Genomic DNA, 72089 nt, shown 5'->3' with positions numbered 1-72089 from the left:
AAAAATGGGACCTTTTGGGGAAGAGTAGTTTCCAATTTTGTGCCCAGCACCCATGTGGACCAAGGTTTTAGGAGGTAAAACAAGGGTCCCACTGAAAGCTCTGGATTCAGAGTCCAGAGAGGTAACACCGACACAATGACAGGAAGAAGGTATGAGGTGTGTTGAAATGTTAGGTAGATAGAGGCTCATGAAAACCCGGACACTATTATAATTCCGGTCCCATTCCTGCTTGGCAATTTTTTGACTATCTGCTATCTTCTCTCAAAGTGGAAAAGAAAACACTATATAATATATTCTCCCCTAGGTACCCTTGCTGGCTGGCAGCCTTTTGCTTGGATTAGGCTTGGTCACTGTTCCCCCAGCAGCAACCTGGGCCAGCCTATCCCAGAAAGGAAAACAGGATGTTCCAAGGCAGAGAAGTGGAAGTCACTTCTTTGATACACGATTAAAGTTCAGATCACCACTTCTTTGGACTTGGCCCAGAAACGTGTTCACCCTGTACTTCTTAATCTAACCCCCTCAGTTCTGGGAGTTCCTGGCTTCTCTCACACAACCTCTAGACTATAAAATCGTTGAAGGTAGGGACTATGTCTGTTTATTGTTGTATTGTACTCTCCCAGGCACTTAGTACAGTGCTCTGCACACAGCAAATGTTCAGTTAATGCAATTAAATGAATCCCAGGCTTGCTCCACTTGCCTGTTTCCTTTGGGTCTTCCTCTCTCTGTTTTTGCAACTTTCAAATATGTCTTTAAGAGGGTGCCTGTGGAGTAGTGGCTTCCTCCACCCCCAGGACAATGCGAGGAGGACTAGACTACAAGCTTATTGTGGGCAGGGAATGTAACTACCAAATTTGTTGTTTTGCATTCTCTCAAGTGCTCGGTACAATGCTCTGCACACAGTTAATTGCTCAATTAATACTACTGATTGCCTGTTTGACTGAGGGCTGGTTATAATTAAAGGGAGTTATACAGTCAACCAAGCAATTGTATTTATTAAGCACTTTTTGTGTGAGGAACACTGTACTAAGCATATGGCAGAGTACAGTATAATAGAATCTGTAGGCACATTGCCTGGCCACAACGAGCTTACATTCTAGATGGGGAAATATTAATAGAAATAAATAAATTACAGATATGAGGGACCGGTGAATGAGGGGTACAAATCCAAGTGCAAGAGTGATGCAGAAGGGAGTGGGAGAAGAAGCACTGAGGACTTTGGTAGGGAAAGCCTTTGGAGGAGGTGTGTTTTTAATAAGGTATAGAAAGTGGGGAGAGTAATAATCTGTTGGGTATTGTAGTGGGAGAGCATTCCAGGACAGAAACAGAATGTTGAAAGCAATATAAGTGAGATTGAAGTATAGAGAGTAGGTCTGCATCAGAGGAGCAAAATATGCAGCCTGGATTGTATTAGGGAAACAGTGAGGTGAGGTAGGAGGGGGAAACTTGATCGAGTGCTTTAAAGTCTATGGCATGGAGTTTTTGTTGAATGCAGATGGCAACCACTAGAGGTTGTTGAGGAGTGGACTCATCAGTTTTATAGAAAAATAATCCAGACAAAAGAGTGAAGTATATACTGGAGTGGGGAGACTTAGGGGTGAGGAAGGTCTAAGCAGGGAGCCTGATGCAGTAATCCAGGAGGGGTAGGAAAAGTGCTTGGATTAATGCGGAAGCAGTTTGGAAGGAGAGGAAGCGCTGGTTTCAGCAATGTTGTGAAGGTTGAATTGACAGGACTTGGTGATAGATTAAATATGTGTATTGAATGTGTGTTGTCTATCTACATGCTTTGTTTTGTTGTCTGTCTCCCCCATCTACACTGTGAGCCGATTGTTGGGTAGGGACCGTCTCTATATGTTTCCGACTTGTACTTCCCAAGCGCTTAGTACAGTGCTATGCACACTGTAAGCACTCAATAAATACGATTGAATAAATGAATGAATGAGAGAGATGAGTAAAGAATTGCACAAAGGTTATGGGCTTGTGAGATAGGGAGGATGGAAGTGCTGTCTACAGTGATGGGGAAGTCATGGGGACAACGGGGTTTGGATGGAAAGATGAGTTCTCTTTTGAATATGTTAAGTTTGAGATGGTGGGCATCCAGGTAGAGATGTCCTGAAAGCAGGAGGAAATGCAAGGCTGCAGAGAGGGTGATTTTGGATCGCCTGCTTAGAGATGGTTGCTTAAAACCATGGGAGTGAATGAGTTCTCCAAGGGAGTGAGTGTAGATGGAGAATAGAAGGGGACCCAGAACTGAGCCTTGAAGGACCCCCACAGTTAAGGGGTGAGAGGCAGAGGAGGAGCCTGTGAAAGAGACGAAGAAGGAGCAACTAGAATAGGAGGAGAGCCAGGAGAAGATAGTGTCAGTGAAACCACGGTTGGATATTTTTTCCAGGATAAGATTGAAGGCAGCTGAAAGGTCGAGGAGAATTACGATTGAGTAGGTGTGGTTGGATTTCCCCTCCTTCCTCTCCCCCTCCTCCCCCTCCCCATCCCCCCACCCTACCTCCTTCCCCACCCCACGGCACCTGTATATATGTTTGTACATATTTATTACTTTATTTATTTTATTTGTACATATTTACTATTCTATTTATTTTATTTTGTTAATATCTTTTGTTTCGTTGTCTGTCTCCCCCTTCTAGACTGCTGTTGGGTAGGAACCGTCCCTATATGTTGCCAACTTGTACTTCCCATGCACTTAGTCCAGTGCTCTGCACATAGTAGGTGCTCAATAAATGCGATTGAATGAATGAAGGAATGAATTTGGCATTAATTCTGTCATTTACTGAGTGCTTACTTTGTGCAGAGCACTGGACTAAGCGCTTGACAAGAAGGAGATTTTTGGTGACCTTTAAGAGAGTAATTTCTGTGGAGTGAAGGGAGCATAATCCAGAACCAATCAATCAATTATATTTATTGAGCACTTACTGTGTCCAGATCCATGTACTAAGTTCTTCTACAGTAAAATAGAACAGAATCAGTATCACAGTCCTCTACCCCTAGGGAGCTTATATTGATATAAATAAATGAATTATGGATATATACCGAAGTGCTGTGGGTCAGGCAATTATATTTATTGAGTGCTTACCAAATGCACAGCACTATACTAAGTGTTTGGAAGAGAAAAATATAACAATAAACACACACATTCCCTGTCCACAATGAACTTACAGTCTAGAGGGTCTTAGGGTCTGTAGGTCTGAGGGTGGGATGAATAAATGGTGCAAATCGAAGTGCATAAGTGAACCAGAAGGCAGTGGGAGGAGAGGAAATGAGGGCTTAGTCAAAGAAGACCTCTTGAAGGAGATATCCTCCTAATAAGGCTCTGAAGATGGAGAGAGTGATCATCTATTGGACATGAAGGGGGAAGGAATTCCAGACCTCAGGCAGCACGTGGGCAAGAGGTTGGCAATGAGATAGATAAGATTAATAATTTATTTATTCATTTATGTACATTAATGTCCGTCTCCCCCTGTAGACTATAAGTTTGATATGGGCAGGGAATGTGACTGTTTATTCTTATATAGTACTCTCCCAAGTGCTTAGTACAGTGCTCTGCGCACAGTAAGCGCTCAATAACTAAAATTGTTTGGTTGAATGAATGAATAAATGCAATGAATGAATGAATTAGTGAATGAAATGAGTAAGTTCGCATTAGATCCACATATTCAATCCATCACTAAATCCTGTCGGTCCCACCTTCACAACATAGCTAAAATATGCCCTTTCTTCTCTATCGAAACTACTATCACGTCAATACAATCACTTATCCTATCCTACTTAGATTACTACTTCAAACTGCTTGCTAACGCCCCAGCCATCTTTCTCTCCCTACTCCAGTCCATACTTCACTCTGCTGTCCAGATCATTTTTCTACAAAAATGTTTGGGACGTTACCCAGCACCTTAAAAAAAACTCCAGTGGTTGCCCAACTACCTCTGCATCGAACAAAAACTCCTCACCATTGGCTTTAAAGCACTCCACCACCCTGCCCTCTCCTACTTCACCTCACCTCTCTCCTTCTACAATCCAGCCTGCACACTTTGCTCCTCTGGTGCCGCTAACCTTTTCACTGTGCCTGTCTCACCTGTCTCTCAGCCAACCCCTGGCTCACATCCTACCTCAGGCCTGGAGCACCCTCCCTTCTCTAATCTGACAGACAATTTCTCTCCCCTCAACCCCACATCCAAAGCTTTATTGAAGGCACATCTCCTTCAAGAAATCTTTCCAGACTAAGCCCTCCCTCCACTCTCCTCAACTCCCATTCCTTCTGCATTAACTGGACTTCATCCCTTTGCCCTTCCCACCTCCCATCCCAACAGCACTTATGTACATATCTGTCTTTGTTTGATGTCTATGTCCCCTACTATAAACTGTAAGTTCATTGTGGGCAGGGAATATATCTTTTTATTGTTGTATTGTACTCTCCCAAGTGCTTAGTAGGGTGCTCTGCACACAGTAAGCGCTCTATAAATTTTGAATGAATGCATGAATGAATGAATTAGAGGATTGAAGTGTGCAGGCTGGGTTGTAGGAGAAAATCAGAGAGGTAATAGAGAAGGGGGCAAGGTGATTGAATGTTTTAAAGCAGATGATATTATGGAGTTTCTGTTTGATGAGGAGGTGGATGGGAAACAACTCTAGGTCTTGGAGGAGTGTGGAGATGTGGATTGAATGATTTTATAGGAAAAACGATCTGAGAAGCAGATCTGAGTATGTACTGATGTGGGGAGAGTTAGAAGGCAGGGCTGTCAGCAAGGAGACCAATGCAGTTATCAACGCAGAAAAGGATAGGCGCTTTGATCATCATGATAGCAGTTTTGGATGGAGAAGAAAATCCCGATTTTAACATTGTTGGGACAGTTGAACTGACAGGATTTGGTGAAAGACTGAATTTGTGGATTACATGAGGGATATGAATCAAAGTCAATACGAAGGTTACAGGCTTGTGATACAGTGAGGCTTGTGTTGATGTTTACAACCCCCCCCCCCCAACCTTTCCATCAGCGTAGACAGCAACTGCATCTAAATCACTTAGTACAGTGCTTTGCACATTGTAAGTGCTCAAAACCTATGATGGATTGACTGATTGATTGGTGGGAAAATCAGGGGAGCTCTATTTTGGACATGTTGAATTTGAGCTCTCAGCAAAACATCCAAGTGAAGATGTCCTGAAGGCAGGAGGAAATATGAGTCTACAGGTCAAGGCTAGAGAGGTATATTGGGGAATCATCAATATAGAGACAGCAGTTGAAGCTAGGGGAATGAATGAGTTCTACAAGGGAGTGGGTGTAAATGAAGAATAGAAGGGAATCCAGACTGAGACTTGAGGAACCCCCACAGTTAGGATGTGGGAGACAGAGAAGGAAGGCAGGGGAGCAGCTAGAGGGAAAGGAAGATTACAAAGAATAGACAGCATCAGTGACGCCAAGGTTGGATACTATTTCTCGGAGAAGGTTGGGGTCCACTGTGTTAAAGGCAGCTGAGAGGTTGAGGAGGATAAGGGTAGAGTAGGTGCTATTGGATTTGACAAGAAGGATATGATTAGTGACTTTTGAGAGGGCAGTTTCTATGGAGTGACGTGTGTGGAAGCCAGACTGGAGGGTGTCAAGGAGAGAATTGGAGGATAAGAGGTGGAGGTAGCTGGTGTAAACAATTCGGTCAAGGATTTTGGAAAGTAATGGAAAGAAGGAGATGGGGAAATAATTGTAGGAAATTGTGAGGTTAAGGGAGGGTTTTTAAGGACTAGGGAGTCATACACAGGTTAGAAAGCAGTCGGGAAGAAGCCCTTGGAGAGTAAATGGTTGAATATGGGGTTAGGGAAGGAAGACGTAAGGGCAAGTGTTTTGATAAGGTATGAAGGGATGGGGTTGGAGATTCAGGTGGTGGGATAGATTTTGAGAGGTGGAAGGAGCTCTCCTCTTGAGCTTCTTCTGGGAAAAATGGAAGAGCTGAAGAAAAGGCCATAGGAAGGGGGAAGGTACTGGAGAGGAGCAGGGAGATATTAGGGAGATGACGCTTGATCATATCAATTATCTCAGTATAACATGGGACCAGGTCATTACGGGAAAGAGATTGGTTGGGAAAGGAGAGGAGAGGGACAAGGGTTTTGTTGAGAGAGTTAAATGGTTGGTCAGGGCAATAAACAAGGGAATCAATAAGGAGGAAATGTTTTTCTGGGAAGAAGAGAAGGAAGAATTAAAGTAGGCAAGGATGAAATGAAGATAGATTGGGTCAGCCTGATACCTAGATTTCCATCAGCAGCACTCTGAAGCTTGTGCCCAGAAGCGAAGGAAGTGGATGGTGGAGGTGATCCAGTGCTGTGGATTAGTGGTACTAGATCAGCATAGAGTTAGGGGAGCAAGTGAGATGAGGGGAGTAAGTGAGTCAGTAGAGAGGGTGGTATTGATGATGCCAGTTAGGTCATCAAAGGAAGATAGTTTAGGTTTGGAGACAAAATGGGACACGAAGACTTGAGAAAATTGGTTTAGATGAATATATTGGAGGTGTCTGTAGGGGAACATGGTAGATTCGCAGGGAGGGAACATGTGGAAGAGAAGGCAGGTGAAGAGGTGGTGGTCATACAGAAGGATTTCAGAGTTGATGACGGTTGAGATTTTTTGATGACTAGAAATGATGAGATCGAGTGTGTGTTTAACCTGGTGAGTGGCTGAGGTGGGGTGGAGCAGGTGGTCACTGGAATTGAGGAGCGAGAGGAAGCAGGCATTGGAGGGGTCTTCAGGAACATCCACGTGGATTTTGAAGCCCATAAGGATCAATGTAGGGATGGAGAGTGAGAGAAGGAATGTGATGAAGAAATCAAATGTTTCAGAAAATTGTACGTAGATGACAGTGATTACTAACTTGTTTGGGTGGTAGAGGCAGATGATGTTGGTTTCAAATGATAGGAATTGGAAAGAGAGGGATGGACATATCTATTCTATTTATTTTATTTTGTTAATACGTTTGGCTTTGTTCTCTGTCTCCCCCTTCTAGACTGTGAGCCCACTGTTGGGTAGGGGCTGTCTCTATATGTTGTCAACTTGTACTTTCCAAGCGCTTAGTACAGTGCTCTGCACACAGTAAGCGCTCAATAAATACGATTGATTGATTGATTGATTGATTTTGGGAGAGCCAGATTTCAGTGATCATGAGAAGGAGCAGTGACTGGGTGGGGAACAGATCGAGAATGAAGAGAAGCTTTCCCAAATCCAACTGTAATTTGTTTTAATGTCTGTCTCCCCATCTAACTGTAAACTCCTTTTTGGAAAAGATTAGCTACACCTTCTCTTTAGTATTGTGTTCATCCCACTCCTGACAAGCTTCCTAATACCTCTTGACCTCTCAGGTGCCTTCGACACTATCCATTCATTTAACTGTATTTGTTGAGCACTTGATGTGTGCAGAACCCTGGATTAAAAGCTTCGGAGAGTACAATATAACAGTAAACAAGACACATTAACTGTCCACATGAGCTTACAGTCAAGAGGGGGAGACAGACATTTCAATAAATAAATAAATTACAGATATGTATGTAAGTGTTGTGGGGCTGTGGAGGGGGTTGAATAAAGGGAACACGTCAGGGAGACACAAGAGAATGGGAGAAGAAAAAAGGAGAGCTGAGACAGCGAAGGCTTCTTGGAGAAGGTATGCCTTCAATAAGGCTTTGAAAGGGTGAAGAATAATTGTCCATCAGATTTAAGAATGAAGAGTGGTACAGGCCAGATATAGAATGTGCGCAAGGTCTCGGCAGTGAGATATATGAGGCTGAAGTACAGTGAGAAGGTAAGATTTAGAGGAGCGAAGTGGGTGGGCTGGGTTGTAGTAGAAGAACAGTCAGTGAGATTGACCACATTGTTGACTACTTCCTTCTCCTGGAAACATTATCCAATCTCAGCTTCACTGACACTGTCCTCTCCTGGTTCTCCTCCTATCTCTCGGGCCACGCATTTTCAGTCTCATTGACTCCTCCTCTGCCTCCCGCCCCCTAACTGTGGGTGTCCCTCAAGGTTCAGTTCTGGGTCCCCTTCTTTTCTGCATCTACACCCACTTCCTTGGAAAACTGATTTGCACACATTCATTCATTCATTCAATCATATTTATCGAGCGCTTACTGTGTGCAGAGCACTGTACTAAGCGCTTAGTAAGTACAAGTTGGCAACATATGGAGACGGTCCCTACACAACAGCGGGCTCCCAGTCTAGAAGGGGGAGACACAACAAAACAAAGCATATTAACAAAATGAAATAAATAGAATAAATATGTACAAGTGAAATAAATAAATAGAGTAATAAATACGGACAAACATATATACATATATACAGGTGCTGTGGGGAGGGTAAGAAGGTAAGGCGGCGGATGGTGGGGAGGGGGCTCAGTCTGGGAAGGTCTCGTGGAGGCGGTGAGCTCTCATTAAGGCTTTGAAGGGAGGAAGAGAGCTAGCTTGGCGGATGTGCAGAGGGAGGGCATTCCAGGCCAGGGGGAATGACGTGGGCCGGGGGTCGACGGTGGTACAGGCAAGAACGAGGCACGGTGAGGGGATTAGCGGCAGAGGAGCAGAGGGTGCAGGCTGGGCTGTAGAAGGAGAGAAGGGAGGTGAGGTAGGGGTGGGTGAGGTGATGGAGAGTCTTGAAGCCGAGAGTGAGGAGTTTTTCCTGATGCGTAAGTTGATTGGTAGCCACTGGAGAGTTTTGAGGAGGGGAGTAACATGCCCAGAGCATTTCTGGACAAAGACGAACCGGGAAGTGGCGTGAAGTATGGATTGAAGTGGGGAGAGACAGGAGGATGGGAGATCGGAGAGGAGGCTGATGAAGTAATCCAGTCGGGATAGGATGACTACATGGCTGCAAGTATCACCTCTATGCTGATGACATCCAAATCTACATCACCAGCCCTGATCTCTCTCCTTCTCTGCAGTCTCGCATTTTCTCCTGCCTACATCTATACTTGGATGTCCTTCCATCACCTCAAACCTAATATGGCTAAAACTGAACTTCTTATCTTCCCACTCAAACACTATCATCCTGCTCACTTTCCCATCCGTGCTGATGGCACCACCATCCTTCCTGTCTCACAAACCCATTACCTTGGGATTATTCTTGGATCCTCTTTCTCATTCCACCCATATATTTAAGCCATCACTACATCCTTTCAGTTTTACCTTCACATTGCCAAAATTCACCCCGTCCTCTCCGTCCAAACTGCTACCACATGAATGCAAGGACTTAAACTATCCTGCCTTGATTACTGTAGCAGCCTCTTTGCTGATCTCCCTGCCTTCTGTCTCTCCCCACTCCAGTCCATGCTACCTTCTGCTACCCGAATCATTTTCATTCAAAAACGGTCAGACCATGTTTCCCACTCTTCAGGAAACTCCAGTGGTTGCCCATCCACCTCCATATCAAACAAAGACTTCTCACCATTGGCTTTAAAGTATTTAATCACCTTTTAATCCTCAAACCTGCCAAACAATCACTCTTCCCCCCTTCAAAGCCCCACTGAATGTGCACTTCCTCCATGAGGCCTTCCCAGACTAAGCCCCCTTTTCCTCAGCTCCCCCTTCCTTCCACATCACCTCGACTTGCTCCCTTTGCTCTTCCTCCCCAGTCCCTGACCCAAAGCACTTACACAGATATGTAGATATGTATATATCTATAATTCTATTTATTTATATTGATACCTCTTTACTTGTTTTGATGGCTGTCTGCCCCCGTTCTAGACTGTAAGCCCGTTGTGGGCAGGGATTGTCTCTCTTTACTGCTTAATTGTACTTTCCAAGTGCTTAGTACAGTGCGTAGCACAACACTTGTCTTCTGAGTGACTTTGGGCAAGCCATTTAATTTTTCTGTGCCTCAGTTACCTCATCTGTAAAATGGGGATTAGGATTGTGAGCCCCACATGGGAAAACACGATTACCTTATATTTACCCCAGCGCTTAGAACAGTGCTTTGTCCTAGTAAGTGCTTAATACCATCATTATCATTATTATTATAGTAAGCACTTAATAAATACAATTGAACGAATGAATGAATGAATCATCTTGCTATTTAAAAGAGGATTTCCAAGAGGGAAGGAAGTTGGTTCCTTTCCGTGGAGATATCTCAGACTCCCAATCCAAGCACTGCCATAACAACAGCAAGTGACATGGTAATGGCAGGCCTGGAGGGAGATGAGCTCAACCACTTTGTCCTTATAATTGCTGCTCTGACTGGGTCCCACCAGAACAGAGAAGCCAAGTCTTTTTCTGTACAGCATTGCACGTTGGGTGAATAAACATGCTCAGGTGAGTGTGTCATTAAGTGTCAGGCTCTGTGCAGCATGGAAAGGAGAGGGAGAATAAGAGGGCGAGTGCAGCCTGGAAGCGGGGGGATAAGGGGGGGCTGGGGCAGTGATGATGTATCAGGAGGTTCTTCAGTGTAGTATGTGAGTCACCACACTCTCTCCATCTCTCCATTACCTGCTCTCTGCCAGGGGTTGGCTTAATTAGTGGTGACTTCCTAGGGGTTGGAATTTCAGATAAAGGATATTTGAGTCCAAATCCTTCCACTGTAACCTAATTTCTTACCCAGTGTACCAGTCATTAAAAATGAATGTTCTCTCTCTTACCTATGCTCCAGGTCCTCAGGGAACGTGTCTACCAAGTACGTAGTAAAATGTTCTGCTTAAAGTAGATGTTTAGTAAATACCATTAATTGATTGAAAGAGTAATCTCTACTCAGCATTCCCTCAACACTTTTCCCACAGTCTATGCTGCAAGCAGTGTACATTAACTGTCATGGGGAAGTGCAGATGTGCTGAGGATGAAATGAGAAGAAATTTAAAGAAAATTGTAGTACCATTATAGAGTTCCCGAGAACTATGCTATACTTTCTGGGGAAGAAGCGAGTCCAGAACTTTTCTAGGTCAGACACACCAGTGTTCTCTATTCTGGCAATCAGAACTCTCCCCTCCTTTCTCACATTCCCCCATCTCCTCCCCACCTCCCCGACCAGCCCCCTTCCCCCAATATGGCCTAAACCCTCCTTCCTGAAATGATTTTCAGTGATTCTCATTCCTAGAAAATAAGATTTATTAATTTCTACCCTCTAATGCTACCCACAGGCCCCACTTAAAACTTAGAGATCTACCCAGAGATGTTCTAAATGTTCCTGCGGCCTTTCTGGCAATTAGGATTCCATATCCTGGGTTTCCTACTTGTATAGAAACTTCCTCATCCAGTATTTTCACTTAAATTTCACGTTTTAGTCAATAACACCAACATCATCCTGTCCCTTTAGCCCTCAATAATGGTGTTGCCATTTACTTCTGACGGCCTCTTTCTACTCTCCCACCTCCTAACCCTTGCTCACACCCTTCCTCCTTTCTATAATACCCTTCCCCTTCAAATATCCAAGCTTTTACCACTTCTCATTTTCAAAATCCTCCTGAAATTCCACCTCCTCCAAAAGGCATTTCCTAATTGATTTCTTCCTTCCCATATTGCTTCATTCCACTGTCACCCTAAAACATTTACATTTACATGACTTAGCACTTTCTGTATCACCTGCATCTGTGACCTTTGGGTATTTGATAGTCCCCCTACGCTCAACCCCATAACACCTATACAACTTCTTTAAATTATGTATTATTAATTATTCATTTATGTTTATTTCTCTTTTCCCATTTATAATGTAAGGTTATTGCGGGCAGGGAACGTGACATGCCAACTCTGTTGTACTGCATTATCTGAGCCCTTAGTACAAAAGTAAGAGTTCAATAAATTCCATCGATTGATTGATTAATGGATGGATAAGGAAAAAAATGTAGTAGAAAACCTATGGAGAAACCCTTACCTGTACTCTGATGCAAAGTTTTTCCACACATTTCAGAGGGTGGAGGGGTGTTTGTCTTTTCCTTTTCTATCCACACTGCCTACTATTCAGGCTTAGGGGACACTTGCATATTACATACTCTAGCACGTCCATTCCAAGGAGTCTATTGCTATGCAATACTCATATTTGACACTGCATGTCTGAATGGTACAGTAAGAGCACAAGTTCACCTAATTGGTGGTCAGTTCCAACTACAGCCAAGCTAGGTGCCAACTCAATTTCCAATTGGTGCCAGTAAGCCTCTTTCAGTATTGTCTGGAGGTCTCAATAGTATTTTGCACTAAATCCTGCCATTATCCTGAGGAACTAGTTCCCCTACAAACGGGAACCTTTCTGAACATGAGCAACTCAACCCTTTCCTTTATGAGCAATTAGATTCTTCTTTTAATTTTTCTCTCAAGACAATAATGCCTTTTTTGACCAGGAAAATTGGAATCTAATATCTCTTAAATTTAGGTTTTTAGCTCGTCTATAGCTGTTTTATGCTTTCAAGTCAGTTTTGTGTACATTTTCACCACTTTCACTAGCTTACTCTTATAAATTGCATACTCGTTTAATTAACCCTCTAATTCCACATTAATCTCTTTAGCAACAATACACTGGGCAATTTGCTCTTAGATTTATATTACCCTGTGGTATTAACAGTAATGAATGAATGAAAGACCTCCTCCAGGAGGCCTTCCCAGACTGAGCCCCCTACTTCCTCTCCCCTCCCCACCCCCCTGCCTTACCTCCTTCCCCTCCCCACAGCACCTGTATATATGTATATATGTCTGTACGTATTTATTACTCTATTTATTTTACTTGTACATATTCATTCTATTTATTTTATTTGGCTTATATGTTCTGTTTTGTTGCCTGTCTCCCCCTTCTAGACTGTGAACCCGCTGCTGGGTAGGGACCATCTCTAGATGTTGCCAACTTGGTCTTCCCAAACGCTTAGTACAGTGCTCTGCACACAGTAAGCGCTCAATAAATATGATTGAATGAATGAATGAGTGAATGTACATATTTATTACTCTACTTATTTATTTTACTTCTACATATTTATTTTGTTTATTTTATTTTGTTAATATGTTTTGTTTTGTTGTCTGTCTTCCCCTTCTAGACTGTGAGCCCTCTGTTGAGTAGGGACTGTCTCTAGATGTTGCCAACTTGTACTTCCGAAGCGCTTAGTCCAGTGCTCTGCACACAATAAGCGCTCAATAAATATGATTAAATATGATCAAATGAATGAATGAATACCCACAACTGGAATATTCTTTTTGGTTCTTGAAATAAGTACAAGATTTGTATATGTATAAAGTTTTAACTTCACTTTAAAGAAGTTCTAAATGAATCTGGTAAAACTGATTGGCACCTAATGTCAAAAGAGACCATGGGAAGCAATGTAGCCATCTGGATAAAGCATGAGCCTGAGAACCAGAAGACGCGATTTCAAATCCTGGCTCTGTCACTCGTGTGTTGTGTGACCTGGGCCGAGTCACTTAGCTTCTCTGTGCTTTAGTTTCCTCAACTGCAAAATGGAGATTCAATATCTGTTCTCCCTCCTACTTATACTGTGACCTCATGAGGAAAGCGACTGTGTAAAGCTGATTAACGTATGTCTTCCCCGGAGTTTAGAACAGTGCTTGACACATAGTAAGCACTCAAAAAATGCTATATAAAAGAACTTGTTCAGCTCCATTCAGGATTATCTTTATTCTCCAGTCTGGTCTGTTTTCATTATATCTTATGTCTTTTTACCACAGGGAAGCGGTGTGATTCGGGAAAAAGTCATAGTTTGAGAGACAGAAGACCTGGGTTCTAATTCCAGCTCTGCCACTTACCTGTCATGTGACCTTGAGCAAGTCACTTAATTTGTCTGGCCCTCAGTTCCTCATCTTTAAAATGGTGGTTCCATACCTATTCTCCTTCCTCCTTAGACTGTGAACCCAGTGAAGAATAGGGATGTGTCTGACCTGATTATCTTGTACCTATTCCAGTACTTAGTACAGTCCTTGGCATATAGCAAGTACTTAAAAAATACCCTTATTATTGTCAGAGGAGAGGCAGCATGCTCTGGTGAAAAGAGCAGGAAGTTAGGTTTCAGGAGATCTAGCTTCTAGTCCGTGCTCTGTCTCTGGCCTACTTTGTGACCTTGGGCAAGTTGTTTGCCTTCCCTAAATCTCAGTTTCTTCAATGCTAAAATGGAGATGATAATAATATCTATCTCTTCCTACTCTCCAGGAATATTGTGAGGATAAAATGAGATTGTTGATCTAAAAATATTTTGGAAAAAATAAAATTGCTATACAAAATCAAGGTTTCATCACAACACTGATGGAAATCCAGTTGTTTTCTTCCTTGTGCATTTTACTACGTTTGAATGTGATGCTATCATTTTTAATTGATATTACCACTTGCTATTTTTAGTTCTTGGTATTCTTTTTCATAAGGAAATATTTCCAGTTCTCACTCCATCACTTAGGGTCTTGACTGATCTAATTAAATCTATTTCTGATAACGATTGGCCACATAACCTATTATGGTTCTTTTGCATCAACTAAAATTAAGTTGATATTTTAATAGTTTCTTTAATTCTATCAATCAGTCGTATTTACTGAGCACTTACTTTGTGTACAGCACAGTACTAAGAACTTGGGAGAGTTTAATGTAACAGACTTGGTAGATACTTTCCTTGCCTGCAAAGAGCTTACAGTCTAGAGAGGGAGAGAGACATTAATGAATAAATGAATAAATTGTGGATTTATACTGTTAGCCCCTTCTAGTCTGTAAGATTGCTGTGGGCAGGGTACGTGTCTGTTAATATCGTTATGTTGTACTCTCCCAAATGCTTAGTACAGTGCCCTACAGGAAGTGTTCAGTAAATATGATTCATTCATTCATTCAATCGTATTTATTGAGTGCTTACTGTGTACAGAGCACTGTACTAAGCGTTTAGGAAGTACAAGTTGGCAGCAGTGATTGATTGATTTACATAGTTGCTGTGGGACTGAGGGAGGGGTGAATAAAGGGTGCAAATCCACATACAAGGGCAACACAGATGGCAGAAGGAGAAGAGGAAATGAGGGCTGAGTCATAGAAGACCTCTTGAAGAAGGTGTGGAGAGTGATTGCCTGTCAGATATGAAGTGGGAGGTTAAATTACATTCATCTGCATCTAGTGGTTATGATCATGTTTCCATAATTCTTGTTTCAGATGCTATTTTATTTCTAATGAGAGAATTTTTGTATATTTCAAAATGTCACTTTTCAATTTGATTTTTGAAGGGCTATGTTGTTAAGTAGGTTGGAAGAGTTGTATAAAGGATCTGAAGAATCACTTTCCTGGTAAGTCAGAGAAGAATTTAAAATGTCTTATATTAAAAATAATCATCTAAAAATCATAATAAATGCCAAAACATTTTCCATCAATGGCACTATGCTAAATCCATTTGGGTCAACAGGATCCTTGGATGAACTGTTTGCTATTGTTTTCTTTGACATGTGTACTATTTTATAAAGATGCACAATTTGATATTCTTAGTGTTCCCTTCTAACATCCTAACTTTCCCACTAATAGCTCATTTTGGAAGTTTTACCCTCTCCTTTATTTACTCAAAAATCTAAGCCCATGCTACTCTAGGTTGTACAAAAAACAGTATGCCTTAGTGGAAAGAGCACAGGCCAGGGAGTCAGATGACCTGGGTTCTAATCCCAGATCCACTACTTGCCTTCTGTAAGACCTTGGACAAGTCACGTAACTTCTACATGCTTGTTTCCTCAGTTGTAAAATGGAGATTCAATACTCCTTCTCCCTCCTACTTAAACTGTAGGACCCATGTGGGAATGGGACTATTTCAGATCAAATAGCCTGGTACCTACCCCAGTGACTGGCCAAATTCAAAACTTAACAAATGCCATAATTATTATTATTATCTGTTTAGAGAAATGAGTCTTTTTTGTTTTGGAATATCGCTTTTCCTTCTCTCACTATACCTCATTGCTCACACTGTTTCCCCAAACTGAAACTCCCTTCCCCACATATCCAACAGACCACAGCTCTCTCCTGTGTTTTAAGCTGTCCTTAAATCTCACCTCCTCCAGTAAATCTTGGAAAATCAGTCTTGTGCCTCTATAGGATTTTTCCAAGTCTTTCCAAGGTCCTTCTGTAAACTGACAGCTCTTTCAGTACAGAGAACATGTCTGTCAATTCTATTCTTATTCAATCGTATTTGAGTGCTTACTGTGTGCAGAGCACTGTACTAAGTGTTTGGAAAGTACAAATTGGGAGCATATAGTGACAGTGCCTATCCAACAACGGGCTCACAGGCTAGAAGGGGGAGACAGACAACAAAACAAAACAAAACAAGTTGACAGGTATCAATACCATCAGAATTAATAGAATTATAGCTATATACACATCATTAATAAACTAAATACAATAATAAGTATGCATAAATATGCACAAGTGCTTTGGGGAGGGGAAGAGGTAAGGCAGAGGGAGGGAGGGAGGGAGGTGATGGGGAGGGAGGAGCAGAGGAAAAAGGGGGCTTATTTTGGGAAGGCCTCCTGGAGGAGGTGAGCTCTCAGTAGGGCTTTGAAGGAAGGAAGAGAGCTAGCTTGCTGGGTGTGTGGAGGGAGGACATTCCAGGTGAGGGGAAGGACGTGGGCTGGGGGTTGACGGTGGGACAGGCAAGAAGGAGACACAGTGAGGAGGTTAGCAGCAGAGGAGTGGAGGGTGTGAGCTGGGCTGTAGAAGGAGAGAAGGGAGTTGAGGTAAGAGGGGGCGAGGTGATGGAGAGCCTTGAAGCCGAGGGTGAGGAGTTTTTGCTTGATTCGTAGGTTGACTGGCAGCCACTGGAGATTTTTGAGGAGGGGAGTAACATGCCCGTTCTATTGTATTGTAGCTCAACTCTTTTTATTGTATTCTTCAGGGGCTTAGTCGCATGTTTTGCACATAGTAGGTGCTCAATTAATGCCATTATTTGATTGATTTGTTGCATCCAGTGGGTACTCAATAAATACTATTACCCAATAAGAATACCACCCCCCCTACAACCACAACCAAACATCATTAGGGTTCATTTTTCTATTTGTGTGCAATTAGATGAACAATTATATGCTTCCTTAAATAGAGATCAGAAATTCTCCAGCATCATGGGATTTTATACTGGCAAACTCTGCCTTTTGATTTATTGCCCAACATCTTCCTGATGATTGTGCTCAGAGTTTAGAATAGTGCTTGGCACACAGTAAACACTTAACAAATACCATTACTATTATTATCATTATTATCATTATTATTATTATTAGTCCCAATATTTATTTTGGACTCTTTGACTTCCACAGCCAATGAAGACTTAGCAATCTCAATAACAAGCTGTGATGCGGGAACTCGGAGCCAACCATTCCTTAGTTATAGCTTGGGTTATTTTTCCATAGATACATTACATAGTATTTGCCCATACTGAAGATCATTTAATGTTCACTCCATTTTCCGGAGCAACAAGAATATGTGCACATAAAAATGGCATTTACTAAGTGTAAAAGTTTAGTGTCACTTACAAACTTGGTGAATGCCTTGTACACTGTCTCTTGCAGAACATTCATGGAAATTTTAAACAATACCTCCCATGGTATCTTTGGCTTCCAGATAGTTTAAGAGCAAGTGCAAGTTTTATTTTTGTTTGGAAAGGTTGAATTCACCCTTCTGCCCCATCCCATTTGGACATCATCCACCTCTGGAAGTTGTTATCCTAGAACATTACTTCGGACTGGAATAGATAATTTGGTCATCATGACGAACAGAACATTTCAGATCATCCTAATTGAGTGTTTCCAATTCTATCTAGAACAGATGAGCCATTTTGAGTTTCTCTATAAGGTATTCTGAATTTTTCAATTCTGAAGAAGTCAATAAAATGCTTTTGAGTGACCTGATTTTCACAATTCTCTTCATCGCTCAGACTGCAGTTGGGCTTCTGGGGAATTCAATTCTGCTCATGCTGCATGTCACTATCTTCATTTCCCATCACCGACAGAAGATCACTGACCTGATCCTAACTCACCTGACTGTGGCAAACACAGTGACTCTTCTCACCCAGACTACTCCAGGGATGGTTATTGCCTTCAGATGGGAGAATTCTCTGGGTATTATTGGGTGCCAGGTCAACTCATACATCAGGAGAGTGGCCAGGCGCCTTTGTATCTGTACCACCTGTCTACTGAGCGGTTTCCAGGCTGTCACCATCAGCCCCAGCACCTCTGGCTGAGCCCATCTTAAACATCATGTCTCCAAGTAGATTTTGCCTGCATTTATCATATTCTGGATCTTCAATCTTTTAGTGGAAATGAATGTTCTAAAACCAATTGTCAACAGCAAAAATGTCACCATCCCAATCAGTGGGGATAATAGGAAGAGTTGTACTGCATATATTATTTAAATAAGATAAACAATTCTTTGTTTCTCACTGCTAAAACTGTCCACGATATCTTCTTTGTGCTCCTCATGAGCTTGGCCAGTGGCTATATGGTTCTTATGCTACGCCACCACCGTAGGCAAATCCAGCACATTCACAGCAGCAGGCAAACCCGCAAAGCTTCTCCAGAATTCAGAGCCACGCAGACCATCCTGCTTCTGGTCACTTGCTTCGTTTCTTTTTATTGCATCAGTAGCAGCATTATTCTGTTTTTGAATTTTATCAAGATGGATGACATGACACTTTATGATCCTTTATCATTTCTGGGTTCATGTTATGCTTTCCTTTGCCCCTGGGTACTGATCAGCAGTGATCCCCGTATTTCCAGACTCAAATCATTCTTTTAAGGAGCTGAGATACCATTCTCTGTCTACGTACTGTAAAAAAGAAATACAGGCAGCTATTGTTTTCATTCATTGACTAAAGAAGTTCTGAAAAGTCTCTAGTCAATCTAGTCAATCTAGTCAATCGAGTCAGGAGATCTAGCTTTTAGGCCGATCTCTGTCTCTGGCCTTCTTTGTGACCTTGGGCAAGTTGTTTGCCTTCCCCCAAATCTCAGTTTCTTCAACTGTAAAATAGAGATGATAATAGTATCTGTTTCTTCATACCTTCCAGGGATATTTTGAGGACAAAATGAGATTGTCGATCTAAAAATATTTTGGGAAAAAAAATTGCTATACAAAAACAAGGTTTCATCGTAGCACTGATGGAAATCCACAGTTGCTTTCTTCCTTGTGCATTTTACTTCGTTTGACTAACAATAATGATGGCACTTATTAAGTGCTTACTATTTGCAAAGCACTGTTCTTAGTGCTTGCGAGGTTACAAGGTGATCAGGTTGTCCCACGGGGGGCTCACAGTCTTAATCCCCATTTTACAGATGAGGTAACTGAGGCCCAGAGTAATGAAGTGAGTGACCCAAAGTCACACAACTGACAATTGGTGGAGCCGGGATTTGAACCCATGACCCCTGACTCCAAAGCCCATGCTCTTTCCACTGAGCCATGCTGCTTCTCTGAATGTGATGCTGTCATTTTAAATTAATATTACCACTTTCTATTTTTGGTTCTTGGTATTCTACTTCATAAGGAAATATTTCAAATTCTCACTCCTTCACTTAGGGTCTTGACTGATCTAATTCAATCTATTTGTGATAATGTTTGGCCACATAACCTATTATGGTTCCTTTGCATGAACTATAATTAAGTTCGAAGACTTGATATCTTAATGTCTTCGTTAAGTCAATCAATCAATCATATTTATTGAGCAGTTATTGTGCATAGAGCACAGTACTAAGCACTTGGGAGTGTTAAATGTAACAGAGTTGATAGATATGTTCCTTGTCTGTCTAGAGAGGGAGAGAGGCATTAATGTATAAATGAATAAATTGTGTATTTGTATTGTAAGCCCCTTCTAGACTATAAGATTTTTGTGGTGTGGGAATGTGTCTATTAATATTGTTATGTTATACTCTCCCAAATGCTTAATACAGTTGCCCAGCAGGAAGTGTTCAATAAATATAATTGGATTGATTGATTGATTAACATAGTTGCTGTTGGGAAGGGTGAATAAAGAGTGCAAATCCAGTACAAGGGCAACACAGACGACAGTAGGAGAAGAGGAAATGAGGACTGAGTCAGGGAAGGCTCAGGTGAAGGTGCAGAAAGGGATTGTCTGTCAGATATGAACAGGTAGGGCATTAATTCCAATTCATTCACTTCCAGTGATTATCATGTGCCCACAATTCTTGTTGTAGATGTTATTTTATTTCTAATGAGAGAAGTTTTGAATATTTCAAAATATCATTTTAAGTTTTATTTTTGAAGAGCTATTATACTGTTGGAAAAGTTGTGTAAAGGATAGGAAAAAATCACTTTCTTGTTAAGTCATAGAAGAGTTTAAAATGGATTATGTAAAAATCAGTCACCTAAAATTCACAATAAATGTTTAACAATTTTCCATCAGTTGCACTATCCCAAATTCATCCACAACTCCCTGACTGACCATACATCCATTTCCTTCCTGGGCTCTGCTACCCAGGTCTTCCAGTGGTTCTGTTTACTGGTTCAGAGGTGTTCCTCCTCACGGTGATGTCCTACGACTGCTTCACCACGATCTGCCTCCCCCTGGGCTACAAGATCCTGTTGGACAAAAGGGCTGCGGGAAGATGGCCACTGCCTCGTGTCTCAGCGGGGGGCTGTTTGCAATGATGTCATCCTCAGGAACATTCTCCCTATCCTGCTGCGGGTCCTTCCTGATCGGACAGTTCTGTGATATCTGTTGTCCGACTCTCCTGCTCTGAAGTGCATGTACGAGACAATGATGGAGACAAAGCAGAAGACGCCCAAGAGGGCGCCAGTGACTACGATCACATTGATGATGAGGTGCGTTTCACTTCATCCTCAATGTGATCGTAGTCACTGGCGCCCTCTTGGGCGTCTTCTGCTTTGTCTCCATCGTTGTCTCGTACGTGCACATCTTCTGGGACATGCTGAGGATGCCAGCTGCCGGGGCCCTGGCCAAAACCTTCTATACCTGCCTGCCCCACCTCGTCGTTGTCACCATTTTTTCTCCATAATCGCCATTGCCCACTTAAAACCGAATTCCAGATACTCCTTCCAGCTGGACCTGCTGGTGTCCGTGTTGTACACTGTGGTACCTTCCGCCCTGAACCCCCTCACCTACAGCCTGTGGAACCACGACATGAGGGACACCATGGGCAGGATCCTAAAAGGGTCACTCACCCAGGCTCAACTCTGGGACAAAATGTGTCCTTCCTTGAGCAAATAATCCCACACAACCACTTAACCAAGGAATTGCTCTTGGACCTAGGCTGTCCTACAAGATTCACAGAAAACCCTGGACGTTGATGAATTGTCAAAGTCTGGGACGGAGGCAGCTAAGACTGAAGTATGACAGACAATCCAATTTTGGGGAGGCATCATGGCCTAAGGGCAGGGGAGTCCCTGTGAACTGTATGCTCATTGTGAGGAGGGAATGTGTTTAACAACTCTGTTAAACTGAACTCTCCCAAGTGCTTAGTACAATAAATTCATTTTGGGGGCAGTTCTAATACCTGCTTTCCCACTTGTATTCTGTCTGACCTTGGGCGAGCCCCTTAAATTGTCTGTACCTCAGTTACCTCATCCGTAAAATGGGGATTAAGACAGTGAACCCCACGTGGGACAACCCGATTACCTTGTATCAACCCCAACTTAGAATGCTGTTGGCACATTCATTCATTCATTCATTCAATCGTATTCATTGAGTGCTTACTGTATGCACAGCACTGTACTAAGAGCTTGGGAAGTACACGTTGGCAACATATAGAGACAGTCCCTACCCAACAACTGGCTCACAGTCTAGAAGGCACATAGCAAGTGCTTAACAAATACCATATTTTTTTTATTTTATCATGGCCTAAAGGAATGTGAATCACTCTAGACTGCAAGCTCATTGTGGGCAGGGAACATGTCTAACAACTCTGTTATATTGAACTTTCCCAAGTGCTTAATACAGTGCTGGGCCCAGAGTAAGAGCTGAATAAATAAGATTGATTGATTGATTGATTGAGACATGAGTTCTGATGCCAGCTCTGCTACTGGCTTGCTTTGTGACCTAGGGGCAGTGACTTAACATCCCTAGGAATTCTCTTCCTCTTACACTCTGAACACCTTTGGGACAGGAATTTTGTCTGAACTGATTCTTTTGTTTGTACTCCAGCAAGTGGAACGTTTTAGGCACCCAACCTTTTAATAAATACAATAATGATATCATTATTAGTAATGACTATGAAAATATAATGATATGCTCCTTAGCAAAACTCTGGGGGTGGGAATTAAATTTAGAATATGGGAAGAGGTATGGGAGAAGGGAAGAAAGGATGACTGCAGCTCCATCTGTCTTGTCCAATCCATTATCTCTCATCAATTCATCTTTCCTTCCTTCCATCCATCCATGTTTCCATCCATCCATCCATCCAGAGCACGGGCTTGGGAGTGAGTGGTTGTGGGTTCTAATCCCGGTTCCACAACCTGTCTGAAATGAGACCTTGGGCAAGTCACTTCACTTCTGCGTGCCTCAGTTACCTCATCTGTAAAATGGGCATTGTGACTGTGAACCCCAAGTGCGACAGGGACTATGTCCAACCTGATTACCTTGTATCTGCTCCAGGACTTAGAAGAGTGCTTGGCACACAGTAAAGGCTTAACAAACACCATAATTATTACTATTATTATTATCATTAGTATTTATTGACCACATCCTGGGTGCAAAGCACTGTACTCTCAGGAGTACAACTCTCAGGAGAGTTGAAAACAGATGTGAATGCATCGTTCCTGCTTTCCAGGAGATTATGATCTAATGGGGAAGATAAACACAGAATAAATTACATAGAGGAGGAAGGAGAGAAGGGAAAGATGAGAAAGTGGACGAACACTTGATTCAAGATTACAGTTTACATAGTCAGTATGAACATAGCTTCAACGGATTTTTGATCAGGACAAGTCAGAAGAAGCAGCATTGCCTAGTGGGTAGAGCGTGGGCCTGGAATTCAAATGGACATGGGTTCTTATCTCGGTTCCACCATATGTCTGCTGTGTGCCCTTGGGCTGCTTCTCTTAACTTCTCTGTGCCTCAGTCCCCTCGTCTGTAAAATGGGGATTGGGATGTGAACCCCACGGCGGACGGGGACTCTGTCCAATCTGATTAGCTTGTATCTACTCCAGCACTTAGTAGAGTTTCCGATATATAGTAAGTGCTTCACAAAAATCATAAGAAAACGTTAGAATTGGCTCTTTGTTGGACATCTTGAGTGTATTAGGCTGTGAATTAGCCAAAGGTGAAACAATTCACAGGGGCTACAGACTGTCGTATTAAACAGGAACCATTGGGAAGCTGGGATGCAGATGCTGCTGTTTTCAAGTGAGCCCCAGGGTCCAGTACCATCGCTGATGCCGCAGGAACTGGGCTCTCGACTCCCAGGAGCCTCAGGAACCAGGTGAATAGACGATGCTTAGCTTGTCTAAGCCACGAAGTCCCTCGGCAGGGCCCCGAACCATCCTCCAGGGATCACCCTTGGAGCAGCTTTATCTACAGGGACGGTGCCCCATCTGGATAGCTTCTCAGGATCTCAGGGAGAGCAGAGAGGGACGGAGGGCTCCTCTATGTTCCTTCCTGGCTGACCGAACCCAGGAGTCTGAGGGGAAAGAGGGGACCAGAACAGCCCTGCAGAGGTCAGCGACCCACAGCCTCATGCTGCCCCTGTGTGAGTGACTGGGGGTGAGTGGGATAGAGGGGCGGGAAGGGATAAGGAGGAGGATGGACAAGATGGAGCCAGTCTAGGGCCTAAATTGGGGTTCGGACCAGGGTTATGGCCCCCAGTGTGGCAGGGGTCCTAGCAGAAGGTGAGGTGTTTTCCAGTTCAGTAACCCCCAGCCATCCCACACCACTCGTTATTCCTCCTCAAACCTTGCTACCATGACGAGTTATGGTGCTCCAGCACAGTGTCAGCAGTACGGACAGTCACGTCGACCTTCAATGGGTCCCAGAATTCCCATGCAGAGACTAAATGAGACTAAATAAGGTAGGGATGAGAGAGCTTTGGACAGCCACTGGCACTCTCAGAAATTTCTCCTTGTAAGAGTTATTTCCAAATGCTGGGAGAAGATATATAGTGGGATAGGTTGTAATCCCTGCCCTCAAGAACTTTCTAGTCTACTGGGTTGGTTGACACAATATAATTTACAATTTGTCAATCAACCTCGTATAATATTTACTGAGCACTTACTGTGTGCACTATGCCCTTGGGAGAGTAAGTGCTCAGTAAATACCGTTGATGATGATAAGGTTCTGGGTTTAATGAAAAAGTTATAACGACTGTAAGCTTGTTATGGGCAGAGAAATTGATGGCTCATTCTGTAGTATTGTACTCTCCCAACCACTGAGTTCAGGGTCCTACACAAAGTAAGCCCTCAGTAGACACCATTGATTTGTTTGATTAATATTTAAATTTTCTAGATGCCTCCTCTAAACAGCAAGTAGTGATCGTTGCTCCAGAAAGGCAGGTTATCCATTTTTTAATCTGAGGGGATAGCAAAGGAAGGTCTTTTTTTAAAAAAGAAAGATGATGATGTGGCACAGAAAAAGGAGAATTCTCTTTCTCCAGAGAGCAGACACACTTCCAACAAATGGCATCTGGAAGTAGTTCAGGGAAAGTATAGAGGAAAGGAAAACATGTTTTTTATGGACAGAACTGGAGGGGAGGTAAGGCCTGGCACTGCTCATCATAGCCAGGGACCTAGAGAACTGCCCTCTGCCCCAGTCACAGGTGTTCTAGAATTACGGAGAGTGGGAGCACCACGGGCGACTGGTATGAGTATGGGCTGCCAAGTGGTTTGCTACTGGCACTGTCACCCCTCGCTCTCTCCAGCCATATCTCTGAGGCAGTTCCAGCAATCAGCAGCGGACAAACTGAGGCAGAGGTGGGAGGTTTGGCGAAGGAGGAAACTGCAGAGAATGGCAGTCAACAGTCTGGCCTAAGTGATGGGGGAGTGCCTGGAAGACAGGAGACCTGGGTTCTAAGCCTGACTCCGTCACGTGCCTGCCCTGTGAGCGTGGGCAAGGCACTTAGGGTCTCAGTTTCCTTGTCTGTAAAATGTTAATTAAAGACCTCTCTCCTCCCCCGCCCACCAATTACCATCCCATAGAAGCTGCGTGGTGTAGTGGATAGAACAAGGGCCTGGGAGTCTGAAGGTCATGGGTTCTAATACCGGCTCCGCCTCCTGTCTGCTGTGTGACCTTGGTTAAGTCACTTCACTTCTCTGAGCCTCCTTTTCTGGGCCTCAGTTACCTCATCTGGAAAATGGGGATTGAGACTGTGAGCCCCATGTGGGATAGGGACAGAGTCCAACCTGATCTGCTTGTATCCAACCCAGCATTTAGTGCAATGCCTGACATATAGTTAAGCTCTTAACAAATGCCACAATTATTATAATTATTATTATTACCATTGGTAAGGTGGGATAGAGATTGACCCATGTGGTTATCTTGCATCTGCCTCAGCATTTAGGGCAGCAGTTGGCACATGGTAAGTATTTTTAATAGTATTTCCTAAGCATTTACTATGTGCCAGGCCTGTACTAAGCGCTGCAGAAGATGCAAGCTAATCAGGTTCGACACAGTCCATTTTACAGATGAGCTAACAGGCCCAGAGCGGTGAACTAACTTGCCCTGGGTCGCACAGTGTATGGGCAGCAGAATGAGGGCAAGAATCCATGTCTCCCTGATTCCCAGGCCCATGCTCTATCCTCGGGCCCAAGCTGCTTCTCCAAAGCTGTTCTTTTCTCGATCGAGACTGATTAGTCCTCTAGACTGTAAGCTCGTTGTTGGCAGCAATCATGTCTGTTGTACTCTCCAAAGAGCTTAGTACAGTGTCCTGCACCCACCAAGTGCTCAGCAAATGCAATCGATTCATTGCATTGAGTTGGGTTGATAGATCTGCTGCAGCTGTCTTCCAGCTTTCCACGTGATGCACTTTTCCTGTGCTCTGCTGCATGGGAGTCAGAAGGACCCGAATTCTAATCCCGGCCCTGGCACTTGTCTGCTACGCGACCCTGGTCAATTCATTTCATTTCATTTCATTTAAGCACTTAGTACAGCGTTCTGCACACAGTAAGCCCTCAATAAATATGATTGAATGAATGAATCAATTTATCTGGGCCTCAGTTCCCTCATCTGTGAAATGGGGATTAAGACTGCGGGACAGTGGGACAGGAGCTGTGTAAGAGCTTACCCAGCTCTTAAGGCCGTGCTTGACATATAGTAAGAGCTTAACAAATACCATCATTATTACCATTATTGTTGTTATTGTTATTAGTTATCCCATCAAAGCTCACTTTTAAGCAGCTAAGTTTGAAGCTTGTTGCAGGCAGGGAACATATCTACAACTCTGTTTTACTGGATTCTCCTAAACAATTGGTACAGTGTTCTACACGCATCAAGCCTTCAATAGAACGTCTCCCCCTTCTAGACTGTGAGCCCACTGTTGGGTAGGGACCGTCTCTATATGTTGCCAACTTGTACTTCCCAAGCGCTTAGTACAGTGCTCTGCACACAGTAAGCGCTCGATATATACGATTGAATGAATGAATGAATGAATAGAAGTGCTTGAGAGAGCAGGGGCCTGGGAGTCAGAAGGACCTGGTTTCTAACCATAGCTCCGCCACATGTTGACCTAGACCATGAACTCGTTGTGGACAGGGATGTATCCCTTTATTGCCATAGTCTGCTCTCCCAAGGGTTTAATACAGTGCTCTGCACACAGTAAGCGCTCAATAAATGTGATTCAGTCACTTCCATGATGATAGATTGAATATCCAATGGCCATCCTTTCTCCCTACGTATCCCATTCAGGAAAGTTGTTTTTAGGTAAGCAGAGTTTCAGAGCTGTTAGAATGACAGCATTCTAAGAATTCCTGGTTCGTGATCCAGTCTTGCCACTTGATGTCGAAGGGGTAATTTAAAGACAAGAGACTTTATAGAAGTTCGATGACTGTTCCAGTAATAAAAAGTGTAATGGTTGAGTCCAGGTAACACGTGTGCTGAATAGCAAAAGCAATGTTGTCTGTCTCCCCCTACTAGACTGTGAGCCCGTTGTTGGGTAGGGACTGTCTCTATTTGTTGCTGAATTGAACTTTCCAAGCGCTTAGTACAGTGTTCTGCACACAGTAAGTGCTCAGTAAATATGATTAAATGAATGAGTAATAAAAAATAGTAGCAGTTTAGCTCTTACTATGTCCCAAGCATTTTCCTAAGCACTGGGAGAGATGCAAGTTAAGCAGGTTGGATGCAGTTCTTGTTTCACATGGGGCTCACAGTCTTAACCCCCATTTTACAGATGAGGTAACCGAGTCTCAGAGAAGTTAAATGACGTTCCCATGGTCACAAAGTAGACATGAGGCAGAGTTGGGATTAGAACCCATGTCCTTCTGACTCGTGACTCCCAAGCCTCTGCTCTATCCACTTTATAACACCGTGACAGACGGTGCCCTGCCCCTATTATAAGACAAAAAGAATTCATTCATTCATTCAATCGTATTTATTGAGCACTTACTGTGTGCAGAGCACTGTACTAAGCGCTTGGGAAGTACAAGTTGGCAACATATAGAGACGGTCCCTACCGAACAGCGGGCTCACAGTCTAGAAGTGGGAGACAGATAACAAAACAAAACATATTAACAAAATAAAATAAATAGAATAGTAGGTATGTACAAGTAAACTAAATAGAGTAATAAATATGTACAAACATATATACAGGTGCTGTGGGGAGGAGGTAAGGCGGGGTGATGGGGAGGGGGCGGAGAGGAAGATGAAGGAGGGGGCTCAATCTGGGAAGGTCTCTTGGAGGAGGTGAGCTCTCAGTAGGGCTTTGAAGGGAGGAAGAGAGCTATCTTGGCGGATGTGCGGAGGGAGGGGATTCCAGGCCAGGGGGAGGACGTGGGCTGGGGGTCGACGTTGGGACAGGCGAGAACAACGCACAGTGAGGAGGTTAGCGGCAGAGGAGCAGAGGAGCTGGGCTGTAGAAGGAAAGAAGGGAGGTGTGGTAGGAGGGGACGAGGTGATGGAGAGCCTTAAAACCGAGAGTGAGGAGTTTTTGCCTGATGCGTAGGTTGATTGGTAGCCACTGGAGATTTTTGAGGAGCGGAGTAACATGCCCGGAGCGTTTATGCACAAAGATTATCCGGGCAGCAGCGTGAAGTATAGACTAAAGTGGGGAGAGACAGGAGGATGGGAGATCAGAGAGGAGGCTGATGTAGTAATCCAGTAGGGATAGGATGAGAGATTGAGCCAGCAAGGTAGTGGTTTGGATGGAGAGGAAAGGGCGGATATTGGCGATGTTGTGGAGCTGGGACCTGCAGGTTTTGGTGAAGCATTGGATGCGTGGGGTGAACGAGAGAGCAGAGTCGAGGATAACACCAAGGTTGCGGGCCTGTGAGACCGGCAGAATGGTAGTGCCGTCAACATTGATGGGAAATTCAGGGGGAGGGCAGGGTTTGGGAGGGAAGATAAGGAGTTCAGTCTTGAACATATTGAGTTTTAGATGGCGGGCAAACAACCAGATGGAGATGTCTTGAAGGTAGGAGGAGACACGAGCCTGAAGGGAGGGAGAGAGAGCAGGGGCAGAGACGTAGATTTGGGTGTCATCAGCGTAGAGATTATAGTTGAAGCCATGGGAGTGAATGAGTTCACCAAGGGAGTGAATGTAGATAGAGAACAGAAGGGGACCAAGAACTGACCCTTGAGGAAATGTAAAGATGAATATGCAATTATTGCGTGTAATTTTACAGATGACGAAACTGAGGCCCAGAGAAGTGAAACGACTTGCCTAATGTCCCACAGCTGCCAAGAGACAGAGGCATGATTAGGACCCGAGTCCTCTGACTCCCACTAAGCTATGCTTGGAAGAGTACAATACAACAGAGCTGGGAGATATGAATGCTGCCCTAAAGGAGCTCACAGTCAAGAAGAGATCTTGACTAAATGAGGACAGAAATGAGTTGATTCTGGCTTGAGTTAGGTGAAGTGATTTTATAAGCCTGAGAAATGAATCTGGAATCTGTTTGGAGGAGAGGGGGATTTTAGCAATGTTCAGAATTGGGAAAGAACTCTGCTTTCTCTGATTTTGAGTGGATAAGAGGGGGAGTTCCAGACTAGGATGGAAAAGGGAGAGTTGATCGAGAGTAACAACTAGAAAGTTGTTTTGAGAGCTGAAATGACTAATTCAACGATGGAAAGGGGGTGAAGTGCCATCATAGGCTGGAGAGCTTTCAATCTGATTATGAGATCTCCTAGACTGTATGCTCATTGTGGGCAGGGATCCTGTCTGTCAGTTTTGTTTTATTGTACTTTCTCAAACAGTACAGTGGTCTACATACTACTGAATGATACCATTCTGAAAATATAACTGAGAATACCCACTGCTAGAGAAATTCCTGAGCTCCAAGGATAACAACAGGGTAGGAACAGGATTCCAACCTTGTCCCGTTTGCAGCTCCCTGCCTCTGGTCTACCAATAGCGGAGGAAAGAGGATGGACAGGGATAGAATATGGGAGGGCAGCTGTGGACAAGCCCTGTTGTCAGACGTTACTTTTTTTTATAATATTTATTAAGGCCTTACCGTGTGTAAAGCACTGTTTTTACAGTGTTCTTTACGTTCATCCCTCACATCCAATCTGTCACCAAAACCTGCCGGTCTCGCCTCTGCAACATTACCAAGATCTGCCCTTTCCTCTCCAATCAAACCACTACCCTGCTCGTTCAAGCTCTCATCCTATCCCGACTGGATTACTGCATCAGCCTCCTCTCCGATCTCCAATCCTCCTGTCTCTCCGCACTTCAATCCATACTTCATGCCGCTGCCCAGATCGTCTTTGTGCAGAAACGCTCTGGGCATGTTACTCCCCTCCTCAAAAATCTCCAATGGCTACCAATCAACCTACGCATCAGACAAAAACTCCTCACCCTCGGCTTCAAGGCTCTCCATCACCTCACCTCTCTTCTCTCCTTCTACATCCCAGTCAGCACCCTCTGCTCCTCTACCCCTAATTTACTCACTGTGCCTCGTTCTCTCCTGTCCCGCCGTCGACCCCCGGCCCACGTCATCCCCCTAGCCTGGAATGCCCTCCCGCTGCACATCCGCCAAGCTAGCTCTCTTCCTCCTTTCAAAGCCCTACTGAGAGCTCACCTCCTCCAGGAGGCCTTCCCAGACTGAGCCTCCTCCTTCCCCTCCCTATCCCCCCCCGCCTTACCACCTTCCCCTCCCCACAGCACCTGTATATATGTATATATGTCTGTACGTATTTATTACTCTATTTAGTTATTTATTTTATTTGTACATATTTATTCTATTTATTTTTATTTTATTTTGTTAATATGCTTTGTTTTGCTGTCTGTCTCACCCTTCTAGACTGTGAGCCCGCCGTTGGGAAGGGACTGTCTCTATATGTTGCGAACTTGTACTTCCCAAGCGCTTAGTACAATCCTCTGCACACAGTAAGCACTCAATAAGCACGATTGAATGAATGAATGAATGTGCTAAGTGCTGGGGTAGATAGAAGTTAATGAGGGTCAGATACAGTTCCTCTCCCACATAGGACTCACAATCTAAATGGAAGGAGGAGGATTCAATCCCCACTTCAGAGATGAGGAAAGTGAGGCACAGACAAATGAAGTCATTTGCCCGAGGTTACATAGCAAAGAAGTAGTGGAGCCAGGATTAGAACACAGGTCTTCTGACTCCCAGCCTCAGCCTTTTCCACAGCCATGCTGCTTCTCTCCCCATTTCTTGTCCACAGCCTGCCCCCACCCATACTGTCCCTATCTTCTGTCTGTCTTGCCTGTGATACCTGAGCCCTGATGACTGGGGTCATTTTGACCTTACCCTGCCTCTAGCCATGGCAGCCCCCTCCTACTCCTGGCCATGACTCCCAAGGATAGACTCTCTTCTAGCCAGTGAGAAGGGAGACCCTAGTGTTGCTGGATCTGGGTGAAGGTCAGTGATGCTGCCTGAGGGTGTGGATGGAGGGGAAGGATTGGACATCCATGAGGAAGAACCCATAGCCCAAGAGCTGCTCCACTATTGATCCTTCAGGACAGGAGCCTGGCACACCCTCTTAATGAGAAGATATTATTGGTTCCTGTGTGCAGAGCACTGTACTAAGCGCTTGGAAAGTACAAGTTAGCAACACATAGAGACGGTCTCTACCCAATAACGAGATCACAGTCTAGAAGGGGGAGACAGACAACAAAACAAAACAAGACTAAATAAATAAATAAATAAATAAATAAATAACAGATAGATACAGATACATACGTATGTGCTGTGGGGAAAGGAGAGCAGATGAATGAAGAAGCAAGTATGAGTGGTGCAGAAGGGAGGGGGAGAAAAGGGGAGGAGGGCTCAGTCAGGGTGACTTCCTGGAGGAGACGTGCCTTCAGTAAGGCTTTGAAGTGGGGGAGAAAAATTATCTGCCGTTAACGAGGAGGGAAGGTGTTACAAGCCAGAGGTTAGATGTGGGCAAGAGGTCGGCGGCAAGATAGGTGCAATTCCATGTGGAACTACAACTGTTTTTGAACTCATTATGTTGTATTTTACCCAATGCTTAATACAGTACCTGACATATAGTAAGCGCTTAGCAAATACTGCTATCACTCAATCATTCAATCATATTGTCATCGTAGAAAATAACAATGTAACCAACACATTCCCTGTCCACAACGAGCTTATAGTTTATTTCATTCATTCAATCAATCGTATTTATTGAGCGTTTACTGTGTGCAGAGCACTGTACTAAGCGCTTGGGAAGCACAAGTTGGCAACATATACAGACGGTTCCTACCCAAAAGTGGGTTCACAGTCTAGAAGTCTAAACTAAATCCTAGTTTAGAGAATTGAATAACAAAAAGCATATTTATGGAAATGTTTTAAACCATGTTACTTACACCATCATCTGGACTGTTTCATGGAGTTTTAGTAAGAACATAGTAGAACTGGAGGAAATAAAGCCGAGGGAAGCAGCAGCTACTTTAGAGGAAAGATCAGGACAGTCAGCTTGAAAAGATAGCAATAATAATAACAATAATAATAATAATAGCATTTATTAAGCACTTACTATGTGCAGAGCACTCTTCTAAGTGCTGGAGAGGTTACAAGGTGATCAGGTTGTCCCACGGGGGGCTCACAGTCTTCATCCCCATTTTACAGATGAAAAAACTGAGGCACAGAGAAGTTGTGCCTTACCCAAAGTCACACAGCTGGCAATGGGCGGAGTCAGGATTTGAACCCATGACCTCTGAATCCAAAGCCCGGGCTCTTTCCACTAAGCCACGCTGCAGCCTGAGGCCTAAGAAATCAAGGAGGGTGTGAACTGGGCATTTATAAAATGTTTTGAATCATCAAAACCCACATCACTCAGCGGAGGTGACAACCAGTGAATTCTGGACAATGAAAAAAACAAAGGGTGCACAAGGATTCACTTTTCTATATGGTAGAAGTGGGCAAATGGTAAATGCTTGCCTCCGCAGGTTTCGCACTGGATACATATTAATTGATATTCTTAAGAAGGGGTGAGCTCAATTTGGACCACAAAGAACATGGATGGTCAACTGAGTTTAATCATCTCTCTGATAGTGGTGACAGGATGTTCAGAGACAGATGTTGGTGGTTGCCATTTTTAATATCCATGCTAACCACTCTGAGGGAATTTCTACCATCCTGATATTTCCTTTCTATATTCCAAGATTATTCCTCAATAAACCTTTGTGAACTCACCTTCTACTTTCTTCTCCGGCAGAGCAGGAATGGAAAGAAGAGACTCCCCAGGATTGCTGGAGTTTAGCTGAGGGACTGGATTGTGTCCAATCAATCCATCAATCAGTGGTATTTACTGAGTGCTTACCATGTGCACAGCACTGTACTAAACACTTGGTAGAATATAAAACAACAACGTACAACAGAGTTGGTAGACGTAATCCTTAGCCATTAGTAGTTCATGGTTTACAATGATGTGATTGAGCCTCTTGGGTCCTATCTCAAAGCAGACTTAGTCAACAAGAATGTCTGTTTAGCATTAGGGCCTGAAGGAAGGAAGGACCTTTTGTTGCGTAGGTTTTCTATTCTCTCTTCCCAGGTCGCTCTTGAAGAAAGCCCCTGGGGTCCTGGTGGAGCAAAAAAAATAGAGACTGGATCTTGGTTATAAATAGTAATAATAATAACAATAACAATGGCATTTGTTAAGTGCTTACTATGTGCCAGATACTCTTCCAAGAGCTGGAGTAGATACAAGGTAATCAGCTTGTCCCACATAGGGCTCACAGTATTAATCCCCATTTTACGGATGAGGTAACAGGCACAAGAAGTTAGGTGGCTTGTCCACGGCCACACAGAAGACAAGTGGTGGAGAAGGGATTAGAACTCATAACCTCTGACTCCCAAACCTGTGCTCTTACCACTAAGCCACACTGCTTCTCACCAAAGGAGGAATTTCAGAGTTCAGTGGATTTTTTAGTTCAAATTAGCTCAGATTGAGTTCAAATTTAGTCACAGTTGTGACTAAATCATCATTTGGAAGAGTGGAATTCTGTGAGACTTCAACAATTTTTTTTCTTAAAGAACCAAGCACTATGTGTCAGCTTCTGTTCCTAAGTACCATAGTAGACTAAAGCTAATTGTGCTGAACAGTCCATGTCCCACATGGGGCTCACAGTATTGATTTCCATTTTACAGATGAGGTACCTGAGGCATAGAGAAGTTAAGGGATTTGCCCAAGGCCATACAGCAGCCAAGTGGCAGAGTTGTGATTAGAATACAGATCCGCTGACTCCCAGGTCCATGTTCTCTCTACTAGGCCACATGGCTTCTCAAAAGAGTAAGTGTTCTCAAAAGTGTAAGTGTTCTCAGAAAAATAAGGCTATAATTATCTGTACTTGCAGGAAATAGAACTAACTGTACCCTCTGAAAAAGTCTCCTTATGGGGGTTGTCTTACTGAACATGGAAATAAGAATTCAAAGGAATAGTCAATTATCTGGGGCTACGACTGCGGAGTGGATACATCCCCTCCTCGTACCCTGGATGTTGGCCATGAACTCTCAATTACTCACAGCCTGTCCACTGAAAGTATGCGGAGTGTAGGAACCAAGATCCAGGTCCCCTAGACCTGGCTCTAATGCCATTTCCCTACATGCACTGCCCATCCTGCTCGCAGTCACTGAGTATGTCAACACAGAGAGAGGGGCTGAAACCCATTTAAGTCATTCAAAGCTCCAAAGCTATGGAAAACTGAGGATGGAATCATTCTAATGTTGGATTTGCTTAAATTTTAGAATAAACAAATACATAAATAAGGGTGAGTTTATTAGCAAATATATTAAGGATTGAGATGGGTCTTTAAAGGACCTGGAATACCCCAGAAAGTTAGATGAAGCTGGGGACTCAAAGGGGTTTCAAGAGGGAACCAGCATTACCTAGTGGTAGAGCACGGGCCTAGGAGCCAGAAAGACCTGAGTTCTAATTCCAGCTCCACCACCTTTCTGCTGTGTGACCTTGGGCAAGTCTTTTAACTTCTTTGTGCCTCAGTTACCACACCTGTAAAATGGGGATTACGACTGTGAGCCTTATGTGGGACAGGGACTGAATAATAATAATAATAATAATGGCATTTATTAAGCGCTTACTATGTTCTAAGCACTGGGGAGGTTACAAGGAGATCAGGGTGTCCCACGGGAGGCTCACAGCTGACAATTGGAAGAGCTGGGATTCGAACCCATGACCTCTGACTCCAAAGCCCGTGCTCTTTCCACTGAGCCAGGCTGCTTCTCTTGTGTCTACCCCAGCATTGAGTATAATTCCTGGTACAGAGTAAGTGCTTAACAAATACCATTAAAAAGGAAAAAAGGAAGTTCAAGGGGGTCGCAGGGTTTCCCATGGGTCACACTTCCACACTGGATAGAGGAGGTGGTCACGCTAAATATTAAAGCACATTAGGGTAAAAACAAGGGGAGTTATATTACAGGCACTGCTGAAGTGGGTGAGGGAACCCTTTGGAGGAAAAGGAGATCATGGCTCATTATACCGATATCCAACAGGTGATCACTAATCAGTCATTTCGTGATGGTCGTAGATCTAATTACTTTGCAGTTACAGGAAAAGATGGGGACGATTCAGAGTTTCAATCAACAACTATGGGGAGCAGAGGAAAAAGTTAGGAATTCCAGGGGAACTCATTCTCAGCAAGGGGGAAGGCCCTCCAACACCAAACCCTCAGTGAAGTTAGAGAAACAAGGGGTGGAGGTGATGTCTAGTACTCAGTTGCTCTGAGCCTGACACCACTCCCGTCCTGGGAGTGCCAAGATGATTGCCTTCACCGAGCAGGGTAGGATAAAGGCTGACTCCCACCCTCCATGAACTAGCCAGAAAGTGTCTTGTGACTTTTCAGACATAGGCATATGGTTTGGGAACAATCCCTGAGCCCCTGCAATCAGGTCCCGGACGCATGGGCCTGTAGCAGAGTCTCCTGGACAGGGGCCTAGCATCATGACCAGAGAAACAATCACATCCCGCTTTCTGACCTGAGGAGTGATGTGAGCTCAGGGACAGGCTCAGCTCCTAGCCCTGGCGTCTGGGAGGTCGATACAGGAAAAGTTGGTAAAGAAGTCGCTGGGAGCTTGGGGACCAAACCAGTTGGTCCAGAAATAATAAAACTCGGGGAGGGACAAGGTTTGCTCAAGATGACTGGGGCCCCTTCTCTGTCTCTATGGGAGTTGCTTTGCAAGAGTCCAGCAAGAGGAAGAGAAATAATTCCTCAGATGGAGAGGAAAAGCTGTATGATAGAATCCTGGGGACTGCTAGGAGTTCTGGAGCATTAGGAGTTCAGGATTTAGAAATTGGCTACTTCTCCAAGATAGACCACCATAGAACTAAAACCGGCATTGAAATTGGCATTTACCAATCGTGCTAAATTGCAGGCCCCAAAAGCAGCTGTTCATGACAGGTCTGCCAGTTTCAGCCAGGTGTGACCTGTGGAACCCATGCTCCATCATGGGGAAACGTCCCTTCATCCTTGACCTGCTCCTGACTCAGTCATTCCTGCTCCTCACTATCACTGAAACATGGCTCTCCCCAGATGACACAGTCTCCCTTGCTGCTCTCTCCAGAGGGGATCTCATCTTCTCCCACTCCCCCAGACTCACTGGGAAAGGAGAAGGTGTTGGCTTCCTTCTTATGCCTCAATGCCACTTTCGCATCACCCCACCTCCCCCATCACTTTCTTTCCCTTCCTTTGAAGTCCATATCATCTGCCTCTATCACCCACTACAGATTCTAGTAACTGTTATCTACCAGTCCGATCTCACCTCCAACTTCTTTTACCACTTTTATAATAATAATAATAATAATAATAATAATAATAATAATAATAATAATAATGTCATTTATTAAGTGCTTACTGTGTGCGAAGCACTGTTCTAAGTGCTGGAGAGGTTACAAGGTGATATGCTTGCCCCACGGGTGGCTTACAGTCTTAATCCCCATTTTACAGATGAGGTAACTGAGTCACAGAGAAGTAAAGTGATTTGCCCAAAGTCACAGAGCTGACAATTGCCGGCCCCGGGATTTGAACCCCTGACCTCTCATTCCAAAGCCTGTGCTCTTTCCACTAAGCCACGCATGATCCCTTTTTCATTTTCATTTTCTCATTCTCCATGACCCCATTGATCCATGGGGCCTTCAATATCTACATAGCTGTTCCGGATGACTCTTCTGCTGACTGCCTTCTAACACTCTGCAACTCCACTACACTGACCACTAGCCCCACCCCACATTGCCCACTCACCAACTTGTACACAACTCGATTTCATCACCTCTAACCACTGCACAATCTTTACCCTCACTAACTTTGAAATCCCTCTCTGACCACAACCTTCTCACTCGCCTTCTCTTCCACAGACATCCTCCCCATGAATCTGTCTTATTCCCTCCACAGAGACCTCTGATCCCTGAAACCCATCCAATTTTCTCAACTCATTGTGACCGGCTTAGCCTCTATACCCAATCTATCTCGCCTTGATAGCAAAATAGACACTCTCAATACCACCCTCTCTACTGAACTCAACTAACTTGCTCCCCTATCCCTTCATCAATCTCGTACCATTAACTCACAGCCCTGGATCACCTGCACAGTTAGTATCCTTCATTCCTGTGCTCAAGCCACAGGGCACTGCCGGTGGAAATCTAAATATCAGGCTGACTTCTTCCACTTCCATTCTTATAGTTTAGGAATGCCTATAGGGGAGGTATATAATTATAATTGTTATTATTAATAATAATAATACTAAATCATAATGTTTGTTAAGCAATTACTATGTACCAAACATTGTACTAAGCACTGTGGTAGATACAAGGCAATCAGGTCCCAAACGGGGCCCATACGTCCTAAGTGGGAGGGAGAACAGGTATTGAATTCCTATTCTACAAATTAGGGAACTGAGGCAAAGATAAATGACAGGTCACAGAGCAAGTAAATGGCAGAGTGGGGACTAGAACTCAGGTCCTCTAACTCCAAGGCCCATCTACAGTGAAGGGAAAGTCAAGGGGAGGACAGGGTTTGGGTGGGAAAATAAGGAATTCTTTATTGGACATGTTCAGTTTGAGGTGATGGGTGGACTTCCAAGTAAGAGATGTCTAGAAGGCAAGAGGAAATGTGAGGCTACAGAAAGGGAGAGAGATCAGGGGAGGCGGTGTAGATTTTGGTTTCATCTGAATAGCAGTGGTAGTTAACGTCATGGGAGTGAATGAGTTCTCCAAGGGAGTGGATGCAGATGAAGAATAGAAAGGGACTTGGAACTGAACCTTGAGGTACCCCCATAGTTTGTAAGTGGGACGCAGAGGAGGAGCTAGCTAAAGAGACTGAGAATGAGTGGCCAGAGAGATAGGAGGTGAACCACGGGAGGACAATGTCAGTGAAGCCGTGGTTGGATAATATTACCAGGAGAAGGAGGTGGTAGACCGTGTCAAAGGCAGCTGAGAGGTTAAGGAGAATTAAGAGGAGAGGCCATTAGATTTGACAAGAAGGATATCATTGGTGACCTCTGAGAGGGCAGTTTTTGTGGAGTGAAGAGGACAGAAGCCAGATTGGAAAGGATCAAGAAGCACTTGGAAGAGAGGAACATGAGACAGGGGGTGTAAACAGCACGATTTAGGAGTTTGGAGAGGATTGGTAGGAGGGAGGAGGCGCAATAACTGGAGGAAGCCATTGGGTGAAGGGAGGGTTTTTTTAGGATAGAGGAGATATGGGCATGTTTGAAAGCAGTGGGGAAAAAGCCATTGGAGAGTGAACAATTGAAGATAGCAGTTAAGATGAGAAGTAATAGGGCTGGAAACGCAGGTGGTGGGTCTGGACTTTGAGAGAAGGCAGGAGATCTCCCCAGAGATACTGCTGGAAAAGTTGGGAGAGTTAAAGAAGGGTCAGGAGAGGGGAGCGACTGGAGAGGGGCAGGGGAGATTTTAATGAGATCACACCTGCCAGTGTCAATTTCTTTAATGAAGTAGGTGGACAAGTCACTTGGGGCAAGAGATAGGGGAGGTCGGGAGAGAGGGTTTTCAGGAGGGAGTTGAATGTCTGGATCAACTGGAGAGGGCAATAGGCATGTGTGTTAATAAGGATGGAGAAATCAGTTTTTCGGGCAGAGGAGAGGGCTGTTAAAGCACAAAATGGTAAACTTTAAGTGGACAAGGTCAGCCTGATATCTGGGTTTCTACCAACAGTGCTCTGTGGTTCCTCCACAAGAGCAAAGGAGGTGGACTGTGGAAGTGGTCCAGGGCTGTAGGTCCATGGTACAAGATCCATAAAGGATAGAAGAGTGAGTGAGTAAAGTTCAGTTGAGAGGGTGGTGTTGAGAGTGTCACCTCGATCATCAAGGGAAGGCATTTTTTGAGGATGGAGGTTAAATGAGGCAGGATGAGTTGATAAAACTGGTTGGAATCAAAGGATCGGAGGTCTCTGTGAGAGAACAGCACAGATTTATGGGGAGGAGAGGTGTGGAAAAGAAGTCAGGTCAGGAGGTTGTGATCAGTTAGAGGGATTGCAGAGTTGGTGAGGGTAGAGATGTGCATTGGCTAGAGATGATGAGATCGAGTGTGTGTCCAATTTGGCGAGTGGGTGAGGTGGGGTGGAGCAGGAGGACAGTGGAGAGGAGGAGTGATAGAATGTGGGCAGCAGAAGGGTCATCAGGAACATCTATCTGGATATTGAAGTCCTCAAGTATCAGTGAGGGCATGGAGAGAGAGGGCGTGGAGAGAGAGAAGGAAGGTGAGAAAGGGATCAAAATCCTTCTTGTCACATTCAATGGCCGTTACCCCAACCTAATCCTCCTTGACCTGTTGGCTGCCTTTGACATGGCTGACCACCTCCTTTTCCTGGAAACGTTGTCCAACCTCAGATTACCTGACACTTTCCTCTTCCATCTCTACTATTTCTCCACCCGCTTATTCTGAGTCTCTTTCATAGGCTCTTCCTCTGCCTCTCACACCAAGGTTCAATTCTGGGTCCCCTTCTATTCTTCACCTACACCCACTCCTTTGGAGGAATTATTCACTCACATGGATTCAACTACCACCTCTATGCAAAGGATTCCCAAATTTTCATCTCCAACCCTGATCTCTCTCCCTCTCTGCAGTCTCACATTTCCTCCTGCCTTTCAGACATCTCTACTTGGATGTCTTGCCATCACCTCAAACTTAACTTGCCAAAAACAGAACTCCTTTTCTTCTCACCCAAACCCTGCCCTTCTCATGAATTTCCCATCACTGTAGATTGCACCACCATCCTTCCTGTCTCACAAGCCCGTAACCTTGGCGTTTTCCTTGGACTCCTCTCTGTTATTCAACCCTCATATTCAATCCATCACTAAATCCTATCGGTTTGACCTTCACAATATCACTAAAATCCACCCTTTCCTCATTCCTCCTCCAAGCCCCGCAGCACTTTTGTACGCATCTGAAATTTTATTTATTTATATTAAAGTCTGTCTTCCCCTCTAGACTACAAGCACATTGTGAGCTGGGAATGTGTCTGTTAAATTGTAATATTGTACTCTCCCAAGCATGTTCCTGAACACATTAAGCACTCAGTAAATAGTATTGACTAACTGACTGACTGACTGACTGTGGGGGTTAGAGTTATCTGAGGCATCTGTCTACATGTTTTGTTTTGTTGTCTGTATCCCCCTTCTAGACTGTGAGGCCGCTGTTGGGTAGGGACCGTCTTTATATGTTGCCAACTTACACTTCCCAAGCGCTTGGTACAGTGCTCTGCACACAGTAAACGCTCAATAAATACGATTGAATGAATGAATAAATATAATTGGATGAATGAATGAATGAAATAGTGCAGAACTGATGCTTGAAGGACCTCCAGAGTTAGAGGTGAGCATAGGAAGGGATAGAGAATGAGAAAAAGAATCCAGAAAGATAGGAGGGTAACCAGGAGGAAACAACATCAGTGAAGCCAAAGTTAGTAATTCCAGGAAAAGGGAGCAATGAAGGCAGAGGTTGTGGAGGATTAGTATGGAGTAGAGTCCATTGTATTTGGCAAGAAGGAGGTCTTTGGTGATCTTAGAAAAGGACGTTTCCATGGGGTGGAGCAGAATCCAGGCTGGAGGAATTGAAGGAGAAAATTGGAGGAGATGAAGTGGAGGTAGTGGGTGCAAACAACTCACAAGAGGAATTCAGGAAGGATGAGGTAATAACTGGAGGGTGATGTAAGGGCAGCGGAGGGTTTTTTAGGATAGGGGTTTCATGAGCTTATTTGAAAGCACTGACCTGTTAAAGATGTCCTCATAATGCATAGAAGTGAGGGTTCTGAGTGTGCCATTGTGATAAGCTGGCAGGGAAATGTCATCGCGATACCCAGGTAGAGGAGGGTGGGGCAGGAAGCTTCTGTGGAACGGTGTCTCTCTGGTCTGCAGCCTGAGGCTGCAGTGTGGGAGGGAAATTGTCCCAAGAGCTGAGACTCCACACTCACTCCAACTCCAACTCCTGTTTCCAGACCAAACACCAGGTTATCTTCCTCCCTTCCTCAGAACTCCCGTCTAAATTCAGTTTCAGCCCCATTCTAGCTCTGCCATATATGCTTGACTGCACCCATAAAATAATAATAATGATAATAGTATTTGTTAAGTGCTTACTTCGTGCTAAGCATTGTTCTAAGCTCTGGAATAATAATGATGGTATTTGTTAAGCGCTAACTATATGCCAGGCACTGCTCTGAGCGCTGGGGTAGATACAAGGTAATCAGGTTGTCCCAAATGGGGCTGAGTCTTAATCCCCATTTTACAGATGAGGTAAATGAGGCCCAGAGAAGTTGTGTGACTTTCCCAAAGTCACACAGCAAATACTGCCCCAATTACCCGCTAGTCTGACCAGTGTCTGAGTTCCAGTTCTCAATCCTGGCACCTAGTTGGGGAATGACCTGCTATCTTTCAGTCATTGCCTCTCTTCCTTGATGCCTGATTCCTTATTTCATGAGAAATCTGAGCTCCTTCAGTGCCCAGGATGATGTAAGCTCTCAATGCTAACTCATGCCCATATCCCGTTCGCTTCTACCTTCTGTTCATAATTTATGGTCTTCCCCTAGATTGTGAGGTCTTCAGAGTGCAAATCAGTGTGGGCAGTAGGTGCACTATGCATTTCATAGGTCTCCGTCGCACTGTTCTCCTGTGATACCTGGCCAAAACAGTAAAATGAGGCCGGTCAATTGTGGTCTGACCTAAAAGGAAATCGGATTGCATTGGGTAAAAATCAAACACGGACCTCCACCTGGTCCAGGCATGAATTCTACCACTGAACCTCTGCTCCTCCTTGCTGCAAATCTTTATGTTCACCTCCAATTACCCCGTGTCCAAGACAGGTTCTCGGAATGGCACAAAGGGATAAATTTCATTTTAATTCTCTCCACTTGGCCGCCAATTGAAACAGAAAAACGATGTTTCTTCTGCTCTTGCGAACTTTCCCACAATTGTAGTGATGCAAAAGGGTGGAAGGATTTTGGCACATCTTTTCGTAACCCCACTCAACTTCATCCTCTTTGCTTATGGTCCCTGCAGAAGCCAAAGTAACCTAAAAAGTTCTTGCCAAGGATGAAAACCCGGTTCCTCTTAGTCAAAGGTGAGCCGAAGGTTAGAGTTGTGCAAATGGAAACTCCTGCCTCCAGGGGAATGGCCAGAAAGTTTCTAAGGTGTCATTCATTCATTCATTCATTCAAGCGTATTTATTGAGAGCTTACTGTGTGCAGAGACTGTACTAAGCGCTTGGGAAGTACAAGTTGGTAACACATAGAGATATGGCAAGCAGGCTGCCATTAGAGGAGTGAAGTGTGGTGATGGGTTTTAATAGGTGGGCAATAAGATGAGGTAGGAGGGGGAAAGGTGATTACCTGCTTTAAAGCCGATGGGCAGGAGTTTCTATTTGATGCGAGGGTGGATAGGCAACCACTGGAGGTTCTTGAGGCGAGGGGAAACGGGCTGCATGGTTTTGTAGAAAAATGATCTGGGCAGCAGCGTGAAGTATGGACTAGAATGGGGAGAGACAGAAGGCAGGGAGGGTCAGCAAAGAGGATGATATAGTAATCAAGGTGGGGTAGAATAAGTTCTTGTATTAGCATGGTAGCAGTTTGGATAGAGAGGAAAGGATGGATTTTAGCAATGTTGCGAAGGTAGAACAGACAAGATTTAGTGATAGATTGAATGTGTGAGATGCATGAGAGATGAATCTAGGATAATGCCAAGGTTACAGGCTGGTGAGATGGGAAGGATGGTGGTGGTGCTGTCTTCACTGATAGGAAAAACTGAAGAAAGTTTGGGTGGGAAGATAAGGAACTCTGTTTTGGATATTTTAAGTTTGAGGTGTCGGCGGGACATCCAAGTAGAGATCCAAGTCAGATCCTCTGACTCCTAGACCCCTGCTCTTTCCACTAGACCACACTGCTTCAAGGCTTTTGTCTTTGGTACCACCTTTTGCTTTCAGTGTTTGTTGGGTTATCTCAACACGCTTCATTTTTCTTTGTTGGATTTGTTCACTGTCCTCAGATAATCTGCTTTTTATCCTCTAGAGATGACTACTCCAGCCTTGAGCCCCATTCTAGCACCAAACCAAACTTCTTATATAAGAACTGTTAACCAGCTGTAAAATGGGCTGCTTTGAATTTCACTGTTGTTTATCACTTCTGTCTACCCCGAATGGAGGCCCCAATGAACAGAAAAATGCCCCAAATACAGGAGGTAAGGCAGAGAAAGAGCCCTGGAAACACAAAATCAGGGCTATGTTTTTCTAAACATTGTTTATACTCAATCATATTTACTGAGCACTTGCAGTATGCAGAGCACCCAAGTAAGCACTTGGAAGAGTACAATACAAGAGTTGGTAGACACAGTCCCCTGCCCACAACAAGCTCACTGTCTAGATGGGGAGACGAGTATTAATAAAAAGAAAGAAATTACAGGTAAGTGCTTTAATTCCCTGCCACAAACTGATTCAAGGTGAATTAACTTCTATTTAGTTTTGACTTTTCAGCAGAAATTCTTTGATTCTGAAATCCATCTGGAGTCCTCTTCTCAAAAACTCACACAAACCCAGTTTCACCACTTGTCCGCAGTGTGACAAAGTCACTTAATTTATCTGTAACTCAGGTTTCTCAACTGCAAAATGGGGGATTCATTTTGCAGACTGTGCGACCTATGCGAGACAGGGACTGTAATCAGCCTGAATAACTTGTATCAATCCCAAGTGCTAAGAACTGTGTTCCACAGTTCCCTCATCTGTAAAATGAGGATTAAGACTGTGAGCCCCACGTAGGACAATCTGATTACCTTGTATTCCCCTCCAGCGCTTAGACCAGTGCTTCTCACATAGTGACTATCATCTATCTATCAACTATCATCTCTACGCTGATGACACCCAAATCTACATCTCTGCCCCTGCTCTCTCCCCATCCCTCCAGGATCGCATCTCCTTCTGCCTTCGGGATATCTCCATCTGGACGTCTGCCCGCCACCTAAAACTCAACATGTCCAAGACTGAACTCCTTGTCTTCCCTCCCAAACCCTGCCCTCTCCCTGACTTTCCCATCACTATTGACGGCACTACCATCCTTCCCATCTCACAAGCCCGCAACCTTGGTGTCATCCTCGACTCCGCTCTCTCATTCGCCCCTCACATCCAAGCCGTCACCAAAACCTGCCGGTCTCAGCTCCACAACATTGCCAAGATCCGCCCTTTCCTCTCCATACAAACCGCTACCCTGCTCGTTCAAGCTCTCATCCTATCCCGTCTGGACTACTGCATCAGCCTTCTCTCTGATCTCCCATCCTCGTATCTCTCCCCACTTCAATCCATACTTCATGTTGCTGCCCGGATTGTCTTTGTCCAGAAATGCTCTGGGCATGTTACTCCCCTCCTCAAAAATCTCCAGTGGCTACCAATCAATCTGCGCATCAGGCAGAAACTCCTCACCCTCGGCTTCAAGGCTCTCCATCACCTCACCCCCTCCTACCTCACCTCCCTTCTCTCCTTCTACAGCCCAGCCCTCACCCTCCGCTCCTCTGCCGCTAATCTCCTCACCGTGCCTCGTTCTCGCCTCTCCCGCCGTCGACCCCCGGCCCACGTCATCCCCCTGGCCTGGAATACCCTCCCTCCGCACATCCGCCAAGATAGCTCTCTTCCTCCCTTCAAGGCCCTACTGAGAGCTGACCTCCTCCAGGAGGCCTTCCCAGACTGAGCCCCCTCCTTTCTCTCCCCCTCGTCTCCCTCTCCATCCCCCCCGTCTTACCTCCTTCCCTTCCCCACAGCACCTGTATATATGTATATATGTTTGTACATATTTATTACTCTATTTATTTATTTATTTATTTTACTTGTACATATCTATTCTATTTATTTTATTTTGTTAATATGTTTGGTTTTGTTCTTTGTCTCCCCCTTCTAGACTGTGAGCCCACTGTTGGGTATGGACTATCTCTATATGTTGCCAACTTGTACTTCCCAAGGGCTTAGTACAGTGCTCTGCACACAGTAAGCGCTCAATAAATACGATTGACTGATTGATTGATTAAGTGCTTAACAAATACCATCATCATCATCATCACCATCAAATACCATAAAAAATGAAAAAACAATATTTTGGATTAATTAATTGCAGTCTGCTCGGCTCAGGACTTTGTAATGAGGGCATTTCCTGCTTACTAAATGTCTTGTCTGCCTCCCCTCTCTAGTCCTCAGGATTTCAAAACCCTCTTTGACTGCGATACAAATAGCTCTGCCAGCACTGATGTTCAGTAGAAGAATGTTCATCTGTCAAGTGCGAGTGCCTGTTTGGGGCTTCCACCCAATTATGCTAGTAGTCTCAAATCCTGTTGGAATACAGATTTTGCTCATTTTTTGTGATGCCTGAATACACCATCCGGAAGAGTCCCATTGTTACTGTCTAGTCTGGCAGTGTCACTGCTTGGAGTGAAGATCACACAGCAAAAAAAATGGTGAAACATGGATTAGGACCTAGGTCCTTCCCGTTCCCAGGCCCCCTGATCTGTCTTGCAAAGTACACTGCTTATCTCCTCTTAATCTCCATAGTAAACACTGAGAACATGAGTTGCTGGGAGTATTTGTTGAAGTACCTGCAGGAAGGACAGGAGATAGCACAGATCACTAGCTTAGAGCAGCAGTGACACAGGGGCAGAGAGGGGAAAGCTCGTAGTGACTGTGGAGGGAAGTGAAAAGTGAGGAAAAATATTCTATGCATCTCTGGCAGGAAACTGCAGAGACAAAGAACTGATTTGGACAGGAACTGGTGAGAGAGGTTGTGTTCCCAATCTTGGCATTCCAAAAGAGAGATACAGGAACAGAGGGAAAAACTAGAGATTATTTACAAAAATGAGCACTATTCCTTCGTCTGGGGCCACTATCCATTCATTCATTCATTCATTCATTCATTTGTAGTTATTGAGCACTTACTGTGTGCAGAGCACTGTAGTAAGAACTTGGGAAGTGCAAGTCAGCAACATATAGACACGGTCCCGATCCAGAAACGGGCTCACAGTCTAGAAGGAGGAGACAGACAACAAAATAAAACAAGTAGACAGGTGTCAAAACCATCGGAATAAAATGTAGCTATATGTACATCATTAATAAAATAGAGTACTAAATATGTACAAGTAGAATATATAGAGTAATAAATATGTACAAATACACACTAGTGCAGTGGGGAGGGGAAGGGGGTAGGGCGGAGGGAGGGAGGGGGCAATGGTGAGGGGAGGAGGAGAGGAAAAATGTGGCTCAGTCTGGGAAGGCCTCCTGGAGGAGGTGAGCTCTCAGTAGGGATTTGAAAGGAGGAAGACAGCTAATTTGGTGGATGTATGGAGGGAGGGCATTCCAGGCCAGGGGAAGGACGTGGGCCCGGGGTCGATGGCCGAACAGGTGAGAACGAGGCACAGTGAGGAGGTTAGTGGCCGAGCAACGGAGGGTGCGGGCTGGGCTGTAGAAGGAGAGAAGGGATGTGATGTAGGAGAGGGCGAGGTGATGGAGAACCGTGAAGCCGAGAATGAGGAGATTTTGCTTGATTCGTAAGTTGAGAGGCAACCACTGGAGATTTTTGTGGAGGGGAGTGACATGCCCAGAGCGTTTCTGTACAAAGATAATCTGGGCGGCATAGTGAAGTTTAGACTGAAGCGGGAATAGACAGGAGGATGGGAGATAAAAAGGAGGCTGATGCAGTAATTCAGTCAGGATAGGATGAGAGATGGAACCAGCAAGGTTGCAGTTTGGATGGAGAGGAAATGGCAGATCTTGGCGATATTGTGGAGGTGAGACCGGCAGGTTTTAGTGACAGATTAGATGTGTGGCATGAATGTGAAAGCGGGGTTAATGATGACACCAACGTTGTGAGCTTGGGATACGGGAAGGATGGTAGTGCCATCTACAGTGATAGGAAAGTCTTGTGGAGGACAGGGTTTGGGAGGGAAGGTAAGGAGCTTAGTCTTGGACATGTTAAGTTTTAGATGGGGGGCAGACATCCAGATGGAAATGTCCTGAAGGCAGGAGGAGATATGAGTCTGGAGAGAGGGAGAGAGAGCAAGGGTGGAGATGTTTATTTGGATGTCATCAGCGTAGAGATGATAGTTGAAGCCGTGGGAGCAAATGAATTCACCAAGGGAGTTGAGTATAGATAGAGAAGAGAAGGGGACCAAGAACTGAACCTTGAGGAACCTCTACAGTAAGGGGATGGGAGGGGGAGGAGGAACCCGTGAAGAAGACCAAAAATGAACGGCCAGAAAGATAAGAGGAGAACCAGGAGAGGACAGAGTCTGTGAAGCCAAGGTTGGATAGCATGTTTTGGAGAAGGGGGTGGTCCACAGTGTTAAAGGCAGCTGAGAGGTCGAGGAGGATTAGGATAGCGTAGAAGCCATTGGATTTGGCAAGAAGGAGGTCACTGGTTACCTGTGAGAGGTCAGTTTCACTGGAGTATAGAGGACAGAAGCCAGATTGGAGGGGATTAAGGAGACAGTTGGCATTGAGGAATTCGAAGCAGCGAGTGTAGATGACTCATTCTAGGGGTCTGGAAAGGAAGGCTAGGAGGGAGATAGGTTGATAACTAGAAGGTGAAGTGGGGTCGAAAGAGGGTTTTTTTTGGATGGGGGAGACGTGGACATGTTTGAAGGCAGAGGGGCAGGAAACAGTGGAGAGTGAGCGGTTGAAGATGGAAGTTGAGGGGGGCAGGAGAGAAGGGGCGAGTGAGAACTTTAACTGGTAATGCTAAGAAATCATTGACCCATGTAAAAATATCAGCAAAGTTTAGATCAGGATTATGGGATTGTTCCTTTTTTTTTTAGTAATGTCCCAAGTCGGAGAAAAGAAGTTGAGGGGGGAGAAAATTTTGAGGGAGAGTGAGAAGAAGAGAAAGAGAAATATTGAGAGACACAGAGAGACCGAGATAGAGAAATTCTCATTGTTCCCATATATTACTGTCATGGTAAAGTTATACCTACAAAATCCAGAAATTCATTATTACACTGCACCTTTGGATTGTGTGCTTTATGTTTTACTGGAGGAGAAACATATGAGATACTTTATCCCACGATTTTTATAAGCCATATTCCATTACCTCCAACAAAGTTTCCCTATTAATTCTTCTTAGCCATAGTGGAAAACGCTCTCTTCCTGAAGACAGAAGACCTGGGTTCTAACCCCAGCCCCACCATTTACCTGCCACTTGAGTCCTCTATGCCTCAGATCATCTTTTAAATGGTGATTAAATTTCTGTTCTCCCTTCCTCTTAGACTGTGAACCCCAAGTGAACAGGGACTGTGTATGATCTGATTGCATTGCCTAGCCTAGCACTTAGCACTTCAAGCATAGTAAGCACTTAAAAATACCACAGGTGCTTTTATTGACATTTTTATTATTTTTACATTTCCCATTGTTATCATATCATTCCCCAGAATTAATCCCATATTGTAATTACCATACCTTCTGCCTCCTATAATTGTTACAATGATTGACCTACCAAGTGAACTTGTGCAATTTTGTCTATCCCTGAGAAATGTTTCCTCTGCCACTGAAGCTTTCCATATTCAGATCTTGCTGTAAGGGCATACTGTGGTCTGTGAATGAGAAGATGGGAACTCCGGTTTATCCTCAATTTTGTCAGCATTTAGCAAGGCTTACTAGAAATAACATGGACCTGGGAGTTAGGAGACCTTGGTCATAGCTCCATCTTCACCAATCAGTTTCTTCATCTAAACAATGAGGATAATGTGAAGATTATGAGCCCCTGCGTGATACAGAGACTGCCTCTGACCTGTTACCTTTATATCTATTCCAATGTTTAGTACATAGTGAGCATTTAATAAATATCCCAATTATTATATGAGCTGACACTTGAATAAGAAAACACAAAATAGTATCCTTAAAAGACTTGACTGCCTGTTCCACTCCCACAGCCCCAAACCAAGTTAAGTAATAGCTTATTCAATTTTCTCGCAGTGCTTAGTCCCATGCTTCACACGGCTTAAGTGCTTAATAAACACTATTATTATAACTGCTACTATTACTACTACTGCTACTTCTACAATAGCTTCTTCTGACCTCTCAAGTTGGTGGCTCAGTTCCCATTCCCTGAGACACATTTCTATGGTAACCCTACATGGGTTATCCTAAAGATTCCCTTGTCTGAACCCCACAGGGGAGACCAGACTCCAATCTAAATTTCCTGACGTTTTCAGTTTGCCATGAGACAACAGGAAAGATTCGCCTGTAAAACCCAGTCCTTGTAAAAGTCCAAATTCTAAATGTGCCCCATTTCTACTGTTACAAAATGGAGCAGCATGGCTGGGGGCAGTGAAGGAGTAGAAGGCTGGACATGTAGTGGATGGGAATCGCTCAAAACAGGATTCTGTGAGGGTTGGTGGTGGGAGTAGGTCAATGGTGCCCTATTACTGAGAGACTTCTATGCCTTCCATCACCCAGCCTAAGTACTTAGTGACCTGTGTAGCTCCACTAGGCAGTCTCTAACTTCAGGCACCATATCGTGATCCTTGCCACCTTCTGTTTCCCCTGCCCTCTCCCCTCTCTGGTTTCATAGGTAGAAGTCTTGATTACTGCATGTTAGGAAGGACAGGATAGGACAGAAGATGAGAAAGAGGACCGACATGGTCAGGAGTCTGGAGAACTTTCTCTGGAGGATAGGTTGAGAACATCAGAGCTTTGATACTGATGAGGAAGGCTAAGAAGGGATACGAAATTAGGATGGGAGAGGACAGGGCGAACCAAGAATTACCACTTCCCAAATTTCACAATAACGACAGAGTCACCCATGGAAACTCAAGTGTGGAGATATAGATCAAGCAAAAGGAAAACAGAGTAAACAGTAAAATTTTGGAATTCATTCCAACTGAAAACTAGGCAAGCATGAAATATTACCAGGTTCTGAAGGGGACTGGGTAGTTCCTGAGGAGAGTGAGTGATCCAGATTGGATTACTGGAGGGAAGGTAATGGAATGGTAGGGAACGGTTAGCATGGTCCCTCTTTAACTATAAAGGTAGGTTCCTAGAACACAGTTCATGAAAGTGTCCTGATACCTTTACTAGAAACTGAGGTTTAGTCTGGGGAACATTGATTGTGTTGTCATTTCTTTTTCACATTTCCCCGGATAAATTTTTTTTGACAGTATTTGTTGAGCACTTATTCTGTGCCAGGCGCTGGGATTCTCTTGACAACTGTGATGGGCAAGGTAGCTGGAAATAAGGAATTGGGAGGGAAGGTGAGAAATTTGGTTTCAGACATTTGGAGCTTGAGGTGTGTAAGGGAAATCCATGCACAGATATCCTGCTGGCAAGAGGAAATCTATTATTGCAGTGGTGTGGGCAGTAAGGCAGATTTAGAAGTCATTAACACGAAAGTGGTGATTAAAGCAAGGTGTGACTGAGCCTCACCAAAGAAGTGAGAATAAAGTACAAAGGGACCGGGGATACAGAACGGAGCCCTGAAGGGCCCCAACAGTTGAGTAAGAAAGGAAGGAAGAAGAGGTAAATGGAGCTGAGAAGGAGTAGCCAGAGAGGTAAGAGGAGAAATATAGGATAGTTAAGGCTTCCAGGAGCAGAGAATGGTCCAAGAGTCCTTTAGACTGGCAAGGAAAGACAAAGACAAGGTCATCTGTTAACTTGGAGAAAGAAGTTTCAGAGGAGTGGAGAGGGTGGAAACTAGATCCAAAAGGTCAAAAATGGAATTGGAAGAGAGGAGGCGTCTAATGCATACAGGTTTGAGGCGTTTGGAGAGGAAATATAATGATAAAATGGGATGATAGATGGGAGGTAGAGTGAGATTTAGAGTTTTGAGTAGTTTTTTTAGTTTTTTTTTGTAAAGGGCAGTGATGAGCAATGATAGAAGGGAGAAGAGAATGAATCTCTTGAGAGCTGGGAAGGATGAGAAAGTACATGAAGCAATAGATGGGGAAAGTATTATGGAGGTCATGCTTGATGGTTTCAATTTTGTCTACATAGTATTGGGCAAGGTCAAGGGTGAAAGTAGGGAAGGAAAGGGTAAGGAAACTGGGGATTTCAATTGTGAGTTTAAGGTCTGGAATAATTATTGAGATGAAGGCTCACCTCAACACCTCACCGCACCTCACTTCAATATAGCTTAGAGTTTCTACTGCTGAGGGGAGTCTCCGGGTTGCGACGTCCTCCCTCCCACAACCCACCCCTACTCCTCCCCAGTATCATACAGCAGGCTGGGTTGAGCTATGTGAAGTAGGGAGCCATGCTGGAGCACCCACAGTTGGACGTGGGTGCTGCAGTGCAGAAAGGGGGCTCCGACCTGCTGATGCTACCCTCTCCCTGCCCCCCACCCTTGAACTGTCTCTAATCGCCAGCAGGGCACTCTCCCCACTCCAGTTCATACTTCACTCTGCTGCCCTGATCATTTTTCTATAGGAAACCTTTAGTCCATGTTTCCCCAGCCCTCAGTATCAGATACTTCTCACCACTGGATTAAAGGTATTCTATCACTTTGCCCCCTACTACCTTAACCTGACTACTCTCCTACTACAACACAGCCCGCACACTTTGCTCCTCTAATGCCAACCTGTACCTCGATCTCATCTACCTCACTGACAAATCTCAGCTGTTCCAAACGTTTAAATCCCTTCTCAGGTCCCCTGTTCCTCCCCCTCCAATATCCCTCACCCCCAAAGATCTCCGTCCTCTCCTGGTTCTCCTCTTATCTCTCTGGCCGTTCATTCTCAGTCTCCTTTGTGGGCTCCTCCTCCCTTTCCCATTCCCTTATTGCAGGGGTTCCTCAAGTATCAGTTCTTGGTCCCCTTCTGTTCTCTATCTACAATCAATCCCTTGGTAAACTCGTTTACTCCCACGGCTTCAACTATCATCTCTACGCTGATGACACCCAAATCTACATCTCTGCCCCTGCTCTCTCTCACTCCCACCAGGCTCGTATCTCCTCCTGCCTTCAGGACATCTCCATCTGGATGTCTTCCTGCCATCTAAAACTCAATATGTCCAGGAATGAACTACTTATCTTCCCTCCCAAACCCTGTCCTCTCCCTGACTTTCCCGTCACTGTAGATGGAACTACCATCCTTTCCGTCTCACAAGCCCACAACCTTGGTGTCATCCTCGACTCCTCTCTCTCATTCACCCAACACATCCAGTCCGTCAGCAAAACCTGCCGGTCTCACCTCCAAAACATCGTCAAGATCCACCCTTTCCTCTCCATCGAAACCGCTACCCTGCTGGTTCAATCTCTCATCCTATCCCGGCTGGATTACTGCATCAGCCTCCTCTATGATCTCCTATCCTCCTCTGTCTCCCCCCTTCAGTCTTTACTTCACTCTGCTGCCCGGTTTTTCTTCGTACAGAAACGCTCTGGCCATGTCACTCCCCTCCTCAAAAATTTCCAGTGGTTGCCTGTCAACCTACGAGTCAAACAAAAATTCCTCACTCTCGGCTTCAAGGCACTCAGTCACCTCGCCCTCTCCTACCTCACCTCGCTTCTCTCCCTGTACAGCCCAGCCTGCACCCTCTGCTTCTCTGCCACTAACCTCCTCACTGTGCCACGTTCTTGTCTGTCCTGCCATCGACCCCCAGCCCACGTCGTTCCCCTGGCCTGGAATGCCCTCCCTCCTTACATCTGTCAAGCTAGCTCTCTTCCTCCCTTCAAAGCCCTACTGAGAGCTCACCTCCAGGAGGCCTTCCCAGACTGAGCCCCCTCTTTTTCTCCTCCTACCCATCCCCTCTGCCCTACCTGCTTCCCCTCCCCACAGCATTTGTGCATATTTGTACATATTTATTACTCTATATATTTTACTTGTACATATGTCATATTCTATTTATTTTGTTAATGATGTGCATATAACTATAATTCCATTTGTTCTGACGATTTTGACACCTGTCTACGTGTTTTGTTTTGTTGTCTGTCTCCCCCTTCTAGACTGTGAGCCCATTGTTGGGTAGGGACTGTCTCTACATTTTGCCGACTAGTACTTTCCAAGCGCTTAGTACAGTGCTCTGCACAACGTAAGTGCTCAATAAATACGACTGAATGAACTCTCACTCACGCCCTTCCACTACCCCGGAGCACCCTCCCTTCTTCACATCCAGCAGACACTCACTCTCTCCATTTTAAAAGCCTTATTAAAAGCATACTTCCTCCAAGAGGACTTCCCCGACTAAACCTTCATTTCCTTTTCTTCCTGTCTCTTCTGTGTCACCCGTACAACTTGTATTTGTACCCTCCTTCAGCCCCAAAGCATTTATGTACTTACCCATATCTTATTTATTTATATAAATGTATTTCTTCTCCTCCAGACTTGTAAGCTTATTGCGGGCAGAGAATGTAACTATAAACTCTTTTACAGTTTACTCCATGTACATTGTACATGATGTAGTGCATAGAACATAGCCCTGTTAGTCAGAAGGTCATGGGATCTAATCCTGGCTCTGCCAGTTGTTAGCTGTGTGATCTTGGACAAGTCACTTTACTTTTCTGTGCCTCAGTTCCCTCATATAAAATGTAGATTGAGACTGACTCTGCCACTTTGGGACAGAGACTGTGTCCAACCTGATTTGCTTCTATCCACCCCAAAGTTTAGTACAGTGCCTGGTATTTAGTAAATACTTAAAATAGTGCAATTATTGTGATTATTACTCTCTCAATTTTTAGTGCAGTGCTCTGCACATAGTAAATGCTCAATAGATACAATATTTTTATTGTATTTGCTAAGTGCTTCCATGTGTCAACCACTATTCTAGATGCTGTAGTAGATACAAGTTAATCTGGTCAGACACAGTCCCTGTACCACATGGGACTCACAGTCCAAGTAGGAGGCAGAACAGACAATAAATCCTCATTTGACAGAGGAGGAAATTTGGGCACATGGAAGTTAAGTGACTTGCCCAAGGTCACAAAACAGGTCAGTGGCAGTGGTGAGATTAAAATTGACTTCCAATCTCCTGATCCTTCCATTAGGGCATGCTGCTCAGAACCCGACCCAGAAGAGTCTCAAGAGTGAACAAGGGTTATTTGGCAAAGGGACATACAACTCGAGGATATGTAGGGGTTTTGCATTCTAAGAGATGCCTGGACTTTTCCAAAACCTTGGTCCCACTGAGGTAATTGACTCCTGGGATTCCTCTGGAGATTCTAATGTGATTTCTGGCTCTTGTTTTTTTGCAGTGCTTCTGGGTACCCAGGTGCAGAGTACAAGACAGTTTTCCCTCGGTGACTTTGATTACTCCCTGTCTGGGAGTGGAGTGTGCTGCAGGAGAGCAAGGAGGAAGACTGGAGGCTGTGATCACTTAGGTCACTGAACACAAAGACAATCAGGTGAACTGGCATCTCTTGCATCACTCAAAAGTATTCTTATAACTATTCCTCCACACCCACTCCCTCCAACGTGCTGGAGTGAGACATGTCCCCAGTCAGGCGATACATCAGTGTATCCAGTGAACCCTCTGAGGATTCTGCAATTTCAAAAGACGTGCTCATCTGAACATCTCTGCGTCTGGGTCAGCTTGTCCCTTCAGTGAGGAGAAGTTGATAGTTTTCTCTTTGAGATTTAGAGCCATCATCATGAGGATTAGTCTTTTCTGGATGACTCTTTTTACTCAGATTAATGGTTTCCAGTTTGGGATGGCAAAATATCCGTGCACTTTGGAGAGAAATTCTCCTAGCAGCTATTACCAAGATGGAGATTTGGTTATTGGAGGACTCCTCTCTCTGGAGGTCACGGTCATTCACGGTCATTTAGGTGCTAGAAATCAATTCACCATGCAGCCTCTTTTCTTCTCTGATCCTATACAGTAAGCATTTGTGTTTTCTATAGTATAGAATGGGCAGGAAATCAATCAATCAATCAATCGTATTTATTGAGCGCTTACTATGTGCAGAGCACTGTACTAAGCGCTTAGTACAGGAGTGGGAAGGTGAGGGAGGGCAGTAGGCATCAGTGCTGGGTCACTTCCTTTATCAACGTCAGAAGGGAAGGGTGCAGGGGTATAGCTAGAGATGGAATATCTGTCAAAATGTTGTTGTACAGAAACCTCAGAGAGCTTAGATAATTTGTTGGGGCCCGAAGACCATCTCAGAACTATGCATCCTCTCCCTTTACTTTCTGTGCTCCATGATTCAGGACATACTGCTGTTTTGTATTCTATATGCCTTTCTCTCCTGATTTCTTCCCTGGCTGCATTTCCTCCCGAGGTCATTTTGCATCAGTCACATCCCAGATCGTACCCCACAGCGTTTCCCAACAGGACCCAACTAGGTAGATCCGGTCCCATTATGGTTTCCCAATCAGAGGTACAGGGATGGTTTTTAACTCACTTTCTGCTTGCCCTCCACAGCTACCAAGGACTTTCTCTTCTCTGCATCTGTTACACTGTTGTTTACAATTTAAAATCCAATGACATGTGCTCCCTCTCCTGTCCTTTCCATTGAAGGTATTTCACCAAATACTACCAGCATCTCCTGGCTCTTGTGTTTGCTGTGGAGGAGATCAACAAGGACCCCATCCCTTTACCCAACATTTCTCTGGGCTTCCACCTCTTCAACGTCCACTTCCTTACCTATATTGCCATAGAGAGTTCCGTGGCTTTGCTCTCAGGAAGAACTGCTGCAGTGGTCCCCAACTACAGCTGTAAGCAGGAGGAGCAGGACAAGCTGGTGGCTGTTATAGGAGGAATGTCATTAGCAGTATCCATGGCCAGCTCCTGGGTGCTGGGTCTCTGCAAGTTCCACAGGTAAGGGATCCCAACTCAATCTTATTCCCATGGCAATTGAACAGCATTAGGGTACCAGAGTAGAGTTCAGTTTGCTGTGAGGGCTCTTGTCCATATATCAGTTCAATCTTTCTACAGGACCAGTTGATTCTGTGATTTCATTGAGTTGGAAAATATTTCTTCCATTTGTTTCTATGCTGTATAGAAATGTGCATGACAATCAGTCTGTCCACAGAAATATGCTGCTGTCTCATAATGCTACAGGTTACATCACTACTTTTAATCGCTACAAGTTACATCAGTGACTATTGATTACTGTGAACATTCATCCATGCTAAATATCTTCAAACTCTGCAGTGACACCAACCTGAAATTTATTTTAGTGTCTGATTCCCCCACTAGAATATAAGGTCCTTGAGGGGAGTGATAATGTCTACTAACTTTATCATACTCGTCCAAGCCCGCAGTACGATGGTCTGCACATAGCAGATACAAATAAACACTAGTAGTAATAATTTTTTTTTATGTTCGTACTGTATACAGGACACTGTACTAAGTACTGGGAACCAGCATATGGATATCCCTTAAGGAACTCACAGTCTATGGCTAATAATTGTGGTATTTGTTACAAGTGATTACTTTGTGCCAAGGACTGTATTAAGCTCTGAGCTAGATACACGATCATCAGATACCACATGGAGCTCACAGTCTAAGTAGAAGGGAGAACAGGTACTGAATTTCCATTTTGTAAATGAGAGACCTGAAGCAGAAAGAAGTGAAGTGACTTGCCCAAGGTCACGTACCAGGCAAGTGGCAGAACTAGGATTAGAACCCAGGTCCTCTGATTCTCAGGCCTGTTCTCTTTCCACTGGGACACACTACTTCTAATAGATTGATGTGCTCTAGGTGAATATTCATTTTGATTTCACTGCGGAGGTTACAGATATAGGTCTCCCAACATTTCTGTGGGATTGCTGATCAGCATCAGAAGATACCCACTCCATGTGCTTCAGAGATGGAAATCACATATCCTGCAGATGGGGAGTTGAGTGGCAGGAGAAAGGCAGCAGGACCAGTGGAGGGGAGTCAAAACCAGGGGGTTAAAATTGGAGATCGGCAGATATTCTGATTCTGTCAGGGTGTGTTGTGCAAGCCAAGAAAATGACAGAAACGGATGGGATATGGGAGGAGGGTGAGGTGTCTTAGTGGCATAGTGGGAAAAGCAGAATGCAGTGGGTCCCTAGGCGAAGTTACTGATGCAATAAAATTAGACGGTGGGTAGGTGAGTGTGGAGAAGCTCATGGAAACTACAAACTGAGTCTACGGGGTGACAGACAATTTGGGATAGTAAGTGTGGGACAAATAGATCGTAAAAAAGTTCACAATGGTGGTCTGGCCCCTCATTCCCCGACTTTTCATTCATTCATTCATTCAATCGTATTTATTGAGCATTTACTGTGTGGAAAGCATTGTGATAAGCACTTGGGAAGTACAAATCGACAACATATAGAGATAGTCCCTACCCAACAACGGGCTCACAGTCTAGAAGGGGGAGACAGACAACAAAACAAAACAAGTAGGCAGGAGTCAATACCATCAGAATAAATAAATGATAGCTATATGCACATCATTAATAAAATAGAGTAATAAATATGTACAAATGTTGTGGGGAGGGGAAGAGGGGAGGGGAGGGGAGGGGAGTAGGGGAGGAGGAGGAGAGGTTAAAGGGGAGGCTCAGTTTGGGAAGGCCTCCTGGAGGAGGTGAGCTCTCAGTAGGGCTTTGAAGGGAGGAAGTATGCTTGTTTGGCGGATGTGTGGAGGGAGGGCATTCCAGGCCAGAGGTAGGATGTGGGCCAGCGGTCAATGGTGGGAGAGATGAGGACGAGGCACAGTGAGGAGGTTAGCAGAAGAGGAGCGGAGTGTGCGGGCTTGGCTGTAGAAGGAGAGAAATGAGGTGAAGTAGGAGGGGGTGAGGTAATGGAGAGCCTTGAAGCTGAGAGTGAGGAGTTTTTGCTTGATTCGGTGGTTGATAGGCAACCACTGGAGATTTTTGAGGAGGGGAGTGAGATGTCCAGAGCGTTTCTGTACAAAGATAATCCGGGCAGCAGAGTGAAGCAGGGAGAGACAGGAGGATGGGACATCAGAAAGGAGACTGATGTAGGAATCCAGTCGGCATAGGATGAGAGAATGAACCAGTGAGGTAGCACTTGGATGGAGAAGAAAGGACGCATCTTGGGGATGTTGTGGAGGTGAGATTGGCAGGTTTTGGTGACGGTTTGGATGTGTGGGGTGAATGAGAGAGCAGAGTCGAGGATGACACTAAGATTGTGGGCTTGTGAGATGGGAAGGATGGTAGTGTTTGGAACTTGGAACTCCTCCCTCTTCGCATCAGACAGACCACAGTTCTTCTCACATTCAGATTCCTCCTAATATACGACCTCCTTCAATAAGTCTTCCCCAATTGCTTTGCCAGTACCCTGAGCCATGTTGTCCTTTCAGCCAACTCTAGTACTTACGAATATATTTACTACCAACTTCAGCACTGATGTGTACATAGGCACTTAGTCAGTTCTTGATCCACTTGAGTTGTAAATACTTTCAAATTTGTTTCCCCTATTTGAGTGTGAGCAGAACGTGTACCATTTCATCATTTCATATTTCCCAAGTGCCTAGTACAATGAGTTGCTCCAGGTAGGTGCTCAATAAATATTGTTACTACTACTATCATCACTACCAACTGTGGTGGAAAACTGGAGGGTGGAGGGAATTCAGGGATTGGCCGTGAAGATTATCCATATTTGCCATTCAAAACTCCAGCTACCAGTACGACTATTCCTACCCAAAACCATTTCCCCATACTACCCACTTAGTTGTACCAATCCCTCCAGAATTCGCCATCTCTCCACTCCTCCCCAAAACCTAATGTCCCAGAGTGGAATGTTAAATGAAGAGGGGAAATAGGGCACAGCTAGGTGAAGAGGATTTTCTCTCAGTCCACCCCAAGACATATGTCCCAAACTAATCCTCCCCAACCTCCACCCTGCAAAACCTGAGACTTTCCCTGTCTCCAGGATGAATGGGAAACCCTGCCAAACCCTGCCCTCTCCCTGACTTTCCCATCACTGTAGATGGCACTACCATCCTTCCCGCCTCACAAGCCCGCAACCTTGGCGTCATCCTTGACCCCGCTCTCTCGTTCACCCCTCACATCCCATCCATCACCAAAACCTGCCGGTCTCACCTCCACAACATCACGAAGATCCGCCCTTTCCTCTCCCTCCAAACTGCTACCTTGCTGGTTCAGTCTCTCATCTTATCCTGACTGGATTACTGCATCAGCCTCCTCTCTGATCTCCCATCCTCCTGTCTCTCCCCACTTCAGTCTATACTTCATGCTGCTGTGGGGATCTTCTCTGTGTAAAAACGCTCTGGGCATGTTACTCCCCTCCTCAAATACCTCCAGTGGCTGCCTGTCAACCTACGCATCAAGCAAAAACTCCTCACTCTAGGCTTCCAGGCTCTCCATCACCTCGCCCCCTCCTAGCTCACCTCCCTTCTCTCCTACAGCCCAGCCCGCACCTTCTGCTTCTCTACAGCTAACCTCCTCACTGTACCCCGTTCTTGCCTTTCCGGCTGTCGACCCACAGCCCACATCCTCTCCCTGGCCTGGAATGCCCTCCCTCCACACATCCGCCAAGCTAGTTCTCTTCCTCCCTTCAAAGCCCTACTGAGAGCTCACGTCCTCCAGGAGGCCTTCCCAAACTGAGCCCCCCTTTTCCTCTCCTCCTCCCCAACCCCCCGCCCCACTTACTTCCACTCTCCACAGCACCTGTATATATGTTTGTACAGATTTATTACTCTATTTATTTTACTTGTACATATTTACTATTCTATTTATTTTGTTAATGATGTGTATTTAGCTTTAATTCTATTTATTCTGATGAGTTGACACCTATCCACATGCTTTGTTTTGTTGTCTGTCTCCCCCTCCTAGACAGTGAGCCCGTTGTTGGGTAGGGACCGTCTCTATATGTTGCCAACTTGTACTTTCCAAGCGCTTAGTACAGTGCTCTGCACACAGTAAGCGCTCAATGAATATGATTGAATGAATTAATGCTTCCAGGGGCTTAAATGTCATGGCTTTGCACAGCACTTCTACGACTATCCCACTCCATCTCCTCTCTTCCTGCCAACCTAGACCTCCCCTGACCTAATCCTGGCTCCCTCAGCTGCTGCTGTGTTTCTGGTAGGCTCGAATTAACATGGACTGACTTTTAAGGCCTTTAGTTTTTAGAATGAGCCTGATACTCGGGGATACATCATCTCCTGCCTCCAGTGAAAGCTAAAATCCTGGACATGTACAGTGACATCGTGGTCCAAGCATGACGTTCCAGGAAGTCTATTTCCGAAGCACCAGCATGCTTAACCCTGACCAAGAGGAGCCAAAGAAGCTCTAGACAGACGGCAGCCATCTGTTTCAGGTAGCTCTAGGTAGCCCTGTCTGTCTCAGGGCCAGAGAGCTGCCTCTGAGGAGTGGGTCATCCTCATGAAGAGGATAAATATGTTCAGTTCTGTTTCTGACCTGGAGAGATGCCAAACCTCCCTCTGAAGGGAATTCTTTAGAGCAGAAATTGCAAAGGAAAGGATGCTATCTGACTCACCTCGTTTTCTGCTTTTCCAAATCATGTTGGACATTTCTAGTCAGGGAATTCTTTTGTGGGAGCAAATGTAAATGCAATGAACTTCTCCAGTCTTTAATTAGAATGGAAGAGGCAGTTTTTGGGAAAATGGAACATCGTTGTATGCCTGTATATGTGTGTCAGTCTTTTCCCTGGTCCACCCCACCGCTTAACCCACTCTGTCTCCACGTAGATCTGCTATGGTCCAGTGGACTCCATTCTCAAGGATAAAGCTCAGTTCCCCTCTCTCTATCAAATCTCTATGATGTCTCCAGATCTGCACTTGGGAATGATCCATCTCATGAAACATTTTCATTGGGTCTGGATTGGCCTCCTGGTCACCAATGACATTAGAGGGCAGACGTTCGCCAAGACCATGACAGAGGAAATAGCCAAGAATGGAATCTGTGTGGCTTACACTGAGAGAATCCAGGAATACTTTACTAAAAATATAAATACAGTTAGTTCTTATTACGAAAGCATTATTAAATCATCAGCCAATGTGGTTGTTGTCTATGGGGATACTTTCTCTTTATTGCTTTTTGTACTTAATATGATTAGTATTCCTGTTATTGGTAAAGTTTGGGTCACCACCTCGGATTGGGATTTTACCACAAGTTCCTTAGACAGAGATACCTTTTTCCAAGGTGCCTTGTTATTTTCAGGCCACAGGAATGAAATTCCGGGTTTCAGTGATTTTGAGCAGATCCTGAACCCTGGGAAATATCCACAGGTTGTGTTTCTACACGCATTCTGGGGATGGGAATTTAATTGTCCACTTATAGAAGAACCGTAAAGAATGGCACTTCCAGGAATGTGTAATTAAAATGGTACTTTGGAGAGCCTGCCCTTGGCCTTCTGGGACATGAATCTGTCTCCTCAGAGTTACAGTGTGTACAGTGCTGTTTATGCCATAGCTCATGGCCTCCATCAAAACCTCTTGGCTGGGAAGGAGATGGAAATGCTTGGGGATGGACCAAGTCAAGTTCCTCGTCCATGGCAGATAATCCTTCCCTCCTTCCCTGAATTCTAGGTCCCTAAGGAGGCTACGGTCAGCCTGTAGCCATTGGCAATATGAACCCAGTACCCTAGGTCTTGCGTGTCTTTTGCTTAGGTCCTGGGGTCGTGTGGCCATCACTGGGGCAGAGGATCATTTACTGAAGTGACAGATATGTTTAAAGATACTAAAATCCACCTCCTTCCTGGAATCAGTTCCTGACTACACCAGTTAACACCTGTGTTGTCCTTAAAGATCTCCAGCTGGTCTGTCCTGTCCCCTTAGCTCCTTGGGCTCAGGTTATGTTGTGGACATCAAGGGGTGTGCAGATGGTGATGAGCTGGACTCCAGTCACTGAGATTAATATCTCCCTCCTGCTCAATCTGCTCCTAAAGAACACTCGATTCCACACCAAAGCTGGTTATCAGGTCGATTTGGATGACCCCAACAAGGTGACAAGTAGATTTGAAATCTTGAACTATCAGATTTTCCAAACTGGCACCGCAGCACATGTCAAAGTGGGAGAATTTAACTCCCTGGCCCCAGCTGGAAACGTTTTCAATATCCATGAGGAGAGGATAATGTGGGACAAGCTATTTTCTCAGGTAATGTAGTATAAGTAGTAGTAGTAGTCCTAGCAGTATTCCTAGTAGCAGTCCTAGTAGTAGTAGTAGCAGCAGTAGTAGGAATATGAATAGTAGTAGAATTCGTAGTGGGAAGAGGAGGAGGAGGAGGTGGAGGAGGTGACTGTGGGGAGGCTGGGAGGAGTACTGATTGAGGATCCACTTAGTGCATTGCACTGTATTAGGTACTTGGGAAGTACAGAAGCTTGAAGAGACAGGTTTTCTGCCCACAGGGAGCTTGCATTCGGTTGAGGAGGTAAAAGTCTGTTCCACTGTCTGTCAGGACACAGAAAGGAAATGATTACTCTCTGGCAGCATCCCTGGGTTTTGGTTTGCACTGACGGTTGCACACAAACCAAAGTAACCAACTCCAGCAGAAAAAAAAAAACCAAATCAGGTTGTTGAATGTTGTCTATTGATTGTGGATAGTTTTGCAGCCTCAGATTCTCTTTATCATTGCACTTGCTTTTTTCACATTACTATTAGTCTTGTTCTGAAGATGAAAATTACCATGATAACTCAGTCTGTATATGTACTCAGGCCTCAGTCACCTAGAGGATAGAGGTCAAGTTGTCCTTGTGATAGCACAGTATCTGTCAACAAATAGGAGGGGGCAAGATGATTGAGTGTTTTAAAGCCTATGGTAAGGAATTTCTGTACGATGCATAGGTGGATGAGCAACCATTGGAGGTTTTTAATGTGTGGAAACATGGACTGAAGGTGTTTGTATAAAAATTATCCGGGCAGCAGAATGAAGTATGGTCTGGAGTGGGGACAGCAAGGAGCCAGGGAGATCAGCAAGGAGCCTGGTATAGTAATCAAGGCTGCATAAGATAAGTGCTTGGATTAACATGATAGCCGTATGGATGGAGAGGAAAGAGCTCATTTTAGTGATGTTGTGAAGGTTGAACTGGCAGGATTTAGTGACAGATTGAATATGTATGTGGAATGAGAGTGATGAGTCAAGGATAGCCCCAGGGCTATGGGTTTGGGGCACAGGAAATATGGTGGTGCTGTCTAGAGTGATAGGAAAGTTAAGGGGGAGGACAGGGTTTTGGTGGAAGATAAGGAGTTCTGTTTTGTACATGTTAAGTTTGAAATGACAACAGGACATCCGACAGGATAGGACATCGTCTTAATGGCACGAGCAAATGAAAGACTGCAGATAGGGAGAGAGATGAGGGCTGTAGATGTAGATTTGGGAATCATCTGCATAGAGGTGGTAGTTGAAGCCAGAAGCCATTGGAATGAATCAATTCTCCAAGGGAAAGGGTGTAGATGGAGAATACAAAACTGACCTTTGAGGGACACTCATAGCTGGTGGGATGCAGAGGAGGAGCCCGCAAAAGAGACTGAGAATCAGCAGGCAGAGAGATAGGAGGAGAACCAGGAGAGGTCAGTGTCAGTGAAACTGAGGTTGGATAATGCTTCCAGGGGCTGGCAGATACTGTCAAAGGCAGCCAAGAGGTCAAGTAGGATTATCATACAGTAGAAGCCATTTGGATTTGGAAAGTAGGAGATCATTTGTGAACTTTGAGAGGATTATTTCTGAATAGCGAAGGGAAGAGAAGCCAGACTGGAAGAGGCCAAGGAGGGAACTGGAGAAGAGGAATTTGAGACAGAGGGGAATAGACAAGTCACTTGAGGAGTTTGGAGAAGAATGGTAGGTTGGAGGTGAAGTGATAACTGGAAGGAACTGTGGAATCAAGGGAGGGTTTATTTAGGATAAGGGAGACATGAGCGTGTTTGACAACAGTGGGGAAGAAAGCATTGTAGAGCAAACAGTCGAAGATGGCTGTTAGGGAGAGAAGATGGGAGAGGGCAAATGCTTTGATAAAGTGCGAAGGGTTAGGGTCAGATGCGCAGGTAGAGGGGATGGATTATAAGAGAAGGCAGGAAATCTCCTCTAAAGATACTGCTGGGAAAGATAGGACTCTGAATATAGTATAGGATAGTATAGGACATGAGAAGCAACTTGGCTTAGTGGGAAGAGCACGGGCTTGGGAGTCAGAGGATATGGGTTCTAATGCCAGCGCTGCCACTTGTCAGCTTTGCGACTTTGGGCAAGTCACTTCACTTCCCTGTGCCTTAGTTACCTCATCTGTAAAATGGGGATTAATACTGTGAGCCTCACGTGGGACAACCTGATTACCTTATATCTACCCCAGCGCTTAGAACATTTTTTGGCACATGGTAAGTGCTTAACAAATACCATCATTATTATTATTATTACCATAGGAGAGTTCAAGAAGGGGCAGGAGAAGGGAGAGACTGGAAAGGAGTAGGGGAGATTTTAGGAAGATCATGCCTGTTACTTTCAATTTTCTCAATAAAGTAGGTAGCCAGGTCATTAGGGGAAAGAGATATGGAGGTTGGGGGGGGGGGCAGGAAGGGACAAAGGGGTTGAGAAGAGAATTAAATGTCTGAAACAACTGATAAGGAATATGGAGATGGGCATCAATAAGGATGGGCTAAGAATTTTGCCCGGCACAAGAGAGGGCAGAGCTAAAGCACTCAAGGATAAACTTGAAGTGAATAAAATCGACCTGTTACCTAGATTTCTGCCAGCAGCGCTCTGCAGCCCATGCACAAGAGTGAAGGAGGCAGACTGTGCAGGTGATCCAGGACTGTGGGGTAGTGGTACAAGATCAGCGAAGGAATAGGGGAGCATGTGCGTTCAGTAGAGTGGGTGGCTGAGGGTGTCAATTTGATCATCAAAGGAAGATAGCTTGAGTATTAATTCATTCATTCAATCATATTTATTGAGCGCTTACTGCGTGCAGAGCACTGTACTAAGTGCTTGGAAAGTACAATTCGACAACAGAGACAATCCCTACCGAACAATTGGCTCACAGTCTAGAAGCGAGGAGACAGCCAACAAAACAAAACAAGTAGACAGGCATCAATAGCATCAAAATAAATAAATACTTAAGAAAATTGGATGGGGTCAACAGATCGGAGGTCTCTGTGGGGGAATAGGACAGATTGGTCGGGAGGAGAAGTGTGGGAGAGAAAGCAGGTGAGGAGATTGTATTCAGATGGGGAGAATTCAGAGTTAGTGAGGATGGAGATTGTTCAAAGGCTGGAGATTATGAGATAAAGTGTGTGTCCTAGTTTGTGTGTGTGTGTGTGTGTGCTTGCTAACGGTTCCATCTTCACAGCATCATTAAAATCCACTCTTTCCTCTACATTCAAACTGCTATCATGCTAATCCAAGCACTTATCCTATTCCACCTTGATTACTGTACCAATCTCCTTGCTAACCTCCGATCCTCATGTATCTCCCCACTCCAGTCCATACTTCACTCTGCTCCCGGATCATTTTTATACAAACACCTTCAGTCCATGTCTCCCCATTCCTCAAGAACCTCCACTGGTTGCCCATCCCCCCGTACATCAAACAGAAATTCCTTAGCATTTGCTTCAATCACCTTGCCCCCTCCTACCTCACCTCACTATCCTCCTACTACAACTCAGCCAGAACACTTCGCTCCTCTAATGCTAACCTTCTCACTGTTCCTTAGTCCCCTCAGTCTCACCACTGACAACTCAACAGCATCCTGCCTCTGGCCTAGAAAGCTCTTTCTCTTCAAATCCAACAGGAAATTACTCTCCCCCTGTTCAAAGCCTTATTGAAGGCACATGTCCTCCAAGAGGTCTTCCCTGACTAAGCCCTCCTGTCCTCTTCTCCCACTCTCTTCTGTATCCCCCTTTCTCCCTTTAGTCATCCCCCCAGCAGCCCCACAGCACTTATGTACATATTTGTAATGTGATTTATATACTTTCATTAATGTCTGTCTCCCCCTCTAGACTGTAATATCGTTGTGTGCAGGGGATGAATCTATTTATTGTTGCATATTCCTCTCTCAGGTGCTAAATATAGTGCTCTGCATACAGTAAATGCTCAATAAATACAACTGAATGAATTAAGAAATGAATGTCTGGTGAGTGGGTGAGCTGAGGTGGAGCATGAGATCAGTGGAGTTGAGGAGTGATAGAGAGCGGCCAGAGGAAGGGTCATTATGAACATCAATGCCGATACTGAATTCCCTAAGGACCAATGCACAGATGGAGAAAGAGAGAAGGAATGTGAGAAGGGATCAAATGGTTCAAAAAGTTGGAGGTGGGGTCTCGTGGGGTGAAGATTACTGTGATTAGTATCTGGGGTGGGTGTTACTACCAAGTAACCATCTAATGGAAGAGATAGACATTAAAATAAATTACAGAGTGGGGAAGTAAAAATATAAGAATATGTAGCTATCATAGTGGCAGAAGAGCTTGTTTCTGCACGGAGGGAGACAGAATGATAACTAAGCTACCCGAAGAGATTTACAGATGAAAGTGCAGAACCCACCAAAGATAGCCCTGGAAGACACGAGCAACCATGTACTCCTTCTGCCTCTCCCGAAGTGATAGGCATGGAGGCAGGGGAATCCAGTTAATTCTATATTTTGGGGGATGCATAAGTGATAGTCTCTAATTTCGGTTGGTTCTGTTGTTCTCTTCCTGCAGTGTATCCCCCATTTCCTCTTGCCTGGTTAAGCTTCATACCTTTCAAAGTCCATCCCAGGAATTGTAGGGCTGGGAGGGGGAGTTATTGGATGAGATACAAGAATTTCATTTTGACCCACAAGGCCTAAGGTCTGTGGAAAATGGTAAAAGAGTTATCTAAGATCTGTCCATTATTGGAATTGACTGTCTCGTGCCCCTTTGTAAGGAGTGTAGTATTGCCCTTTGCAATAAAAGAAAGTTATTGCTTTCTTCTCTTCCCCCATTCTCTTCAGTCTTACAAAGGAAAGCCCGAATCCCTCTGTCCCTTTCCCTCTTCCCTATCCTTGATCAGATCCCTTGCTCCGTGTGCTGTGAAAGCTGTGGGCCGGGATTCAGGAAAACAGCTCAGGAAGGAAAAGCTGCCTGCTGCTATGACTGAGTCTGCTGCTCTGAAGGAGAGATCACCAATCAGACAGGTAGGTGTCTGCAGAGACGGGTCTTCCTGGTGAAAGAGCCGTGGTCAGATCAAAGCTTTCTGGGAGGGCTTTCTGAGAACAGGAAAGCAATTGGGTTTAGGAGTTGACACTTTAGGATGCCTAGAGTGTAGAACACTTTCACAGTCAACTGAGCACTGGATTCTCAAACCACTTCAGTTTTCCCCTCCCCCCCCGTGCAGTATGATTCAGTGGAAAGAACACTGGGTTTGGAGTCAGAGGTCATAGGTTTAAATCCCAGATCTGACAATTCTCGGCTGTGTGAATTTGGGCCAGTCACTTAACTTCTCTGTGCCTCAGTTACCTCATCTGTATAATGGCGATTGACTGTGAGCCCCTCATTTCTTTAGAGAAGCAGTGTGGCTCAGTGGAAAGAGCCCGGGCTTGGGAGTCAGAGGTCATTCGTTCTAATCCTGCCTCTGCCACTTGTCAGCTGTGGGACTTCGGGCAAGTCACTTAACTTCTCTCTGCCTCAGTTACCTCATATGTAAAATGGGGATTAAGACTGTGAGCCCCATGTGGGACAACCTGATTACCTTGCATCTCCCCCAGCGCTTTATGTTTGTACATATTTATTACTCTATTTTATTTGTACGTATTTATTCTATTTATTTTATTTGGTTTATATGTTTTGTTTTGTTGCCTGTTTCCCCTTCTAGACTGTTAGCCCGCTGTTGGGTAGGGACCGTCTCCATATGTTGCAAACTTTTACTTCCCAAGAGATTAGTACAGTGCTCTGCACACAGTAAGCGCTCAATAAATATGATTGAATGAATGAATGAATGAAATGCTTGGCACGTAGTAAGTGCTTAACAAATACCATCGTCATTTCAACTCTTTTGCTTTCTTCTTACCAGTATTTCTTTTAGTGTCTGTCTTCCTTGCTGGACTGGAAACTCCTTAAGGGAAGGGAGCAGATCTCATGATTTTATTGTACTTTCCCAAGTGCTTAGTAGAGTGTTCTGCACAGAGTAAGCATTCAGTGAATAGCACTCTTTAGTTGATTAACTGATTGATTGTTTGATAATGGAGTGATGACTGATCAGAGGTTTTCACCCATGCCACCCATAGCAGCCACCCTATCCATCCAACCTGGGATTCAGTCTCTGACAGAGACACCAGGAGAATATTAATAATAATGATAGCATTTGTTAAGCGCTTACTATGTTCAAAGCTTTGTTCTAAGCGCTGGAGAGAAAACAAGGAGATCAGATTGTCCCACGTGGGGCTCACAGTCTTCATTCCCATTTTACAGATGGGGTCACTGAGGCCCAGAGAAGCTAAGTGACTTCTCTTAACTGTCACACAGCCGACAGTTGGCAGAGCCGGGATTTGAACCCATGACCTCTGACTCCTAAGCCCATGCTCTTTTCATTGAGCCACGCTGCTTCTCTAATAATGATGGCATTTGTTAAGCGCTTACTATGTGCCAAGCACTGTTCTAAGAACTGGGGGGGGGGATACAAGGTAATCAGGTTGTCCCACATGGGGCTCCATCTTAATCCCCATTTTATAGATGAGGTAACTGAGGCACGGAGAAGTTAAGTGACTTGCCCAAAGTCACAGAGCTGACAAGTGGTGGAGCCAAGTATGTTTGGAGGTTGTGTGTGTGTTAGGTGCCCTCCTGGACACCCTTCTTCCTATGTGCCCTCTTGTCACGTTGGTGTTGGATTGCAGGAAGACATTTCTGGTTCTACCTGGTCCATTCTTTGCGATTTGGGAAACTTCAAACAGCTCCCCTTTAAGTCTTTGACTCTGTAGACTGAGCAGAACCCATCATTCAGATGGTCCTCTTCATGAAGCTCCTCCCTCCACCTGATCATCCTTGTTGCCCCTCCGTTTTCCCCTTTCCACCTCTACTATGAACTTCTCACACTCAGCGACTGAAACTATCCACCTCATCCCAGGCGTGGCATGAAATCCCATTTATCCCTTTCAGATATGGATCACTGTGTAAGGTGTCCTGAAGATCAATATCCAAATTATCGAGGAGATGAGTGCACCCTGAAAATTTTGAACTTCCTGTCCTATGAGGAACCTTTGGGAATGGCTCGGTGTTCATAGCTCTTGGTTTATCACTCCTCACTGCTCTGGTTTTGGGGATATTTATACACCACCGGAACACGCCCATAGTGAAAGCTAATAACTGCACTCTCAGTTACACCCTCCACACAGCCCAGCTGCTGTGCTTCCTGTCCTCCTTGACTTTCATTGGTTGTCCTGGCCTGGTGTCCTGTGTCTTACAACAAATAGTCTTTGGAGTCTTCTTTTCTGTGGCTATTTCTTCCGTGTTGGCAAAAACCATCACTGTGGTCTTGGCCATCAGGGCCACCAAGCCAGGAAGCAGAATGAGGACTTGGTTGGGCCCCAGGGCATCAAGTTCCATCGTCCTCGTCTGCTCCCTCGTTCAAGTGGGAGTCTATGTTTTCTGGCTGGGAAGCTCCCCACCGTTCCCCGACGTGGACATGGCATCAGAGCCTGGTCTCATCATTGTCCAGTGCAATGAGGGCTCCACATTTGTCTTCTACTGCGTCCTTGGCTACATGGGGTTCCTGGCACTAGTCAGTTTCATTGTGGCCTTCCTGGCCAGGAGGCTACCCGACAGCTTCAACGAGGCCAGGTTCATCGCATTCAGCATGCTGGTGCTCTGCAGCATCTGGGTCTCTTCCTACCCAAGTACCTGAGCACCAAGGGCAAGGTCATGGTGGTAGTTGAGATTTTCTCCATCCTGGCTTCCAGTGCTGGGCTCCTGGGCTGTATCTTTGGACCCAAGGTCTACATCATCCTGCTGAGGCCAGACAGGAACACTAAAGGACAGTTACTGGAGCGACAGGGGAATCATGAAATGGGACGTTAGAAGTTGACATCACCAGGGCCATTTTCAGGTGATAATGTACCTTGAAATGAGAGTTCAAATGTTGATCACTTCCCACAGACAAGTGATGTAATACACTTCACCAAAGGATGCTCTTTCATCATATGGTGATTTCCAGCATTAGCACCCAGATCTATAATGTGCTACCCTTCCCTTCATCTCCCAACCTCCCCCTCATGGATGGCCATGATGGCCTGAGTTAAGCTGAGCCAAGGGCCAATTTCTGTCTCCAGGAGAAGGTTGAGGACAGTAGCTCCAAAAGGCAGAGGAAGAAAGAGGCAGATCTTTTCACATCTGCCCTCGTTCTCCAAGAGAATCCTCGATGATTCGGATTGGGAACACCAATTCTGAATCAGGCCCTACTCTGGGCCTCTGATCCTGTCCTTTCAGGCTCTGCCCTTTTCCCATTTCCCTCACCATTCTCCTCTGCTGATCCAACACTGTAGCCCACATCGCTCTCCTCTCTGCTGCTTCCTTGGGTTCCCCACTGATCACTTGCCCTGCCCTTGGTCTTCCTTTCCCGCACCTCCTGACTAGGGTCTGAAAGTAGAGTCCAATCAGCACAGGAACTGGACTCTGGACTCAGCTTCCTGGAGTAGAAATTGGGGTCTTGACTATCCCTCCCCACCATGGGAGCCTCTAGTAAATTTCCAGAGCTGGCATATCCACGGTCACCACCCCCCACCAACCCAGCTCCACTCCCACCTCATGAATGACCCTAATCCCTCACTTGAGAGTCTCCCAGCCTCCCCCATTCATTCATCATATTTATTCAAATGTACGTATTCATGAATATGCATATTCATTCAATCGCATTTATTGAGCACTTACTGTGTGCAGAACACTGTACTAAGCGCTTGGGAAGTACAAATCGACAACATATGGAGACGGTCCCTATCCAACAACGGGCTCACAGGCTAGACGATTAGAATCGTCCCCCAGCCCAAGCCCTGATGCTTAACTGCTTATCTGTTGCCTGCTCTCCTTTGCTGGCTATTCTGCTGTTTCTGTGACAGTGGGAAATGGATAGCTTTGGATAGTCTTTGGACCCAGAGATGCCACCCTAGGCGCCCTCAGTCCACCCAGTCCATCACACAGTTGCCTTTCTCAGGTGAGGACAGTCAACCTTGGATGCACAACTCTGAAGAATGTAGGATAGGGAGATCTATGTGGTGAAATATCTGTGCATTGCAGCCTCACCTCCCTGCATACCCTCAGCGCCCCCCCCCCCACACACCCAAAATTGCCATGACTGAGGAACTCTCTGCCTGATCCCACAAGCTCTTCACAAGCTGGGCCTTCTTTCAAAGTTCTTGCTGTTCCTCTTCACTCCAGTTTCACCTCCTACCAAGTAAAACATCTGGTAATTGCAATCTTGTTTCCCTGTGTACTCTCAGGCCTCCTACCCCAACTGAAGAACTTTCAGCCTGCCCCCAGTATGCTTTGTGCTCCAGCCAGGCTGCCTCCCAGGGAATTGACACTGGCTCCCCTCTGCACCACTGAGGAGACCCCAGATTCCCATCCTGCGTTCAACCATCATGGCAGGAAAAGAATACAACATTAGGCTCCTTAAAACCTCGGGAAAATTAATGACCTCAGTAGCCATCTTTGTGGTTTTGAGTTTGCTGTGGACTCAGTATAACAAGTCCTGAAATTCTGCTCCTTTAGCCACAGCTCTCTCCTGACTTTTGTTTTCAATTTGAGTATTGTGTATTTGTCCTTGTCTCTTAAACTCTTTTAATGTTTAATTGTTCATTGCTCCTGAAGTGTTTGTTCCAAGTCCTCTTCCTCACCTTTATTCATAAATTATGAGCTTTTCAAAGGACAGTGTCTACACTTATTTCTTGGTTTTTTAAGAATATGGTATTTGCAAAGTGCTTACACAGTGCCAGACACTACTGTAAGTGCTGGAAGAAGTGCGAGATAATTGGTTTAAACGCGGTCCCTGCCCCAACATTGGGCTCACAGTCTTAATCCCCATTTTACAGTCGAGATAACTGAGACACAGGGATGCTAAATTACTTACCCACGGTCACACAGCAGAAGACTGACGTAGAGTGGCCTAATGGAACAAGGATGGGCCAGGGTGTCAGAGGACTTGGGTTCTAACCCCAGCTTCACTTCTTTTCCACAGTATGACGCTGCAAAATTCACTTAATCTCCCAGGGCCTCAGTTATCTCATCTGAAAAATGAGGATTAAGACTGTGAGCATCATGTAGATTATGGACTGTCCCCAACCTTAGGTTGTATCTATCCCAGCACCT

General features: G+C 44.8%; 1 protein-coding gene and 1 pseudogene across 1 annotated transcript; both read left to right on the top strand.

The window, feature by feature from the left end:
- The first annotated feature begins 17772 nt into the window (after nucleotides 1–17772).
- LOC119928874 lies at nucleotides 17773–18677 on the top strand (annotated as a pseudogene).
- Nucleotides 18678–43118: 24441 nt separating this feature from the next.
- Nucleotides 43119–69806, top strand: LOC119928872 (vomeronasal type-2 receptor 26-like). The gene is given in 16 exon segments (XM_038747374.1): nucleotides 43119–43160; nucleotides 48588–48707; nucleotides 50100–50347; nucleotides 50795–50970; nucleotides 53915–53998; nucleotides 54122–54130; nucleotides 54459–54747; nucleotides 55387–55667; nucleotides 55768–55774; nucleotides 56447–56459; nucleotides 60538–61077; nucleotides 61737–61946; nucleotides 66808–66931; nucleotides 68889–68999; nucleotides 69002–69610; nucleotides 69613–69806. Coding segments are annotated over 16 exon segments (3057 nt in total).
- The last annotated feature ends 2283 nt before the right edge of the window (nucleotides 69807–72089 follow it).

This window comes from Tachyglossus aculeatus, chromosome 5 (assembly GCF_015852505.1).
Source record: "Tachyglossus aculeatus isolate mTacAcu1 chromosome 5, mTacAcu1.pri, whole genome shotgun sequence".
NCBI lineage: Eukaryota > Metazoa > Chordata > Mammalia > Monotremata > Tachyglossidae > Tachyglossus > Tachyglossus aculeatus.
Note: the sequence above shows the minus strand (reverse complement) of the source record. Positions and strands in the feature narration are given on the sequence as shown.